A 71,581-nucleotide genomic window follows, 5' to 3' on the forward strand; every position below is an offset into this window, starting at 1 on the left:
CTGTAAGGTGGATAGAAAGCTGGCTAGATCGTCGGGCTCAACGGGAAGTGATCAATGACTCCATGTCTAGCTGGCAGCCGGTTTCAAGCGGAGTGCCCCAAGGGTCGGTCCTGGGGCCGGTTTTGTTTAATATCTTTATTAATGATCTGGAGGATGGTGTGGACTGCACTCTCAGCAAGTTTGCAGATGACACTAAACTAGGAGGCGTGGTAGATACATTAGAGGGTAGGGATCGGATACAGCGGGACCTAGACAAATTAGAGGATTGGGCCAAAAAAAACCTGATGAGGTTCAACAAGGACAAGAGCAGAGTCCTGCACTTAGGACGGAAGAATCCCACGCACTGCTACAGACTAGGGACCAAATGGCTAGGTAGCAGTTCTGCAGAAAAGGACCTAGGGGTCACAGTGGACAAGAAGCTGGATATGAGTCAACAGTGTGCTCTTGTTGCCAAGAAGGCTAATGGCATTTTGGGATGTATAAGTAGGGGCATTGCCAGCAGATCGAGGAACGTGATCGTTCCCCTTTATTCGACATTGGTGAGGCCTCATCTGGAATACTGTGTCCAGTTTTGGGCCCCACACTACAAGAAGGATGTGGAAAAATTGGAGAGTCCAACGGAGGGCAACAAAAATGATTAGGGATCTGGAGCACATGACTTATGAGGAAAGGCTGAGGGAACTGGGATTGTTTAGTCTGCAGAAGAGAAGAATGAGGGGGGATTTGATAGCAGCCTTCAACTACCTGAAGGGGGGTTCCAAAGAGGATGGAGTTCGGCTGTTCTCAGTGGTGGCAGATGACAGAACAAGGAGCAATGGTCTCAAGTTGCAGTGGGGGAGGTCCAGGTTGGATATTAGGAAACACTATTTCACTAGGAGGGTGGTGAAGCACTGGAATGCGTTACCTAGGGAGGTGGTGGAGTCTCCTTCCTTGGAGGTTTTTAAGGCCCGGCTTGACAAAGCCCTGGCTGGGATGATTTAGCTGGGAATTGGTCCTGCTTTGAGCAGGAGGTAGGACTAGATGACCTCTTGAGGTCCCTTCCAACCCTGATATTCTAGGATTCTATATTCATTTTAATATCATAATTAATATGAGAACTTCTAGTACTAATATTCATATTGTAATTTCTTATTCCAAAAATATTGTTCTAGACTTTCAATGGGACTTAGACACTGAAATCACTTAGATACTTTTGAAAATGTTACTCTTAGTGTCTAAAATTAGGCACCTAAATCTTTACTTAGGTATCAAAGTAAGTGGCTTGATTCTCAGAGGTGCTGAGAACCTACAGTCCCCATTGATTTCAGAAGTAATTATGGGAGCTTGGCATCTCCGAAAATCAGCCCACTCATTTAGCCATCACATCTTGAAAGACGTCCTGACCAGACAAGAGGAAGCAACCAGACAAGATCACTGTGACAAACGTGAGACCTTGCAAGCATGGAAACTTCAAAGACTGTTCTACTGAGATGTGATAGCCACTATGGGCACAGGGGATGTTCACAGACTGCTGTATCAATAATCGGTATATGCAGCTGTGTGTTTCTGGCTCGCTGAGTGAGTTTTCAGCAGAATCTGGACTCACTGCGGGGTGGGGAGGGTAATGAATGCAAGTCCCAATGCCAGTTACTCAGACACCCAGCACCTTTGAAGCTTTGGTCCTGGGGAGAAGTAGCACTGATTGGTTTTACCTGGTCCTGGAGGCCTGACGACAAAGGCCCCAAATAGTATAACGATTCAGCCTGATCTGACTTAGGTCAGACTCACTCTGGACCAGTGTATGGACCTACCAGGACTCCCTGTGGATGATGGGTGACACTGGCTAAGGTTAATATCTGTGCTGTCTATTGTTTTAGGATAGGTTTTCTTTGACATACACTTGTACTAAATCAAGATACTGTGTTCTGTGAAAGCTGGCTAGTCACTGGTAACCCTGTCATTATCCCTGGGGGAGAGCAGAACTGCAGGTGCTAACCTAAAGTCAGACCTGCTAGGGTAGTCACAGGGAATTGCCGGGGGACTGCAGCCCTAAAATTGTGGTCTGGAGGGAGAGGGACAGGGGTTATAGAATCATAGAATATCAGGATTGGAAGGACCTCAGGAGATCATCTAGTCCAACCCCCTGCTCAAAGCAGGACCAACCCCAACTAAATCATCCTGCTCATAGTGGGATGATGGCTGGAGGCCAGGAAGGGGGAACAGGTGCAGTTAACCCCAAAACTGGGACAATCTCCATTGGGTTCAGCTGAATCCTGGGCAATGCCTGGGATGATGAGAACCTGAAGTTCCTAATATCACCCATGCTCTAGCACATCATTTTTCCTTCCCACACAGGAGCACTCCACATTACGCTTCCTCTTTTTCTTGTTTTGCCTTCCGTCTCATGAGAGTCTAGCTTAGGCAGCCAGAAAAACTCCACCTTTGCAACTCTGCTGTACTGAAAGAGACAACCTGAGAGCCATGCTTTCACCCCAGCCAGTAACAGCTAAATCTCAGGTTAATAAGTAGAGCTGCGTGAAACCTTTTGTCTGAACCTCTTTTTCCAGTAAAAAATGCAGATTTAGGCTGACTAAAACATTTTGCGAATTCATGTTAATTTTGCAGAATTATTTTGGTGAAAAACAAACCAACAAACATGCAGAAAAAAGGAAATTGTTTTGTTTTGACATTGTTGAATGGAAACATTTGATTTCTCAATTCAAAATGACTTTTTTTTTAAATTTTCTTCAATTTTATTTAAAATATATAAAAACATTTTAAAAGCTCCAAAACAAAATGAAATGTTACATTTCATGTCAAACACTTCATGTCACTGAAAAAAAATTTTTATAGGCCAAAATTTTGAATTTTTTTTCATTCAGGGTTACCTAAAACATTCCCCCCCGCCAAATTTTTTGGAACTGCCAGCAAAATTAAAAGTCAGTTCTTTGCACTGCTCTACTAATAAAACTCTTGGAATTTGCAGCTGCTAAATGGCAAATAATAGGGACAGAAGCTGGGCCTTCTTATATTTCTTCTCCTGTGTGTGTCTGCTTTGTTTTGTCTTGTCTTTAAAAGAAACAGGACTGGAATTCAACACCCCCAAAGCAACCATCTTACTGTATCTACCTCATGTCCCCAACAAGGTCATTCAATCCTTCTTCAGCACCAGAGCCCAAGGATAGTCCAGCCAGGAACAAACATTTCTAGAGTGTCTAGATGACCATTTACACCCCTGCTATAGTTGGCAAACAAGTCACTTGTCTGATATGGCCAAAATCTCTAGTTTAGACAAAGGTGAGGAGATTTTCCACTAAAGAAAATGCTGTACAGAGAAAGGGAGTATGGGAAGCAGCCACAATGAAAGTCTTATTTAGTTCTTTCAGTTGTAAATGCTTTAAGAGTTTTCCTTTCCCTTCTCCTTCCCCTGTGTTTTTAATAGAAGGTTAAAAGGATTTATGTTCTCTCCCCGCCCTTTAATGGAAAAGGGGCAGTGATCAGTAATAATTCTGACACAAACCCGCTTACCATAAGTAAGTGTTTAGTGCTGCAACTATATACAAGAGCCTTCAATCTCCTCAACCATTGCTGGCCCCAACATACACCCTCTATCAATGCAACAGGGAAAATGAATCTCACAGCTTTGTTGACAAAGATTTTTTATATGAGCTACATTTTCCTCACCGGGAATCATAGGTAGTGTTTCAAATAATGGCAATTTCAGCATCCTTTTAATATTCTGATCATTAAAACCAGCCACCTGCTTGAGCCAGTGCTAAAACTGTCCAATTTCATGGCATAACGTGATTTTTTTTCTGGAGCAGAAGGAGGGAAATAACCATTAGATACTTTTCAGTTTCTTAGATGAGCCATTTTAAAGGCTTTTAATCTGTAAATTGATGATAATTACTCCCTGACCTCCTTTGTAGGACACTTTGAGTATGTCTACACTGCAATAAATAATTCCCGGCACCAAGTCTGAGAGCCATGGTCAATTGACTAGGGCTCGGACTGTGGAGCTAAATACTGCTGTGTAAACATTTGGGATCAGACTAGACCCCAGGCTCTGAGACCCTCCCTCCTTGTGGGCTTTCACAGCCTGGATTCCAGACCAAGCCAAAACGTCTGCCCTGCAATTTGTAATCCTGGAGATAGAGCCCTGTGAGCTGATTTGTGCCTCCTGCTGCCCTGCCGTGGGTCTTTTGTTGCAGTGTAAATGTTCCCTTTGAGATCTAGTGATGGGAATTGCTATATAAGAACTATTTCCTCTTTTGTGTAGGTGTGACACTCTGTATCTCGGGGGAACACCCTGCAACCCCATGTTCATCCTTGTAATATAATTGCGTGGTATCCAATGCAAAGTTTGTCATGTCGGGTGTCTTCAGAAGGTTTATGATGCACTGAGCATTGTTGTTACAATAATGTTATAGGTAGTAATTTCATCTATATAGTTGTGAGGCTGAAAATGTGTCCTCATGGCTTAAAACAAGCCCAGGCAAAACTCTCCAGGAACAGAGGGGCAGTTCACACCTCATCGAGGCATATATGGGATGAACCCAGCCCAGCCTCACAAGAACAAAGGACACTGGCCTAGGCAGCAACAAAGGATCTGTTGGACTCTCAAGTGAGTCACCCCCTTTCCCTTCCTTTGGTCAGTTTGGGACTACGATGAGGTAATGCTCACCTGACTCTGAGGGGGGGTGGGGGCAAAGCCAAGGGCTGGTCTACACTGGGGGGGGATCGATCCAAGATACGGAACTTCAGCTACGCGAATAGCATAGCTGAAGTCGAAGTATCTTGGATCGAATTACCTGGGGTCCAGACGGCGCGGGATCGACGGCCGCGGCTCCCCCGTCGACTGCGCTACCGCCGCTCGCTCTGGTGGACTTCCGGAGTCCACGGTGAGCGCGTTCGGGGATCGATATATCACGTCTTAACGAGATGTGATATGTCGATCCCAGATAAATCGATTGCTACCCACCAATACAGCGGGTAGTGAAGACGTACCCCCAGAGGGAAGAAAGAACATGATAATGAGGTGCTTTTGCATCAGTACCCTGCTACAATTCCTTACAGAAATAGAGCTGTTAAATAACAAGTCGAAGTTATTGATAAATATATTCAAGACCACCAAGATCATGAAATTCTTAACATTTGACAGATTTCCCCCCTTAACTATAATGATCTTGTCAGGATTTTTACCTTGAAATTAATTATATTTATTCTCACTTTTGCCTTCAACATAAAGTTTTTTTTTTTGCCTGTGTACTATGAAGACATAGCAAAATAGATTTAAAAAATAGAATTATGACTAGAAATAGATATAACAACAGTGAACATATTAAAGTCAGTAAACATCAACAGCCTTCGAGTTGAATTCAATACATTACCTTGACGCTGAATGATTGCAGATCAGTGTTTCTCCCTTTCTTTCAGTCCATGGATCACTTCACCAGAGAATCCCTCATGGACCAGCGTCTCTCTAAAGCTACTGGTCCCAAGTGCTTGGGTCATCAACTGTTTTATTCTTGGATTCTGGAGAATCACTAGTGTATTGGAATATAAAAATGAAACTAAGTTATGACTTACATAACTAAGGTCTGACTCTTTGCCTAATTGTACTGCCACTAGTTCTCACATTTTTATCATAGTGTTTACAGCAATGAAGCCCATTTCTGCTGGGTTCATTCAGTGTCTGAAGTAGCATGTTACCATCAATGTGCAGCAATTCCTGCTTACTAATTAATCATTGAATAATTGAATAACCAATACTTCAGTGATTAATAGGGGTCATGAGCTATACTGGTGAATGAATAGTATCTTTGCTATAAAACGTCAGTGTTCGGCATTCAGATTTTGTTTTATATCTTTCATGCAAACATTTGTAAATAAAAGTACAATTTTATATATTTTAAATAAATGGGATGGAGGACTCACCACATTCACAAATTAAAGAGGGAAGCAAATATTCTTTTTTTCATACAAAAAGCCATTTTTGGGGATAAACAGTATCAATTCCTGATTTTCTGTTCCTCCTTTGCACTTTGGTGCACCCAGTGAGCATTGTGCTATGGCTGATGTTTATGTTTAAGAATCGTTGGCAGACTGGTCATTTGAAATGAAAAGGTGCCTGGGCTCAAGCAATTTTTTTAATTTCATAACTGATGCGGCCAGCCTAGAGGTGCTGGGGCTCAATCCTGGCAAGCCCTGGCACAAATGAATCCCTGGGAGAGACCCCACTGCACCTGGGTTCCACAGCCCACTGGCAACATGAGCTGGAGGCTCCTTCATGGAGCCCTGAGGTGTTCACAGACAGCAGTGGCCTGCCTCTCACACATCCCTGCCCCTTCTGCAGCTGGGGTTCAGCACCTCGACCATCCCCTTCAGATCTGGCTTCTCTTCTCCCCTCCCCTGGTTATTTATGGTCACCCTGCCCAAAGCCTCAGGAAGCCCAGGGACCTCTTCATAAGCTTGGCCTGGCATTGGCCCAGCTCAGCCTATGCAGCTCTCTCCTTTTCCTCATTCCCTCACAAGTCCAGGCAGAGCTCCCCAGGCAGCATCCAGTCACTCCCCAGACATCTCCTCAGAGCAGCAGGCATAATTCATGGTTCTCTGCCTGATGACCCCACTGGCACTCTCTGGCTTAGCCCTGTCCTTCTTGTGTTCTCCCCAGTAATTAGTTGATCTCTGTTCCTTTTTTCTCACCCTTCCCTTCCTCGGGGGGGGGGGGGGGGGGAGTGGGCACTGCTGTCTGGCAGGCTCAGGCCAAGGGAGGGGAAGAATGAAGGCCCCAGGAAGAGACCTAGCCTGGGAGGGATTTTTCAATCTGTGCTGCATCATTTTTCCTTCAGAGTCCAGCTCCTGCCCCTCAGCAAGTGAGCCAGGGCAGCCATGGGCAAGGGGAGCCCTGGCAGTACGGCTCCAATGTACTGATGCTGCTATGGAGCTAGGATGGGCATCAAGGAGCAGAGTCAGTGTAGAACATACGAACGTAAGAACGGCCATACTGGGTCAGACCAAGGGTCCATCCAGCCCAGCATCCTGCCTGCTGATAGTGGCCAATGCCAGGTGCCCCAGAGGGAGTGAACCTAATAGGCAATGATCAAGTGATCAAGCCCAGGGGCTCTGCACAGATGGCTAGGATCAGTGCAGGTCCCTGAGGCTTTCACTGGTTTGTGGATAGGTCCTGCAGCCTTTTCACAAAGGGCCAACCCTGCCCACTCCCCCCATGCGATGATGTGGGGAAAGGTCTAGGAGGGGCCCAAACAGACCTGCTCTGCGCCACAAAGTGAACAACAGAGCGAGCTAACACAATGTCACCGGCTCCTGCGATTTTATTGTGAGTCTCGTGATACTTGGTGTTTGACAGAGAACCCCAGCTCCTGGAGTCAGGTGACTAGGTGAGAGACTCAGTTTTTATTTAAACAAAAAAAGTCAGTTTTTAAGCCCTCCTGGTTGCAGACAGAAGCTTGAAAGTGAGTGCGGCCAGAAGTCTTGGGAGAAAATGTGTTTTGTTTCGGTTTTTTTAAATAAATTTCATGGTGTTTTGGGGGCCAGGTTCATGACTTTCTAACATTTGGGGTCAGCAATCCTGGTAACATGATGCCAACCATAACTGATCCTGGTCCAAATAGCCAGTCCACCATATCATCTATTTACCAGCTGGCTTGCCTGGTTTCTCCTGCCAGGGGGCAAATGCAAGGGGTCTCCTCAGGGGATGGATGTGGCTGGGAACATCAGGGGCTGGATAGGGGACGGAGTGGAGGAGTAGGAGTTCAAAAATCCCCAAGCAGACCAGAAGGCATGATTTATTTTTTATCTTTTGGGGGCCAGGCTCATGATTTTCTGTGCTCCTATGCTTGTGGTTGGTTATACTGGTATTTCAAATCCCTCTTCTACAACCAGAATGCTGCTGAGTATCTTCCTATGGGGGTAGGCAGGGTGGTAGGAGGATTTGGGGCTGTCAGCCGGACAGAGGGGAGGGGAGTGGAGGGGAGGAGACTGTGCAAAGCAGAGGGAAATTGTCCTTTTGAGAAATTGCTGATTTCAGCCTGTCTGTCTTGTTAGTGATTGCAAGGGGCGCAGTATGGCAGTGAGGCCGTTTCATTACAATAGCTAGAATGACTAGACCAACTCACCACAGGCTGCTTGCCCCACACAGCATCCCGCATGGGCACGTACAATTTATGGCTTCAACTTTGTTTTTAATTGTATAAAATGGCAGCAAAATTTCAGACTGTCCTAGTGGAGCAGACCTAGGTGCCCTCATTTTAGTGTCTCCCCCACAGCCTCCCAGAGCCTCCCAGCAGGGTCAGCTGTAAGCTAGGTTTGAAGAGATTCCCAGGTCACCTCAGGGCCATTAACTGCCTGATCTGACTCCCAAAAGAAGCCAGTCCCAACGCCTCGGCATTTACTGTCCTAGGGACTCTGTGCCCATGGCAAGGAGTGAAACGGCTCAGGAGGCAGGTGTGAGAGCACCAGGCTCTGCTGCAAGGGCTGCTCTGTGCTGCAGACTCAGCCTTGTGAGAGGAGCTGGTCTCAGTGTGATGGAGGGGTAGGGTTACCATACGTCCGGATTTTCCCGGACACGTCCGGCTTTTTGGGCTCCAAATTCCCGTCCGGGGGGAAATCCCCAAAAGCCGGACATGTCTGGGAAAATCGGGACATGCGGGCCGGCGGCCGGCGGTCAGCGGTGCCGGGCCGGGGGCTCGGGAGCCAGCGGTGCCGGGCCGGGGACTCGGGGGCCGGCGGCTCGGGGGCTCGGGGGACGGAGGTCGGCCGGGCCGGGCCGGGGGCTCGGGGGCCGGCGGTGCCGGGCCGGGGGCTCGGGGGCCGGCGGTCGGCGAGGCTGGGCCGCGGGTGCTCGGCCGGGGGCCCGGGGGCCGGCAGTGCTGGGCGGGCCGGAGGTGCTCGGCCGGGGGCCGGGCCGGGGACTGGCAGTGCTGGGCGGGCCGACCCGGTCTAGGGTTACCATATTTTGAGCCTCCAAAAGGAGGACACTCCACGGGGCCCCGCCCATGCCCCCCCGCCCCAACTCCGCCCCTTCTCCAAAGTCCCCGCCCCAACTCCGCCCCCTCCCCTGCTTCCCACGAATATTTGATTCACGGGAAGCCTCAAGCAGGTAAGGAGGGTGTGGGGGGAGGAGGCGCGTCTCCAGCCTGGGTCGGCTAGGGTTACCATTCGTCTGGATTTACCCGGACATGTCCTCCTTTTTGTGCTAAAAATAGCGTCCGGGGGGAATTTGTAAATCACTCAAAATGTCCGGGATTTCCCCCCCCCCCCGGCAGAGCAGAGCGAGCGGCTGGGAGGGCTGCAGGAAAGTCACGGGCTGGACTCCGGAGCAGCTGTAGAGGAGCTCCTCCTCCCTCCCTTCATTCTGAGCCGGCAGCTCCTCCCCGGCAGCCCCGCGCCCGGCTCCAGCAGCACTGTGCAGGGCCAGGGACCGTGTTGTGTGTTGTGCTGGGGAGCGCAGCCACATGTCCGGCTCGCACAGAGCCCAACACCCTGTTCTGAGCAGCAGGGTAAGGGGGCCAGGGGGGCAGGAGAAGGGGCAGGGAGGTTCTGGAGGGGGCAGTCAAGAAACGGGGGGGTCGGGAGTTCGGGGGGGGCTTTTTGGGGGGAGTGGAGAAAGTTTTGGGCAGTCAGGGTACAGGTAGGGGGTAGGGTCCTGGGGGGCAGTTGGGGGGGGTCTTAGGAAGGAGCAGTTAGGGGATAAGGAACAGGGAGGCTTAGGTAGGAGGTGGGGTTCTGGAGGGCAGTTAGGAGCAGGGGTCCCAGGAGGGGGCAGTCAGGGGACAAGGAGCGGGAGGGGTGGGGGGTTGGGAGTTCTGGGGGGGAGCTGTCAGGGAGCAGGAGTGGGGAGAGGGATCGGAGCAGTCAGGGGACAGGGAGCAGAGGGGTTTAGATGGGTTGGGAGTTCTGGGGGGGGCTGTCAGGGGGTGGGGAGTGGTTGGATGGGGCGTGGGAGTCCCAGGGGTCTGTCTGGGGGTGGGGGTGTGGATAAGGGTTGGGGCAGTCAGGGGACAAGAGGCAGGGAGGCTTAGATAGGGGGTGGAGTCCTGGGGTGCAGTTAGGGGCAGAGGTCCCAGGAGGGGGCAGTCAGGGGACAAGGAACGGGGGGAGGGTTGAGGGTTCTGGGGGGGTGGGAAGTGGGAGGGGCAGGGGCGGGGCTCCTCCCGTCCTCTTTTTTGCTTGCTGAAATATGGTAACCCTATGGAGGGGGAATGGGGAGAGCTGGGGAAGGGGATCTGGTAGCTGGGCCAGGGGAAGGGGAGTGAGACCCCTGCCCCAGGACTGTGTGAGCAATAGGCCCTGGCTGGGTGAAGGAAACCCACTCACAGGAAGGAGCCATGCAGCTTTTTGCCCCTCTCCATGTTAGCTCCACCCCAGCCACTTGCCTACCCCTTCTATCTTTGCACCTTCCTCCATGCCTGGAACGCCCACCCTGACCTACTGCCCCAGGCCTGCAGACTTCTCCTCCTCCTCCTTGCTTACACCCATTAGTGAGCCCCTAAACCCAGCCCAGCCTGGAAGCTCCCAGGACAGGGACCATACGACATGCCCAGGGCACTGAGGGGGCTACAGAAATAACATGGGAGTAACCCCAGTAATTCTTCAGACAGAGCAAAGGGGTAAATAAACCAAGACCCAGAGAGTGTGGGGGTGGGGGAGAGACAGAAGGGCTGAAAGCGGAGCTGGGGGAAATAATGTACTGCATGTGTTGTATCCAGTGAGCTCAGCTTCTGTTCCAGTTTCTCAGCTGCCCACAAACTGACCACAATTTTTTCAGATTTATTTGTTATTCAAAAATATTTGCTAAATACGTTTGTCAAATACATTGATCTGCATGGGTTAGTTCTGATTGGACACACAGGTCACATGGGATTGTTTCTGAGTCCTGAATGGATGAATTTAATTCTTATAAACAGGATTTTGGTGCAAATATTTGTGATTCAGGCTTTGGTGGGTTTCCTTGCATTGTGAGAGTTATGCATATGCTTAAAGAAGAACAGGAGGACTTGTGGCACCTTAGAGACTAACAAATTTATTAGAGCATAAGCTTTCGTGGACTACAGCCCACTTCTTCGGATGCATATCATAATTTGTTAGTCTCTAAGGTGCCACAAGTCCTCCTGTTCTTCTTTTTGCGGATACAGACTAACACGGCTGCTACTCTGAAACCATGCATATGCTTGTTAGATTAGGGCCTTAATTTTCAAACATTGCTTCCCATGAATATTTTATAACATTCAGCAGAAATCCCTGGTTTGCATGGCCATTCCTACCAGGAAGCGCCTTCGACTGATTATACCTGGGGCGAATAGAGAAGGGGCAGGATCACAGCTGAAGGGAGTTCATGGGAGCCAGACACCTCACTCACACAGGCACTCTTGAAAATACCACTCGGCTTCTGTCTGAATCTTTAAGTGCCTAAATAGCTTTACAAACCTGGGACAGAGACTAAGGGCAGAGTTTGGAAGGTCTGTGGGCACCTAAAGATGCAGTTGGGTGTCTAGTGGGATTTTCAACAGCATCGAGGTGCCTAACTCCCATTGGAAGCTCAGTGCCCAGACACCTTTGAAAATCCCACTAGATACCTATCTGCATCTTTAGACATCAAAACACCTTTGAAACTTTGGGCCCAAGTGACTTGCCTAAGGCCACCCAGGGCGTCTGTAGCAGGGCAAGGAATTGTGCAGCCTGACACTGGAACTTCTTTCAGAGCTGCACCTGAAGCATCTCAGAGCCCCTGAGCTCTGTCAGCACAGGCAGTGGAGTGTTTAATTATCATTTCCTATCAGTGTTTTCTGGAGCACATGGGCTCAGCCTTGCTATTACCCCAACTCAGGGCCTCTCTGTCAGATAAGAGTTCAATGATGTGCAATAAAAAAGGAGACTCTGACCCCCAGAGGCTCCCACTGGACATCGCTCCCCTCTGCAGCTCAATCAACTGATGCTTATTGTTACCCTTTGTCCCTGATGCTCGTCACTTGCCCCTTTCTGCTGCTGTTACCCAAGGTCATCATCTCAGCTGGATTGTAAATGATGGGGGAGGGGAGAATGCCCTGAGTAATGATCGGGAACAGTTGGACAGTAACTAGGGTGTCTTGATAGCTTTTCCCCTTAATTTTTAAATAGGATTTTTCTCTCCCATTCTCACCTCTTTCCTTGGAAACAATAATATGGCCACATAAAAGAACAGCTGATAAAATCACATTGTTAGTTTCTCTTTGCTCCTTCCTCTTCAGGAACTTGGGGTTTGCCACATTCAAAGTGAAAGCTGCACCTGAGTCTTATCTGAGCCTGGATTGGGCTGGGCTGTGAACGTCAGACTCTGGACCACCGTGTCCCTGCAGAATCACTCGGGTCAGCGCAAGGGCTGTTGTTACTTTCTGACATTTTCATTTTCAGGGACAGGGTGGCGGAAACCCAGAGGAGATTTCACAGAGGAGACAGAACTTTGTGAGCTCAGCTCAGTGCCCCCCTGTAACAATAGCCCAGGGGTTGCTAGGACCCTAACAATGCACATAGCAATACACAGGTGATGAGCTGTGCGCTAGGGTCAGTTCCAAGGCCCAGAGAGTCTCAGATACGTCAGAGCCCACTGATAAGAAATGTCATAAGAACATAAAACTGGCCACTTTGGGTCAGACCGGTGGTCCATCTAGCCCAGTATCCTGTCTTCCAACAGTGGCCAATGCCAGGTGTCCCAGAGCGAATGAACAGAACAGGTAATCATCAAGTGATCCATCCCCTGTTGCCCATTCCCAGCCTCTGGCAAACAGAGGCTAGGGACACTTCAAGAGCATGGTTTTGTATCCCTGCCCACCCTGGCTAATAGCCATTGATGGATCTATCCTCCATTAACTTATCTAGTTCTTTTCTGAACCCTGTTATAGTCTTGGCCTTTACAATATCCTCTGGCAAGGAGTTCCACAGGTTGATTGTGCATTGTGTGAAGAAATACTTCCTTATATTAGTTTTAAAGCTGCTGCCTATTAATTTCATTTGGTGACCACTAGTTCCAAATGTGGGATTGGAAGGGCCCTGGCGATGTCAACAAGTCCCAGGGCCGCCCAGAGGATTCAGGGAGCCTTGGGCAAAGCGGGGGAGCTGCAGCACTTGTACTCACCCGGCGGCGGTCCGGGTCTTCAGTGGCATTTCGGCGGCGGGGGGCCCTTCAGTCGCTCCACGTCTTCGGCAGCACTGAAGGACCCCCCACCGCCGAAATGCCACCAAAGACCTGGACCACCACCGGGCCAGGGCTCGCGGGGCCCTTGCAGGGCCTGGGGCAAATTGCCCCACTTCTCCCCCACCCCGGGTGGCCCTGCCAAGTCCAGCCCCCTGCACTGAGGCAAGGTCCAATAAACTGACAGGGGTTCACCCTTGTCTCTGGGTGCAGTGGGGGAGGGGCATCCTCAGACAAGGCTTTGTGCAGACCTCATTTTGCTGCTCACAGGAGGCAATGCTGGGTAAGCCGAGGGCAGCAGAGAACAGCAGGAGGGAAGGGAGAGGGACTCAGCAGGGAGCCCAGCAGGGACATGGGGTGCTGGGCACACAGGTACTATTGCTGAGATGTAACGTGTTTGTCTATAATGCAGCTGCCACATTCAATAGGAGCAAGGCAGAGTATAGCACAGGGGAAGAGGGGTATGTGTGTGTGTGGTGGGGGGGGGGGGGCAGCCAGAGTTGGTGTGCCAGGCTGGGCTGTCACCATGTGCATTTTCGGTGAGACCTTGCTAGAAAGGGATTAGGCAGAGGCAGCAGGCCCAGTAGTTAGAGCAGGAGATCTCTGGGAAGGATCCACTGCTGCAGGGAATCTGTGGGGGCGTGGGGGTGGCTGAAGGCAGAAGCCAGCAGAGCCATGTGCCAGGAATCTGCCCAGGCAATAACTCCAGGCCTGCCTGGCTCTGGGGCATGTCTACACTGGCTGTACTGCCGAGTTTGGCCAGCCAGGCTGGGGGGAAGCAGCCAGGCCTACGGCCCTTCTCTGGGTGGGGAGGAGAGGGGGCAGTGGCTGCAGGCAGGAGAGGGGGTGGCTGAAGAATCCACATGTGACACAAAGGTATTATATCTCTCCCCTCCCCGAAATCCCATTGCCTCCTGCTTCTCATTCAGGTGTTGGCCCTCACTCATTTGCTGGCCCCAAATGCAGTGTGTGTGTGTGTGGTGTGTATGTCATGTGAGGAGGGCAAGGGTTGTACTGGTACCGCGGGGCTGTATGGGACCCCAATGTCTCTGGGCCCCCTAGAGCACACACTGGTCAGTAACCCTGGCCCAGATCAGCAGCCTCTTGTATCGCCTCTTGTGTCACCCTCTTGTAATGTCAGAGGCGGCAGCTCCCCTCCCGTGAGAACGGCTTCGGGATGCTGGGGGAGGGGAAGGGGAGCTCTTCCTGTGGCAGCCCTGATCAACTGTTCAGCCCCAGGATGTGGGAAGAGCAGCGTGGTGGAGGGATGGAGCTTCCTGTATTATCAAGGGACAGGTTCCAGACTGTCCAGAATCACATCACCGTGAGAACATCGTGTGCTAGTTGCTGACACGGCCTGGCTGTGGATTGGAGCTGCGCAGGGAGCCCCATGTACCTGTATGCAAGGGAGCGCCTGTGGGGGGCAGCTGCTGCAATGGGTAGGCTGGGAGGCTGTGGGCTGAGGAGATGGTTCAGCCTCGTCTATGCAGCAAGATGAGCAGCAGCCCCTCCTGCCAAGTGGAGATGCAGCGGATAGTAGCAGAGAATGCTTTCCCCAGGAGAGATGACACCAGCTCCCTGACGGGAACAAATTGTACCAACAAAAGGGCCACAGGGCGGCTTTTTCTGGCATACCTATGTGGGCTGGGGGTGAGGCGGGTTCAAACTCCTAAGCAAGCTAGCTTTGCCAACACAACATTTATCTGTAGACCAAGCCACAATCTCTCGGGGCCTCCATAACACTGACACTGTCCATTGTAAGGGACTCGGTACAGTGGTGAGGCCCTTTCAGAACAAGAACGACTAGGCCAGCTCAACGCAGGCTGCCCCCCCACACACACACTCACAGAGTCCCACATGGGCACTTGCAATTTTTGTCCTCAATTTTTTTTTAAATCGTATAAAATTCAGAGAATTGCAGCAGGATTTCAGAATGTCCTGGGGCCTAGGGCCCCTCATTTTAGCACCTCCCACACAATCTCCAAGAGCATCCCAGTGGCATCAGCTCCAAGTCAGGGGGATTCCCAGATTCCCTCAGGGCCACTCCCAAAGGAAGCCAGTCCCGGGGGCCCAGTGAGTGCGACGTGGCCAGTGAGTGTTAGGGAACGTCCTGCCATTTACTGCCCTAGGGACTCTTTGCTCATGAGGAGGAGTGAAACAGCCACAGGGAGCAGGACTGAGACCACCAAAGCGTTGCTGTACCCATCATGGAATCATAGAATATCAGGGTTGGAAGAGACCTCAGGAAGTCATCTAGTCCAACCCCCTGCTCAAAATAGGACCAACACCAAATAAATCATCCCAGCCAAGGCTTTGTCAAGCTGGGCCTTAAAAGGATGGTGTCATGCATATAAAGGGAACCACCTTTCTGTATACAGTGCTATGGGGTCCCTCCTGGCCAGAGGCACAAAATCCTCTTACCTGTAAAGGGTTAAGAAGCTCAAGCTGGCACCTGACCAAAAGGATCAATAAAGGGACAAGATACTTTCAAATCTGGGTGGGGGGGAAGGCTTTGTCTGTCTGTTCTGTGTGCTTGCTGGAGTCAGATCAAGGAAGCAAGCAATCCAACTCCTATAGAGTTAGTAAGTATTTAGCAAGGAAATGTGTTAGTTTACTTTTATTTTGGCTTGTGTTTTCCTTTGTGTAAGAGGAGGTTTATGCCTGGTTTTGCATCTGAAGAAGTGAGGTTCTTACCCACGAAAGCTTATGCTCCCAATACTTCTGTTAGTCTCAAAGGTGCCACAGGACCCTCTGTTGCTTTTTACAGATTCAGACTAACACGGCTACCCCTCTGATACTATGCCTGGTTTTGTAACTTTAAGGTTTTGCTTAGAGGGGAGATCCTCTGTGTTCTTGAGTCTTTTGTTATTCTGTAAAGTACTTACCATCCTGATTTTACAGAGGTAATTCTTTTACCTTTTCTTTAATTAAAATCCTTCTTTTAAGAACCTGATTGATTTTTCATTGTTTTAAGATCCTAGGGTTTGGGTCTGTGTTCACCTGTACCAATTGGTGAGGATATATTCTCAAGCCTGCCCAGGAAAAGGGGTGTAGGGGCTTGGGGAGATATTTGGGGAAGGTAGGTCTCCAAGTGGCCCTCCCTAAATCTTTGTTTAAATCACTTGGTGGTGGCAGCGTTACCTAATCCAAGGTACAAGGAAGGATTTGTGCCTTGGGGAGTTTTTAACCTAAGCTGGTAGAAATAAGCTTAGGGGGTCTTCATGCGGGTCCCCATGTCTGTCCCCTAGAGTTCAGCATGGGGAGGGAACCCTGACAGATGGAGATTCCACCATCTCCCTAGATAACCCAGTCCAGTGCTTCACCACCCTCCTAGTGAAATAGTGTTTCCTAATATCCAACCCAGACCTCCCCCACTGCAACTTGAGACCATTGCTTCTTGTTCTGTCATCTGCCACCATTGAGAACAGCCTAGCTCCATTCTCTATGGAACCCCCCTTCAGATAGTTGAAGGCTGCTATCAAATCCCCCCTCACTCTTCTCTTCTGCAGACTAAACAAGCCCAGTTCCCTCAGCCTCTCCTCATAAGTCATGTGCACTAGCACCCTAATCATTTTCATTGCCCTCCGCTGGACTGTCTCCAATTTGTCCACATCTCTTCTGTAGTGGAGGGACCAAAACTGGACACAATACTCCAGGTGCGGCGTCACCAGTGTCGAATAGATGGTCTGCTCTGTGCTGCAGACTCAGCCGTGTGAGGGGAGTTGGTCCCAGCACAATAGAGAGGGGATGGGGAATGGGGAGAGCTGGGGAAGGGAATCTGGTAGCTGGGCCAGGGGAAGGGGATAGAGGAAAGAACCCAGGAAGCTTTTTGCCCCTCACCCTATGTGTTAGTCCATGCCAGCCTCTTGCCTGCCCCTGCCCAATGTCCTTCTATCTTTGCATCTTCCTCCATGCCTGGAACACCCACCCTGACCTACTGCCCTGGGCCTGCAGACGTCTCCTCCTCCTCCCTGCTTACACCCATTAGTGAGCCCCTAAACCCAGCCCAGCCTGGAAGCTCCCAGGGCAGGAACCATAGAACATGCCCAGGGCACTGAGGGGGCTACAGAAATAACATGGGAGTAACCCTAGTAATTCCTCAGGCAGAGCTAAGGGGTAAATACAAGTCAGGAGACCAAGACCCAGAGAGTGTATGTGTGTGGGGGGGGGGGGGCAGGGGGGATTGTGGGGGAGGGACAGAAGGGCTGAAAAGCAGAGCTGGGGGAATAATGTGCAGCATGTGATGTGTCCAGTGAGCTCAACCTCCATTCTGGTTTGTCAGCTGCCCAAGAACTGATCATAAATAGTTGCTAAATACGTTTGTCAAATACATTGATCTATGTTGTTACTTTCTGACAATTTCATTTTCAGGGGCAGGATAGCAAAACCCAGAGGAGATGTCACAGAGGAGACAGAACTCTGTGAGCTCAGCTCAGTGGCCCCCATAACAATAACCCAGGGGTCTCTAGGACCCTAACAACACACACTGCAATACACAGGGTGATGAGATGTGCCCTAGGGACAAACCCAGCAGACAATGGGAATCTCACCATTGATTGCAATTGGTCAGGCTCCAAGTCCCAGAGCGTCTCAAACAGAGCAGAGCTCATGGATAGAAATGTCAGGCTGGATAGGCCCTGGAGAAGTCACCAAGTCCAGCCCCCTGCGCTAAAGCAGGGTCCAGTAAACCTGACTGGCAGGGCTTCACCCTGGTCTCTGGGTGGGGCAGAGGCATACTCAGACCATGCTTCATGCAGACCTCGTTTTGCTTCTAACCCGAGGCGATGCTGGGCAAGCCAAGGGCAGCAGAGAAGAGTGGAAGGGAAGGGAGAGGGGCTGAGTGGGGAGCCCAGCAGGGACACGTGGTGCTGGGCACACAGGCGATATTGCTAAGCTGTAACATGTGTGTCTATAACGCAACTGCCACATTCAATAGGAGCGAGGCCGAGCAGTGTGTGGGGGAAGGGGTGGCAGCCAGAGTGGGTGTGCCAGGCTGGGCTGTCACCATGTGTGTTGTCTGTGTAACTTTGCTAGAAAGGATTAGGCAGAGGCAGCAGGCCCAGTGGTAACAGCAGGAGATCTCTGGCCCTATTTACAGCTGAGCTAATGGCTCCCTGCCCTTTACTGGTCCCCCCGATATGCTGAGCTGGATGGGCCTGTCTCCAGTAATTCCCTCTAATACCTTCCCTCTGCCCAACCCCGCTCCCTTGTCCACATCTGTACTGGTGGCCCCTCTCTGGGAAGTTCAGGAGGGGTGGGTGGTGCTGTATTACTCTGAGGTGGGTTAGTGATGAAGGAGCGATGAAGGCCACAGTATAGTCAGCACATTTGTTTATTCCCCTGTTCGCTGTTAATGGTTATCAGTATCAGTGATGGTGTGTTAGTGCCTAGGAACCCCAGTCACAGATGTGTAACAAGAGACTCCCTGGCCCAGAGAGCTCACAATCTACACAACAGACACAACAGGAGTGAGGCCTGGTCTACACTACGAGTTTAGGTCGAATTTAGTAGCGTTAAATTGAATTAAGCCTGGACACGTTCACACGGCTAAGTCCCTTTTTTCGACTTAAAGGGCCCTTTAAACCGATTTCTTTACTCCACCTCCAACGAGGGGATTAGCAATAAAATCGGCCTTAGCAGGTCGGAATTGGGGTAGTGTGAACGGAATTCGACGTTATTGGCCTCCAGGAGCTATCCCACAGTGCTTCATTGTGACTGCTCTGGACAGCACTCTCAACTCAGATGCACTGACCAGGTAGATAGGAAAAGCCCCGCGAATGTTTGAATTTCATTTCCTGTTTGCCCAGTGTGGAGAGCACAGGTGACCACGCAGAGCTCATCAGCACAGGTAACCATGGATGGAGTCCTAGGATCGCAAAAGAGCTCCATCATGGACCGAACGGGAGGTACGGGATCTGCTCGCCATATGGGGAGATGAATCAGTGCTAGCTGAACTCCGTAGCAGTAAACGAAATGGCAAAATATTAGAAAAGGTCTCCAAGGCCATGAAGGACAGAGGCCATAACAGGGATGCACAGCAGTGCCGCGTGAAAATTAAGGAGCTAAGACAAGCCTACCACAAAGCCAGAGAGGCAAACAGAAGGTCCGGGGCAGAGCCGCAAACATGCCGCTTCTACGCAGAGCTGCATGCCATGCTAGGGGGTGCAGCCACCACTACCCCAACCATGTGCTTTGACTCCTTCAATGGAGAAACACACAGGTAAGCAGGTTCGGGCTATGAGGAAGATGAGGATGAAGATAATGTAGATAGCTCACAGCAGCAAGGAAGCGGAGAAACCGGTTTCCCCAACAGCCAGGATATGTTTATCACCCTGGACCTGGAACCAGTAACCCCCGAACTCACCCAAGGCGTGGTCCCAGACCCTGAGGGCACACAGGGGACCTCTGGTGAGTGTACCTTTGTAAATATTACACATGGTTTAAAAGCAAGCGTGTTTAATGATTAATGATTAATTTGCCCTGGCAATCGCGGCCAGTACAGCTACTGGAAAAGTCTGTTAACGTGTATGAGGATGGAGCGGAAATCCTCCAGGGACATCTCCAGAAAGCTCTCCTTCATGTACTCCCAAAGCCTTTGCAAAAGGTTTTTTGGGGAGGGCTGCCTTATCCCGTCCGCCATGGTAGGACACTTTACCACGCCAGGCCAGTAGCACATAGTCTGGAATCATTGCATAACAAAGCATGGCAGCATATGTTCTCGGTGTTTGCTGGCATGCAGACAACATCCATTCCTTATCGCTCTTTGTTATCCTCAGGAGAGTGATATCATTCACGGTCACCTGGTTGAAATGGGGCGATTTTATTAAGGGGACATTCAGAGGTGCCCGTTCCTGCTCTGCTGAACAGAAATGTTCCCCGCTGTTAGCCACGCCGTGGGGGGGAGGGGTGAAGTGATCATCCCAGAGATTTGGGGGGGGTGTTAGTTGGGTTTGTGCTGCATGTTAACCCGGAAACCGCAGCCCCTTTTAAATGGCCAACCCAACGGGTGCTTGGTATGGGAAAGGAGGGTGCTACTGTTTGAAACCATTCCCACATGTTAAGAAGGTTAAAAAAGCCAAAAGACTGTGGCTTACCATGGCTGCCTGCAAGCCGAAATCTGTTGCCTGGCACTGCGTGAGTGATCTCTCACACCAAACCGGCAGGCCCTCAATATAAGAGGAAAAATGTGACCTTGTAACGAAAGTACATGTGCTGTGTAATGTGAACAGCAAAATTTAACGTGAAAGAGTGTACCCATTGTTCTCTAAAATGTGTCTTTTTTAACCACCTCTCCCTTCTCCTCCACCAGCTGCAAATGTTTCTCCTTCACAGAGGCTAGTGAAGATTAGAAGGAGAAAACGGCAGACTCGGGATGATATGTTCTCGGAGCTCCAGATGTCCTCCCACGCTGACAGAGCACAGCAGAACGCATGGAGGCAGTCAATGTCAGACTACAGAAAAGCACAATATGAACGAGAGGAGAGGTGGCGGGCTGAATCGCGGGATGAACAGAGCAAGTGGCGGGCTGAAGATGATAGGTGGCGTCAGCTTGCAGACAGAAGGCAAGAGTCAATGCTCCGTCTACTGGAGCATCGAACTGATGTGCTCCAGCGTATGGTTGAGCTGCAGGAAAGGCAGCAGGAGCAGAGACCGCCGCTACAGCCCCTGTGTAACCAACAGCCCACCTCCCCAAGTTCCATAGCCTCCTCAACCAGACGCCCAAGAACACGGGGGGGGGGCCTCCGGCCACCCAGTCACTCCACCCCAGATGATTGCCCGAGCATCAGAAGGTTGGCCTTCAATAAGAGTTAAAGTTTTAAACTGTAGTGTGTCCTTTTCCTTCCCTACTCCCCCACCCATCCCGGGCTACCTTGGCAATTATCCCCCTAGTTGTGTGATGAATTCATAAAGAATGCATGAATGTGAAGTAACCATGACTTTATTGCCTCTGCATGTGCTGCTCGAGGGTGGGAGGGGAGGGTGGGGTGGTTGGTTTACAGGGAAGTAGAGTGAACCGGGTGGGGTGGGGGCGGACGGTTCATCAAGGAGAAACAAACAGAAGTTTCACTCCGTAGCCTGGCCAGTCACAAAACTCATTTTCAAAGCTTCTCTGATGCGCACCGCGCCCTGCTGTGCTCTTCTAACCATCCTGGTGTCTGGCTGCACGTAATCAGCAGCCAGGCGATTTGCCTCAATCTCTCACTCCGACATAAATGTCTCCCCCTTACTCTCACAGATATTGTGGAGTGCACAGCAAGCAGCAATAACAATGGGGATATTCTTTTCGCTGAGGTCTGAGCGAGTCAGTAAGCTGCGCCAGCGCGCTTTTAAACATCCAAATGCACATTCTGGAAAAGACCTTTCCAACACTCAGCTGGACAGCATAGCAGAGTTCATCAAACAACTGGGGTTAAAACCAGGAAAAAGGGGGAGGGAAGGAAATGTCTGTGGGGAACATGGCAAGGAGCTCACATGGTTCTGTAAGGAGATTGCCAAAGCTCTTTGTGAAGATTGCAAAGGATCCCCGACTCACCGCTCTCACGCTGTGATTCCCATGGCAAAGGCTGCTCATGGGTCCAAGGTAGGGGTGTTTTGCTAGCTAATTAAATCACTTCAAGGCCCTGTGTCACCCCCTCTCTGGACTGACGCCAGTCTGCTGTGGGTGGGCCTAACCCCAGGATCCCATGTGCTTCTGGGCCTCTCAGACACACTCCCAGCTGCAGACCCCATGTCTGCCACCCTGCTTTGTGGAGTGCTCCTGCACAGCCCAGCTGCCTTAACCCCACGAACCAGTGCTGCTGCCCTGCCAAGCTCCAAGTCACATACACACGCTCCACACACTGTGCAGATTTCCAGCTTGCTGTGCGCACGCTGAGTTCTCAACTGACCCTTTCAGGGACAATGTGTCAGCCGAGTCGAGAACACTGGCCTAGGAAAGGGATTTCTGAACCATGGGCCTTTGTACCAAAAAAAAAAAAAAAAAAAAAAGCCGCAATCGCGATCTGCGGCGGCAATTCGGCGGGAGGTCCTTCACTCCCAGGCGGAGTGACGGACCCTCCACCGAATTGCCGCCGAATACCTGGAACTGCCGCCCCTATCCGGAACGGCCGCCCCAAGCACCTGCTTGAGAAGCTGGTGCCTGGAGCCGGCCCTGATTCAGATGTACCAATAGTCAAAAAGGCTATTAGCTGTAATCTGTGCAATTTAAATGAACAAGTCTACAATCCATGATCCCATGGTCCTACACCACTCCAAGCCTAAGACGGGTTGACATATTTTAAGGACAATGAAGCCATCAAAGCCAGATGGAAGGAGCATTTTGAGTCACTCCTGAATCGTGAGTCAACCGTCTCTAATGCCACCATCGAATCTATACCTCAGTGACATGAAAGAGAATCTCTTGCTGATCCTCCTGCCCTCGAAGAAGTAACATGATCCATCATGCAAATGAAGAACAGCAAGGCAGCAGGGCCAGATGCTGATGACATCCTCGTGCACACTAAGACTGACCTTCAGTCCACACTGGATTTTTTTGCACAAGCTCATCGAAGCCTAGGACTCTGACTCAATATTCGGAAGACTAAAGTGCTCCATCAGCCTGCCTCAGGCCTTTTACATAACCCATAAGACAAATATGACTCCTACACTCCTTTAGGGATGCAAACCCAACTGTCTGGAGAGGTACCACCGACAATGCTTCTGGAAGATCCTTCGCATCAAATGGGAAGATTGCTACGCTAACGCCAGCATCCTCACTGAAGCCAATGTCACCAGCACTAAGCAATGATTCTCATGAACCAGCTTCATTGGGCTGAACATTGTGTGCGGATGCCATACTCTCGCCTCCCAAAACAAGCCATCTACTCTCAGATCACCCATGGTCAGAGATCCCGTGGTGGTCAGAGGAAACGCTACAAATAGACACTGAAAATGTATCTCAAGAAAACTGATGTGGACATCACAAGCTGGGAGGAGCAAGCCACCAACTGACCTCAGTGGTCAGCCTCCATCAGGTAGTGGCCCGCTTCGAGGAGAAGCGCCTTTCCCTCAAAGCTGAAGGAAGGAAAATGAACTTTCTCACAATGCGGAGCTGACCCGCTAGGAAATGTCTGTACCTACTGCGGGCAGATCTGTGGTTCCAGGATTGGACTCCTGAGATATCTCAGGACCCATAAGTAAATCTGTGGTAGAGATCATCCGCGAACCAAGGAACTGCCGATGATGATGATTTCAGCTGAAAAATGTTGCCCAACTCTAGTGATAAAAAACGTCACAAGAGAGCATGCCCAAAACAGGAAACAAACAAACAAAAACTGCCTGTGTTTGACTTTGCAAACATAACAAAATGGATGAAGGTAGCAGGGGTGGGGAGAGAACCACTGTACTAAAATTTTTAACAGCTATTACACATTATTAATTCCTCTTTTTTGTCTTTTAGAAGAAATTCTTGCTGAACTTGGTAAGTTCAATTTTTCCTATTCCTTGTTTCTGGAGTCCCCTGAAACCTCTCCCACTAAGGGATGAGGCTTTCCTGACCTGTGCATCCCCCCAAAAAAACAACAGTCCTACATCTCCTTCCTTTCCTCATCTTTCCCCTCCCAATTCTGCCAGATCATCACACCTCTCTGCCCCCAAGTTCTATCCTCATCCCACATAGCCGACTCCTCCCTGCCTTCACTTGACCCCACTTGATCACACGGTGCATTTGAGACAGGTGTGTTTTAAACCACTAACTGTAAATCTGTCCCTCTCTTTCACAAGCACAACACATTGTGTTCAACCGTTGGAATATCACCATAACCATGGCAGAACGAAAGCTCATAATTTGCCTTTTTCTCCTTCTAGCAACCTTGCGATCTGAAATGAAGAAAGACAAAGGTAATTTCTGGGACCAGTGGGGTGTATTCAAAAGACTAGCAAAGGGGAAATAAACACAGCTTCTGCTCTTCCTTTAAGATGAAAGAAGAAGGGCTGAAACACTGTTTTTTAGAATGTGATTGTTCAATATATTAGCAATTCAGGTCCTGCCTAGGACCATGGAGGGCAGAGGGAGGCAGGGAACGGAGCAGAGCAAAGAGGAAACCAGCAAACTGAAAAGGCCAGAGGCTGTCTGGGCAGCAGGCTATTGCTGCTTTGCCGGCTACTGCTGGAGGAATCCTTCTGGCTGCAGGGGCTTGGAACACCTCTAAGTTTTCCTGCTGTCATTTCCCCCATCGCCATGTGGCTGGGCAAGGAGGTTACATGGGGCTGGTTCCCCTGTGGTCAGGGGGACTCTGGTTGGGTCTCAGCCCTGGCACCAGGTGCTTTTGTTGCTTCTCAAGCTCTTCTCTCCCACCAGAGAAATGAAGAGCCTGATCGAACATTGTGCCAGCAAAATCAGCTGCCTCAATTGTTCTCCAACCATGTCGTCCGCTCCCTACTCAAATCCCTCCCCTGGCTCCTCTTCTACTTCTGCAGCAAATTGTAGCTTCTCCTCAATGCCAAGGATCAGCACCCAGGAGCTGGATATTTTGTAAGAGGGGCTGCTCTCCTATCCTGGCATCTGTGGGGTGTCCCACAATCTCAGCCAGAGGTGGATGAATTTCAGGTTCAGAGATGGGCTCCCAGGATGATCAGGGTCATGGAGGGCCTGCCGTAAGAGAGGAGACTAAAAAAACTGAGCTTGTTTTGGGTAGCAAAGGGAAGGCTGAGAGGGGATGTGATTGCTCTTTGCGAATGCATCAGGGGAGTAAACAACATGGAGAGAGATGAACTGTTGAAGCTAACAATCAAATCGACCAAGAAGAAATGGGGATTATCTGGCCTTGAATTCAATTCAGGCTGGGAACTAAAGGTTTCTACCCATCAGAGGAGTGAGGTTCTGGAGCAGACTGCCAGGAAGTGTTGTGAGAGAAAACAACAGGTATTTAAAGGTATTTTCAGGTATTTAAAAGGGTGTCATAAGGAGGAGGGAGAAAACTTGTTCACCTTAGACTCTAAGGATAGAACAAGAAGCAATGGGTTTAAAGTGCAGCAAGGGAGGTCTAGGTTGGACACGAGGAAAAAGTTCCTAACGGTCAGGGTGGTTAAACACTGGAATAAATTGCCGAGGGAGGTTGTGGAATCTCCATCTCTGGAGATATTTAAGAGTAGGTTAGATAAATGTCTATCAGGGATGGTCTAGACAGTATTTGGTCCTGCCATGCGGGCAGGGGACTGGACTCGATGACCTCTCGAGGTCCCTTCCAGTCCTAGAATCTATGAATCTATGAAACAGAACTAATGTTAAAATGGAACTTGCTAAGTTTTTTAATAGGATTTTATGAAGGGGCTGTGATGGGGATCCCAGGATGTCACCTGGACTGGGGGACTGCTGAGCCCTCTGTCCCACCACTGGGTGGTTGTTGGCAAGCTACCTCTGGCAGGTTCTGCATTTACACGGATATCCACAGGAAGGGACACACCTAGCTGAGTTACATGAATGCTTCTCCCAGCCACTCATGAATCGTCAGCAGAGAGGCTCCAGCCAATCCTCACAGCTCCCTAGCCTAGGACCCCAGAGCTGAAGTGTCTTGCGCTGGTCAGAAGCCTGAGCAATGTAAGTTCATTACCCAGTCTGCCCCTCCCTCAATGTGGAGAGGACACACACTAACCTTTGTATCCTGAGCTGAGATTTTCCAAGCACTTCAACTATTTTATGTAAAATATAAAACAGATTTAATAACTACAGAAAGATAGATTTTAAGTTATTATAAGTAGCAGACATAGAGATCAAAGTTGGTTACCTAAGAAAGAAAAGTAAATTTGCAATCTGAGTTCTATAAACTAAACAGGATTTGAATCAAGCAGTGTCTCACCCTGACAGATGGTACAAACAGGTCACAGATCTTCAATACAGTGGCTGGGTCTCTCCTCCAGCACCGGACCACCCTCCACAGTTCAAAGTCTTTGTCCGCTAGATGTTTCTTCCAGGTGTTGAGTTGTGGCAGGAGTGAAGCCAATCACGATGTCACATCCCTTCTTTTATAGTTTCTTCCAGTTTGCTGCAAAGATCTATGCTTGCGAGGTGGGGGTCTGCCTCCATTGGTCAAGTAATCTCCATTGTCTACGTGACCTCTCTGAGAAATCTTCTGGGATGGCTGCTGGGAAAGTGAATTCCCTTTAATGGCCCATCAGCACATCTGGCTACTCCATTGTTGCACCTGAAAGGCTGGTTGTGGATGTTTCCAACCTCACAACATATTTCAGTAACACACACCTAGCAAAACTTCATAACTTCACCTACAATCATAGCACATACAATCCAACAGGATATTAATGTTAAACAGATCAAGAATTTTAAAATGATACTTTACAATGGATACTTTGTAGGAAACATATCATAATTATATGATGGGGTGAATATAGGGATTTCAGGGGGCTGCTTTGAGGTACAAAGTGCCACAGGAGCTGTCTGTGAGAGCAGGGGACTGGAGTAAGTGCAGGCTTCACTAGGGAAAAGGTCCAGGTGTATATCAAGGTAGGCTGCATGGATGTAGCTAACAGTGAAGTCTGATAATGGAGCAGCAACTCTGCTGTAGTTAGGATTGAGACTCGCAGTTTAAAAGATAACTTTTCTCACTGAGCTAAAACTGATTGAAAACTGCTCTGCCTGATGGGAATGGTATGTTGTGGACATGGTGGGACACAGCTTAAAAGGGGCAGAACTAAGGATGCTTTGAACAGGTGGCATGTAACTTAACTTTGTATTTCCTGGATTTCAGAGGTGTTAGCGCAGTGTACAGTCCAGCCCAAGGTGTGCACCATCATCTCTGACACAGCTGTCATTTCAAATAGCAGCAAAGCAGGGTACAATGGATTTACTGAGTACATGTTGTCGTTTTCAGTCAGACAGTGGAAGAGAGAAAATTTTCCATCGAATGGAGGAAATCTGTTTCCCTGCTGTATATTCAAAGCAACGTGCTGTAATTTCAGACAAGAAAGTTTACTTCACACCTTTTGAAATTCAGGAGAATAGCAATGGTTGAGCATCAGAGAGCACAGTTATTTTATAACAGTGCCATTGCTTAGTCAAAGAGCTGAGGTATTCAGATGTAACAAAGGTCAAAAAGTCTATCAGCTACAACCTCTCCAACTTAACGCCTCTGCTCCCTGGTCTGTGCAGGCAGACTGGTTGGTGAATGACAGAGTCAGAGAAAGAGCTGTTGAAATAATTGATTTTTTTGTTTGTCTGGTAGTTATAAAAACTTCAAAACTATTTCATTGTGATTTGGGGCTTTTGAAAACATTGTTTAAATTAAAAGCTAAGTCAGTTTGGAAATGAAGGGCTAGATTTAAAGAGGTGGTCAGTGATAGCAGGGGACTGGCTCAATGATTCAGGTGGTTCCTTCCAGTCCTATGTTGTTAGGTTTCACAAGGTGCCTTAGGCCAGATCTACACCACAAACATCTCGGTATAACTACGTCACTCAGGGATGTGAAAAATTATACCGACCTAACCCTGGTGTAGACAGCGCTTTGTTGACGAGAGAGCTTCTTCATCTCTGCAGTGCTGTACATGTAGACAAGCCATGACGCGTCATTCTAAAAACTAAGGAGCACCTCCTTAGTTTTTCGAATGATGCGTCATGGCTTGTCTACATGTACAGCACTGCAGAGATGATGTCCCTCTGATCACCGATAGCCCAGTTATTAAGTCACTCAGACGAACTGCGGCGGCCCAGCTTTGAATCCCTGCTCTCCCCTTTCCTAGGCGAGTGCCCTAACTGCAGGGCTGCTGGCTATTCTAAGTGGGTCTCTCTCAATCTCTCTGTCGAAGCTGTTCTAGGTGGTATAAATCATTAAATAGTCTTAGGCACAGAGACTGAAACCCAGGAGCTCACCCCTCCCCAGTGACCATCCTAATCCCTACCCTACAGAGCCTACACTTGCTTTCTGGGCCAATGAGTATTAAATATTAAGGTACATAAGTATTTTCATAAATATTCTCTAAGGTATATGAAGTATTAAACATATAAAGGTGACAGCCCTGCCAGAGTTAAGGTTTAGATCAGGCCTGTGTTTGAAGCTGGTCTTTCCTAACTGCTCTAAAATCAGCGTGGTTCCTTGGATTGCCCTGACATATGATGTGGCTCCTGGGAACACAGGTTTCTATTACTGATCCATATTTGACCATTTGACTTTGCAAAAATACAAAAAAGGACAGGGGAGAAAAAATACCTCTATTATGAAACATCTTAACAACTATCATCATTTTCATACATTATTTATTTTTCTTTATTTGTCTTTTAGAGGAAATTCTTGCTAAATCTGGTAAGTTCCATTTTCCCTCTTCCTTCTACCTGGAGTACAGAGAAACACCTCCCACTAAGGGATGGGAGTTGTATGATCTTTTGAAAATTGTTTTTAATGTGGAACCTTAACATTTTATTTCTACACATTTAAGAATCTGATTAAAAAACTAGAAATAAATAAGTTAAAAGGTCTTGTTAGAAATGTTTGCTGACACCTCTTCTTGCTGACACCTCCACAAGCTGTTTTGTTTTCAAATATAGCAATATTTGAAATGTATTCATTGTTATGTTTTTTAAATGTGTGAGAGATTGAAGAGATGAATGAAAAGCATAGTTCCACTTTTTCTACAATGAACTGGAAAAAGTATAGCTATATATATAGCACCACTTAAGAGCTTAAAATAAGAGTCTAGCTAAGGCTTGGTCTACACATGAAAATTCTATCAGTGTAGCTACATTGGTCAGGGGTATGAAAGTCTTCCAGGCCAGTGGAAGAGTGCTTCCATCACCTTAGCTAACATCATTCCCCCTTGTGCTCCGGGGGGAAAGGGGGCTGCACACTCCGGCAGATCAAAGCAAGTTCGATATAACGCGGTTTCACCTATAACGCGGTAAGATTTTTTTCGCTCCCGAGGACAGCATTATATCGAGGTAGAGGTGTATCTGACTGATTTGCAGAATATTGGCTAAATCAGCTAGGGAGAGAAACCTTTCTCTAGACATTGCCCTTCCAGAGATCTGCTTTGTTGGTGGAAGAAACTGTTGTTCTGAGATTATTTATTATTATACCCAGGGATTTCAAAGGAGTTTGAATCCTCCTTTTATCTCTGGCACTAAGTTCACTTTGAAGCTCAGAAGCAAACTCTGAGTGCACCTCAGACTGCTGTAGGAAACAAACAGGATGGTGGGAAAAAGGTCTGGGATAAGTTTAAAGAATTATCATTAGTGCAGCCCTGTGGGTTTGGGTGAAATATAACACACCCAGAGCCTTCTGCACTCAGGCCCAGATCCACAAAGGAACTTGGGCACTATGCCTAACTTTCAGCTAGCCCCTCCCCTCCCCCCCCCCCGTGGCATCTACAAAGCCTCAGTCAGGCACCTAGGCCCCTGATACCATGTGTGGGGAGACGTGAGGCCTATGAATGTGATTCACACAAACTAGGCAATGAGAGATGCTCAGAAGTGGAGTGTGACCCTTGCTGGAGAAACACAGCCCAGCCCTGGACAGTGCTGCAGCGGCGTGGCTCCAGCAGGGCCTGAGCTCCCGCCGCTCGGCCGCAACTCGCAATCCCGCCCCTTACCTAGGGTTACCATTCGTCCGGATTTACCCGGACATGTCCTCCTTTTGTGTGCTAAAAATAGCGTCCGGGGGGAATTTGTGAAGCACTCACAATGTCCGGGATTTCCCCCCGGCAGAGCAGAGCGAGCGGCTGGGAGGGCTGCAGGGAAGTCCCGGGCTGGACTCAGGAGCAGCTGTAGAGGAGCCGGATCCGCCCTGCATTCTGAGCCGGCAGCTCCCTTGCAGCCCAGTCCGGCAGCACTGTGCAGGGCCAGGGACCGGGTTTTGTTGTGCTGGGGAGCTCAGCCACGTGTCCGGCTCGGCTGCACAGAGCCCAACACTCTGTTCTGAGCAGCAGGGTAAGGAGGTCAGGGGGCAGGAAGGTTCTGGAGGGGGCAGTCAAGAAACGGGGGGGGCTTTTTGGGGGGAGTGGAGAAAGTTTTGGGCAGTCAGGGTACAGGTAGGGGGTAGGGTCCTGGGGGGCAGTTGGGGGGGTCTTAGGAGGGGGCAGTTAGGGGACAAGGAACAGGGAGTCTTAGGTAGGAGGTGGGGTTCTGGAGGGCAGTTAGGAGCAGGGGTCCCAGGAGGGGGCAGTCAGGGGACAAGGAGCGGGAGGGGTGGGGGGTTGGGAGTTCTGGGGGGGGCTGTCAGGTGGCAGGGGTGGGGAGATGGATCGGAGCAGTCAGGGGACAGGGAGCAGAGGGGTTTAGATGGGTTGGGAGTTCTGGGGGGGGCTGTCAGGGGGTGGGGAGTGGTTGGATGGGGCGTGGGAGTCCCAGGGGTCTGTCTGGGGGTGGGGGTGTGGATAAGGGTTGGGGCAGTCAGGGGACAAGAGGCAGGGAGGCTTAGATAGGGGGTGGAGTCCTGGGGGGCAGTTAGGGGCAGGGGTCCCAGGAGGGGGCAGTCAGGGGACAAGGAACGGGGGGAGGGTTGGGGGTTCTGGGGGGGTGGGAAGTGGGAGGGGCAGAGGCGGGGCTAGGGCGGGGCTCCTCCCGTCCTCTTTTTTTCTTGCTGAAATATGGTAACCCTACCTTACCTCGCGGCTCTGAGCGGGAGGAGCTCAGGCCCCGCCCGAGCCATGCCGCTGCAGCGCTGTCCAGGGCTGCTCCTGGATGCGGCGCACCGTGGCGCTGGGGGATGGGGAAAGGCAGAGGCGGGGGGGAGCCTATGACGTTCTCGTGGGGGCCCCTGCGGGGCCTGGGGCAAATTGCCCCACTTGCCCCCCCAGGCAGCCCTGGCTATAGGAAAGAGAAGACGTGAGGGAGGAAGAGGACACAGGAAGTGAGGGGCAAAGTCTCACATCCCAGGTGGTGGTGGGTTTTAGCCAGACCCAATGGAGGTAGTGATGTCATCTGGGTCCCACATTCTGGCCTGGTCTGGTCAGGTGCCTTTCAGGCTCAGGATGACAAAGATCCAACGGTGTCATGGGGGATCCCGGGGTTCCAGGGGACAGTGGGGGTGGCAGCCATGATGATGCAGCTCACTCCATTCAGTCACCCCTCCCCCCATCAGCAGTGAGTCTCAGACTCTCCTGCCACAGGCTTTTCTTTCAAGAACCCCACAGGGAAGGGAGAGGTGGAATAGCTCTGTTCACTCATTATATTGTCCACCAATTACACCCAGTTTCTGACACACCAATTTTGGTCTCCTTAGTACCAGTCCCACACGTCGCTTGTTCACCAGGCATGAGCTTAACTCAATCCTTGAGTTATAGCAGGAGGTCTCTGTCTGAGCTATTTCAGTCTGTTTCACTCCCCTTTCAACCCCTTTCCTCTCAACTAGGGTGACCAGATGTCCCGATTTTATAGGGACAGTCCTGATTTTTGGGACATTTTCTTATATAGGCTCCTATTACCCCCCACCCCTGGTCCCGTTTTTCACATTTGCTCTCTGGTCACCCTACTTTCAACATTTATTACCATGGGTTACTGTGACTTTTGATGAGCTCTCACTCACGTCTGCCAGCGGCGCTCACAGTCAGGGTCAGCCTGTAGGGACAGTTATCACAACGGGGGTTGAAGGGAGGGGGGGTTTCTGCCTTCACCCCTTGGTGAGGAGACGAATATGGGGAATGAAGGGACGGCAAGGGGGACCCACCTGTCACTGAAAGGGGGGTTCATGACAAGTACAGTTATAATAGTTTTCAGTCTTATAACACATTTACGATCTTTTCAACTTAAAATTACCTATCCCCTCCCCATTCTCTGCCCCCTATTTCAGCTCCTACTGTCCTCTACTGCAGTCCTTCCCCTTCCCCCCACTCCCTACCCCCCCCTTCAGCTGCTGTCCCCCTTCCTGTCCCGAGGTTTTTTAACCCATTCCCTTGAATTCCCCACAGTGCATGTGACTCTGGATCCAGACACAGCTCATCCTGAACTCATCCTGTCTGAGGATCGGCGGGGTGTGAGATGGGGAGACACACGGCAGGACCTGCCCAACAATCCTGAGCGATTTGATCATTGGCACTGTGTGCTGGGCTCTCCAGGGTTCACCACGGGGAGTTGGTACTGGGAGGTGGAGGTGGGGGAGGAGAAATTCTGGGCCATCGGGGTGGCCAGGGAGTCTGTGTGGAGGAAAGGCTGGATCGGCATTTCCCCTGAGGAGGGGATCTGGGCCATGAATTGGTGGGGATGGGTGTCTAAGGTTCAACCTGCCCCTCAGAGCACCCTGCCCCAGAGCAGCTGGCACCGGCAGGTTCGGGTCTGTCTGGACTATGAACAGGGGCAGGTGGCATTTTTCAGTGCTGATAATGAGGCCCCGATCTTCACTTTCACTGAGGCCTCCTTCGCTGGGGAGAGAATCCGTCCTTTCTTTCAGATGAACTCTCAGCTCAGACTGTGTCCCTGAGATGGAGGGACGGGGGTGACATTCACCCAGGGCCGTCCTTAGGCATACTCAGCATACACAGCTGTGTAGGGCACCGGAAAATTCGGGGCACCTCCTGGGTCTTAGTGTCCACCCCCCACCTTCCTATCCCTGTTCTGACCCTTCCTGCAGGCTCCCACAGCTGGCTGCTGCAGCCTGGTGTCTCTTACTCCGGAAGGGAGCTAGTAACTTAAAAGTGAAAAAAGAAGAACAGGAGTACTTGTGGCACATTAGAGACTAACAAATTTATTAGAGCATAAGCTTTCGTGGACTACAGCCCACTTCTTCTGTGGCTGTAGTCCACGAAAGCTTATGCTCTAATAAATTTGTTAGTCTCTAAGGTGCCACAAGTACTCCTGTTCTTCTTTTTGCGGATACAGACTAACACGGCTGTTACTCTGAAACTTAAAAGTGAAAAAGCCTCCAGCCTGCCAATCCTATTAGCACAACATTGAAACTGTTAAAGAGCCATTCGAGTGGTAATGAAGCCATTTAACAGGCATTTGCCAACCCCTAGGTATATACTGTCAGGGTACGTCTATACTTACTTCCTGGTCCGGATGTAAGCGATCGATCTTCTGGGATCGATCCCGGAAGTGCTTGCTGTCGACGCCGGTACTCCAGCTCGGCGAGAGGAGTACGTGGCATCGACAGGGGAGCCTGCCTGCCGCGTCTGGACCCGCGGTAAGTTCGGACTAAGGTACTTCGAATTCAGCTACGTTATTAGCGTACCTTAGTCCGAAGTGGGGGGGTTAGTGTGGACCAGGTCTCAGTTTCTGAATTTACTGACAAAAACAGTTGTGCATTACTGTAATATTTACTCAGAATATGTTAGTCTACGGGACCTTATTTTTAAAGCAAATTTTAAACTATTTCATTAGAAGATTGCTGAAGATTATGAAATCACATCTCTAAAAAATCCTTGCATAGAGTTTTAGATCCACGATCTGAGTATTCACCTTTAGCCTCACATGCTTGGCTCTTCAGACATATAGTTTTTAAAATAAATCCTTCAAAAGACCACTCTTATCTAAAATACATATTTTAATTTTAGTTACTATAGTACAAAAAACTTGCTTCCAAAGTCTCCCTGTCCTTTCTGTCCATCCCTTTCTCCCTTCACCCCCCTGTTGAAGAGAGGCTAGCCCTTAAAGGGACAACGCTTTCCTTCCAGATAGCTGGACAAACAAGTTTCCCTTTCTTTACCTCTGAACTATTTGATGAACTAGTTTTAAGAGAACCCTCCAGCACAATCAGTACCTTAGTAAGATTTAAAATCCTTTGTTATGCCTAAAATCTTTGGAAACATAAAGTTGGTGAAATTTCATAAACATGTCTGGTTATGGAGATAACACAAAATAAATTAGTGTTCCCTTTTTCTAAAAGCAATGAACATTGTTATGAACATACTAAACCTCTGTGACTGATTAATTTAAAATAATGTCTTTGTTTCAGTCAATTAAAAATGTAGTAATCTAGAACGATTACTTTATGATCTGTTGAACCGTAATATCCTGTTGGATTGTCTCTGCTATCATTGTGTGTGAAGTTATGAGGTATTGCCTTTTGTGTTACTGAAATATGTCATGGGGTTGGGAGATGCCCAAAGCCAGCCTTTCAGTAGGGACAAAGGAGCAGCCATCAGTGGCCAGACAGGAGTTAAGGGCTCATCAACACTCAATCCACTATCCCAGAGACTTTTTGGAGAAGGCACGTATGCCATGGGGATACGCTAACCCACGTCACAGCAAGAATCTTTCGAGCAGCCGGAAAAAAGTATAAAAGAGGAAGAGTGACATCATTACTTGGCCTCTCTCCCCGCTCAGCTCAACACCTGGAAGATTGTCTGAAAGACAAAGGCTTTGTCAACACCACTTCTGTTGGTAAAATTTCTGTCGGTCAGGGGTGCGAAAAAAGAAAGCCCTGACAGACAACTGTCACAGACAGAAGTGCTGATATGGACAGCGCTATGTTGGCAGTAGAGGCTCTCCTGCAGAAATAGCTAACGCCGCTCATTGGGGGTGGTTTAATCATGCCAGCAGGAGAACTCTCTCCTATCGGCAAAGCGTGGCTACATGGGAGACCTTACAGCGGCACATCTGTAGCGGTACAGCTGTGCCGCTGTAAGGTCCGTAGTGTAGCCGAAGACTTTGAAGGAGGGAGTTTGGTCCCAAGCTGGAAAGGGGTTCAGTCTGTGTATTGGAGAACTGGAAGCTGCTTGTACCAGCTCTTAGGGTGAGACACTGCTTGATTCAAATCTTGCTTAGCCTCTTTAAGTTAGAATTAAGACCTCTGCATCTGCTACTTATAATCACTTAAATCAACTGTTCTGTAGTTAATAAACCTGTTTGATATGTTACCTCAAACAGTGTGTTTTGTTTGAAGTGCTTGGGGAATTGCAGCTCAGACTACAAAAGCTGATGTGTGTCCATTCCACACTGAGGGTGTGGTGAACTAGGTAATGAGCTTACACTGGCTAGGCTGCTGACAAGTGCACAATGGTACAATCCTGGGGTGCAAGGCTGGGGAGCTGGGGGGAATTGACTGGAGCCTCCCTACTATGGCTCATGAGTGGCTGGGAGAGTATTCATGTAATGCAGTTGGGTGTTGTTGTAGGAGCAGCAGTGATCTGTATGCTATGTATAACCTGTATGCTCAAAAGGTCTGTTACACTTTCCCCCACCCCTCCCTCCTGGAATGCTTGTGGGATGAATGGATTGGTTGAACAGCTGGAAGATCAGGAGAGCTCCCAGGTAGACTCATAGACTTTAAGGTCAGAAGGGACCAGTATGATCATCTAGTCTGACCTCCCGCATGATGCAGGCCACAAAAGCTGACCCACACCCTTTCCCTTGACTCAGCTGTTGAAGTCCCCGAATCCTGTGATTTAAGGACTTCAAGTCGCAGAGAATCCTCCAGCTAGCGACCCCCGCCCCATGCTGCGGAGGAAGGCGAAAAACCTCCAGGGCCTCTGCCAATCTACCCTGGAGGAAAATTCCTTCCCGACCCCAAATATGGCAATCAGTAGAACCCCAAGCATGCAGGCAAGATTCTCTAGCCAGACCCTCATTGACCATTGATACTATTTACCAGTGATGGCACGCTGTTGATTAATTGACTAAAATCATGTTATCCCATCAAACCATCCCCTCCATAAACTTATCAAGCTTAATCTTAAAGCCAAAGAGGTCTTTCTCCCCCACTGTTTCCCTCGGAAGGCTGTTCCAAAATTTCACCCCTCTGATGGTTAGAAACCTTTGTCTAATTTCAAGCCTAAACTTCCCCACCACCAGTTTATATCCATTCCTTCTCGTGTCTACATTAGTACTGAGCTGAAATAATTCCTCTCCCTCCCTGGAATTTATCCCTCTGATATATTTAAAGAGAGCAATCATATCCCCCCTCAGCCTTCTTTTGGTTAGGGTAAACAAACCGAGCTCCTCGAGTCTCCTTTCATACGACAGGTTTCCATTCCTCTGATCATCCTAGTGGCCCTTCTCTGTACCCATTCCAGTTTGAGTTCCCTTTTAAACATGGGAGACAAGAACTTGCACACAGTACTCCAAATGAGGTCTCACCAGTGCCTTGTATAACGGAAGCAGCACCTCCTTATCCCTACCAGATATACCTCGCCTAATGCATCTCAAGACTGCATTAGCTTTTTTCACGGCCACGTCACATTGCCGACTCATAGTCATCCTGCGGTCAACCAGGACTCCGAGGTCTTTCTCCTCCTCCGTTACTTCCAACCGATGCGTCCCCAGCTTATAACTAAAATTCTTGTTAGTCATCCCTAAATGCATCACCTTACACTTTTCACTATTAAATTTCATCCTATTTCTATTACTCCAATTTACAAGGTCATCCAAGTCTCCCTGCAGAATATCCCAATCCTTCTCCGAATTGGCAATACCTCCCAACTTTGTGTCATCCGCAAACTTTATCAGCCCACTCCTACATTTGGTTCCGAGGTCAGTAATAAATAGATTAAATAAAATGGGACCCAAAACCGAACCTTGAGGAACTCCACTGGTGACCTCCCTCCAACCTGACAGTTCACCTTTCAGTATGACTCACTGCAGTCTCCCCTTTAACCAGTTCCTTATCCACCTCTGGATTTTCATATTGATCTCCATCTTTTCCAATTTAACCAATAATTCCTCGTGCGGTACCGTATCAAACGCTTTACTGAAATCGAGGTATATTAGGTCCACTGCATTTTCCTTATCTAAAAAGTCTGTTACTTTCTCAAAGAAGGAGATCAGGCTGGTTTGGCACGATCTGCCTTTCGTAAAACCATGTTGTAATTTGTCGCAATTGCCATTGACCTCAAGGTCCTTAACTACTTTCTCCTTCAAAATTTTTTCCAGGACCTTACATACTACAGATGTTAAACTAACAGGCCTGTAGTTACCCAGGTCACTTTTTTTCCCTTTCTTGAAAATAGGAACCACATTAGCTATTCTCCAGTCCAACGGTACCACCCCCGAGTTTGATCTAAATCTCTTTCCTACTAACCGTTTTCCCTTTCTCGGGATACAGGCCTCCGACAGCTCCTGCAACTTCAACTTAAAATAATCCCAGGCGCCATCCGCCTTTAGATCCATAAATATGTTAGTCCAATCCACTTCCCTTACCAGTCCCCTTAATTTATTAAAATTAGCCTTTTTGAAATTGTAAACCCTAGTCTCTGATATAATTCTGTTAATCTTTCCATTTAGTTTAAATCTAATTAGCTCATGATCACTCAAGCCAAGGTTGTCCCCTACAACCATTTCCTCAACGAGGTCCTCACTACTCACCAAAACCAAATCTAAAATGGCCTCCCCCCTCGTCGGTTCAGCTACTACTTGATGAAGGAATTCATCAGCTAGCACGTCTAGCAACATCTGAGCCCTATTATTGTTGCTAGCATTTGTCCCCCAATCTATATCCGGGAAGTTAAAGTCTCCCATGATTACACAGTTCCTATTAGTATTTACTTCCCTAAAAACATTAAATAGTTCTCTGTCCATATCCAGGGTAGTCCCGGCGGTCTATAGCACACCCCAAGCACTATCCCGGGGAGGCTCTAGTAGTTCTTTTACCCAGTGTGAGTATTGCCCAGATAGACTCCGTCTTATCCATTCCATCAGTTATTATTTCTTTACAGTTTACCTCATACAATGCTACCCCCCCACACCTTTACCTTTGTTCCTATCGTTCCTAAACAGCACATACCCTTCCATATCTGTACTCCAGTCATGACTACTGTTCCACCAGGTTTCGGTTATTCCTACGATATCCGGTTTCATTTCTCGGACCAGGAGCTCCAATTCCTCCATTTTGTTACCTAGGCTTCTCACATTGGTGTATAAACATCTTAATGTATGCCGTTTAGCCTGTCTCCCATCAGTTATGCAATTTGGTACGGACCCCTTGCTGTTCATCCCCCCTCTCCTTCTTATAGCCGGGGGGAAGGGTTTGGACATATCTGTTCTTATCTCATCACCCTCCTTTTCAATGTTGGAATCTGGCGTGGAGATTAACTGGACATCTCCCAACCGTCTCCCCCAGATTCCTAGTTTAAAGCTCTTTTGATGAGATGAGCCAGCGTCCCTCCCAGAAGTCTATTTCCTTCCCTACTCAGGTGAAGTCCATCCCGTGAGAACAGTTGTCTGTCCCCGAAAGCCTCCCAGTGACCATACATCCCAAAGCCCTCCTTATAGCACTACTCCCTTAGCCAGCTATTTATCCTCACAATCCTGTCAGCCCTTTGCTGCCCTTCTCTAGGAACAGACAGAATCCCACTGAAGATGATCTGAGCCTCGATTTCCTTGAGCGTCTTCCCCAGTCTGGCATAATCTCCCTTGATTCTCTCTAACGAGAACCTAGCTGTGTCATTTGTTCCTACGTGAAGGATTATCAAGGGGTTCTTACCTGCTCCTTTTAGGATCCTTTTCAACCGCAGGTCCACATCCCGTATCTTAGCACCCGGTAGACAGCACACCCTTCTGTTCTCTGGGTCCGCCCTGGTCACAGGCCTGTCTAACCTCCTCAGTAAGGAGTCCCCAATCACGTAAACCTGCCTTTGCCTGGCGACAGTGCGATCTACTAATCTATCCTCTGTTCCCTCTAGTCGTAACCCGTGTCTGTTCCTATTTTCCTTTATACTCCCCCTTGTGCCATCCTGTATCCTCCCGGGGCCCAGATTTGGTGCTGTCTCCATCAACTCCTCCCCTCTCTCTATTGGGCTAGCTGCTCTTCTCTTCTTCCTCACCCTCCCACCTTCAGTTACCACCTGCTGCCCCCCCCCCTCGCTATCCAAACACCCAAACCTGTTCCTGAGTTCTATTTCCCCTTCACTAGCCCTCCTTTTCCTTGGCCTGCTTCTCATGGTCACATGCTTCCACTGCCCTTGTTCTCCCTCAGATATTCCCCCCTCACAGACCTTAGCCCCTGCTTCCACCTGAACCCCTGAGCATTCCCCTTCAGCCCCTCCTTGCCTTTCCTCCATCAGCTGCTCGAACCCCCTTCTAAACTCTACCCGGGTATCTACCTGCATCTCCAACCCTCGGATCTTTTCTTCCAGCAGCTCTATTAGACGGCACTTCATACAGACATACCTCTGTTTAGGCTTCCCCCTTCTAGTACCATGTACATACCGCAGCTTCCACATGCAATCATCTGCATTGTGTCCCCTGCTGCTTGGCTCATGGCCGCTGTAGTCTCTGCCCAGTGCACCTGGGGAAACAGAGCACACGGGACACCGCGCCCTCCTGCCTCCCCTTCCACCTCCCCCTGCAAACTCCCACTCAAACTCCCCAGTTAGCAGCCCTGTTCACTGCCTCCTGTGCCGCTGCCTGGCTGGGCGGCTGCTTTTATAGGCCCCCTAATCAGCCAAGCTCCGCCCCCTACTCAGGGCTTGGCTGCCCTCCCAGCACAGTGCCCCTACAGGCCTCTACATACACAAGCACTACAAAGACAGACACAAGTACAGATACCTTCTCCTCCAATGAGACTCCCACTCAAACTCCCCTGTTAGCAGCCTCCTGTGCTGCTGCTCACAGCTGTGCCGCTGCCTGGCTGGGCGGCCGCTTTTATAGGCCCCCTAATCAGTCGAGCCTCCGCCCCCAAGCTCCACAAGGTGTCTGGGACTCTAATTAGGCAGCGTTCACACACCCAATGCATGGACACTGCATGGACACTGGCTGAGGTGGAGTGTGACCAACCAGATGCAGCCAAGTCATCTCTAGTCACAGGCCATGAGGAGCAGGTCCTTAAAAGGGGAAGGGGCCATGTGCTCAGCAGTGCACTCACAAGCTTGTACCTCCCGTGAAGGCCCTTCGCCCGGACCGCCTGGCCAGTGGTTCACCGCATTGCATTCCATCATGCCTCGGGAAGACTTACCTTCATCGCACAATCCATCGCTATGCTGTGGGACACTTACGTTGAAGGATCCTGACATCTCCAGTGCCATGCCTGTCCTGGGAGCATGAGTATGCAAGTGTGAATGTGACACCACCCTCTATTTTGAGCTTAGCTATCAATATAATAAACGTACTGCTTTCTGCCAAACTCTGGTGGGTCATTAGTCCTCCCTAAGCTCACTAGCTGACCCAATTTCGGGTAACAGGTGTGTCCCTGCCTGTGGATGGCTGTGTGAGTGCAGGGCCTGTCCGAGGCTTGTAGCTTGACATTAGCACCGCAGTGTGAGGGACGGCCCAGGCAGGTGGGGTTGGAGGGCTCAGCAGTCCCACAGTCCACGTTACACCTCAGGGACCCCGTTACAACCTCCCACCATGGGTGTGGGGGGAGGCATTGAGCAATGCTTCAGCTGCTGCCTCTGCAATTGGCTCACAGTTGCTAGCATTCACTCGCTGCTGTCACCCACCACTGCTGTTGTTCACTCTGCTGCTCCACCCATTTTTGTCATGGCCCGCTGCTGCCACCACTTTCTCCGCTGCCACATTCGGAGGTTCTGTCACTTACCCAGCTCTCAGGGATTTCAGCCAGTAGTGGGGAACCTCCCTGCTGGTGCAGGCTGGACAGTCCCTTTCACTGTAACATGGCCCCACACCAGGTCTAAGGCTCAGCACCTACAGCTGGTTAGCAGTGATTGCAGGGGTAGTGACCACGGAACAAAACAAGGGCTCACCACTGAGACTAACCAGCTCTGTCTTTAAACAAGGGAGAGACCACTCTTAGCCAGAGCCCACACCACCAGAAAAGAATTCCCGCCTCCACCCTTGTCTCTCTTTCACTGGGATTTGGCAACTCTACCCCCTGCTTAGCAAGTGAGAATCCCTGCGTGACCCACTCAGTCAGGGGCCTGCAAATCACAGTTCTGATGCCCTTTGCTCACACACTCAGGATAACAACATTTCATTGCCCTTCCACTCAAATACTAGAGTGATTTGTAACCCAAAACCAGCCAAAACTGATCATTTTGGCAGAGCAGCTCCCTCTGCTGCATGCCTAGGCAGTGTAGGTGTGTCTGTGCAAATACAATCTGCTCCTGAAGTCTTTTCCCCCCAGGAGCAGTCAATGGGCAGATGATGGCGGGCCAAATCCGGACCACCAGATGTTTTTGAACAGACCCAAAATCTTATAATTATCATTGTTGTTATAATGTCTTTATTATTTTCTCCGGAGTCTGGACCTTGACTATACCTTGACCAAGAAATTTGGCCCTTGACAAAAAATAATTGACTACTCCTGTTCCAGCTCATCACTAGAAATCAGAGAAGAGCTCATTCATTCAGACTCTGCTTACATCACCATTCTCACTTTTGCTATCACACTTGCTGGTGTGCAGTCTGGGTCTAACTGAAGCTGTGTTGATCAGTCAGTGTCTCTTATAACTAGCTAGGGTGACCAGATCACCAAAGACAAATATCGGGACGCGGGGCGGGGGGGGGGGGGGTGACGTGGGGGGGCGTGGCGGGGGGCGGGGCCAAAAAAAAAAAAAAAACCCCTTCCTCCGCAAGCGCTGGAGGGAGGCCCGGGAGACTCAGGGGAAGCGCGGGGCCAGGGTAAGAGTCCGGCCTGGCCCCGAGCAGGCAGGACTCAGTCGGGTGGTAGGGAGAGGAGGGGGGCGGCCCGCGGGGCCAGGCGGCGGCTGTTGTTCTCCCTCCCCCGGGCAGCGGGACTCGGGAGCAGCCGCTGCTGCAGCTCCTACTGCCGCGGGGGGAGGAAGCGGCCATGGCGCTCGGCGGCTGCGGCTCTGGCGCCCCCGAACCCCCCGAGCCGGGGCCTGCTGCGGGGACCCAGCAGCGCGTACGCTGCGCCCAGCCCCTGGCCAGTCGCGTCTGGGCTGCTGCCCAGCTGGTGCTATCCCGCGGCGGCCCCGGGGCGGCGGCATCGGCAGCCCAGCCCCGTTCGTTCCCCTGCGGGACCCGAGCGGGACGGGGGGGCTGGGGCCTGCTGCCCCCGCTCCGGGGCCGCCGCGGGATAGCACCAGCTGGGCAGCAGCCCAGACGCGACTGGCCAGGGGCTGGGCGCAGCGTACGCGCTGCTGGGTCCCCGCAGCAGGCCCGGGCTCGGGGGGTTCGGGGGCGCCAGAGCCGCAGCCGCCGAGTGCCATGGCTGCTTCCTCCCCCGCGGCAGTGGGAGCTGCAGCAGCGGCTGCTCCCGAGTCCCGCTGCCCGGGGGGGGGAGAACAACAGCCGCCGCCTGACCCCGCGGGCCGCCCCCCTCCTCTCCCTACCACCCGACTGAGTCCTGCCTGTTCGGGGCCAGGCCGGACTCTTACTCACCCTGGTCCCGCGCTTCCCCTGAGTCTCCCGGGCCTCCCTCCAGAGCTTGCGTAGGGGGGAGGAATGGTGAGCCTGGGGAAGAGGCGGGGATTCGGGGAGGGAGCCAATCGGGGGAGGAGGGGGCGGAGTCAGGGCGGGGGGGGGGCGCGAGCACTTCCGGGCTCCAGGCTCCGGGGCATTTCCTTGTTTGTCCGGTTGTCCCGACCGCATGTCGGTCGGGACGCGGGACAAACAAGGAAATATCGGGACGGTCCCGATAAAATCGGGATGTCTGGTCACCCTATAACTAGCCCATCTCCTATTAGTTCATCTTTAAATGTTCCATATTTCCAACGTTCAGCCAGACTATGAACTGCAGTAATGAAAATCTCAGCTGTTTCCTCTGGTTCCTGGCACCTGCTATTCAAACTGGCCTTTTCCTAGATAACATTCTATGTGCCCAGGAAATGGGCCTTAAACACCTCTTTCCCTTTGGCGTAGTCTTTCCTCTCCTCAGAGTGAGGAGTCTGGCACACAGGATGTCATCAGCAGCATCACCCATGGCAAATGGCCAGGCATTTACCTGGTATTCTTGGGCTTCCTCTATTAAACCAGCAGTCGTCTGGAATTGCTCAAATCTCTGCTTCCAGCAAGACCAGCTGCCTGATTTGCCACAATCACATTTCTGTCGCAGAGCCGTTTGCACTAGGGACTGCAGTGCTGCGCTGAGACACGACTCTGCCTCCTCCTGCTGCAGCTCCCACAGCTCTCCACCCTGAGTCGCCACTGTCCCCACTCACTCACCACTCTGGCCATTTTCTTCCTTTACTCCTGCTTTGGAGAGCAGATTTCACTCACTTCTGACACACTGGGGCAGGACTGTCAGCCTCAGAGATCAAAAATCATGAGTCAGATCCTAAAAAACCATCAGATTGGCCCCACAAACCATGAGAGTTAAAAAACATCAACAAACAATGTTTCCAATCTGTCTGTTGACTTTTTCACTCCCCTCTGCTCCTCTGGCGATGTGTGTGTGATAATCCAGGCTGAAAAGCCAACCTTTACTACACACATGCCTCTCCTTGGAGGCTCAAAAGGAGACTCGCTGGATGTTGGAAGGACACAAACATATGGAAGGAGAATCAGAATGGAGAAGCTTCAAAGTCTTTCTTTTATCTGACCAAGTCCTAAGTGGCAAGAGACTGCGCCAAGGACCCCAAAACTGGGGGTGTGATTGGACTCTGCTCATGCTCCATGAGCTTGAAACACCCCTGGGAATACAGAGCCAGGGCCGGCTCTAGGCACCAGCATTCCAAGCATGTGCTTGGGGCGGCACTTTTCAAGGGGCGGCATTCCGGGGGTTTTTGTGTAGATTTTTTTTTTTTTGCTTCGGCGGTGGCTCTCCGGTTGTTTTGTTTTTTTTTTTTGCTTGGGGCAGCAAAAAACCTGGAGCCGGCCCTGACAGCAGCCTTAGCGGGTAGCCAGGAAGGAGCACTCACTAGGATCTGTGATACCAGTTCCAGTTATGATGGTAATATAGGTGAGTGATTTGTATCATGACACTATTCATAGTCTGCAAACAGCCGAGTGTAATCCCAGAAATCTCAGTGTGGAGCCTGGTCTGGTCACATGAAGACACTGCCCCTGGCACCAGTAAAATGACATTGACTAGAAAGGGGTGGAGGATGACTGGAAAAAATAGAAAAACAATCATAGAATCAGAGACGATTAGGGTTAGAAGAGACCTCAGGAGGTCATCTAGTCCAACCCCCTGCTCAAAGCAGGACCAACACCAACTAAATCAACTAAATAGTCCTTAACCTGTTCTTTCACCACTGAGGGCTGCTCACCTCCTCCTCATACTGTTTTGCCCAGGATAGCTGTCTGGGAGCTGCCCTTGTCTGCTAAGACCAAGTCAAAAAAAACATTGAGTTCTTCAGCTTTTTCCACATCATCTGTCACTAGGTTGCCTCCACCATTCATTAAGGGTCCCACACTTTCCCTGACCTTTTTCATGTTGCTAATATACCTGTAGAAATCCTTCTTGTTACCCTTCACATCTCATGATAGCTGCAACTCCAGTTGTGTTTTGGCCTTTCTGATTACATCCCTGCATGCTCGAGCAATATTTTTTATACTCCTGCCTGTCTAGGTTGGATATTAGGAAACACTATTTCACTAGGAAGTTGGTGAAGCACTGGAATGGGTTACCTAGGGACGTGGTGGAATCTCCATCCTTAGAAGTTTTTAAGGCCCGGCTTGACAAAGCCCTGGCTCCGATGATTTAGTTGGTGTTGGTCCTGCTTTGAGCAGGGGGTTGGACTAGATGACCTACTGAGGTCTCTTCCAACCCCAATCTTCTATGATTCTATGAACAGGAGACACAGTCTGTTTTTAATTGTGATGGGAATTCAGATGTCTAGATGACTAGACTGAGAAATGAGGAATTGTGTCCCACACAGAAAGATCCCAGGTCACAAAGCTGGGGTCAGCAGTCTGGATCTTTCTGGAAGGACCTGACACAACTCATATCCTTCTGATGAAAACACCCCCTGTTGTCCCAGGTTCACAGTCCCCACCCAACCTGCCTCCAGAAACCCTCTCTGGCTCCTCATCTCTCTCCCTTCCCTGCTACTGGAAACTGTACCAGGGCAATGTACACCACACACAGCTTCCCCTCTGCTGTCTGTCCAAGACCCCAGACACGGGCAACTCCAGACACCTGTTGTCCCTTCCAATCCCATCCTGAACACAGCCTACAATGACAGTTCTCTCTGTTCTCAGCTCCACACCCCAGTCTCTGCAATGTGGGCCTGTGCCATGCACTGAGCAGGCCTGTTCCCAGCGCCTGGCACACACTCAAGCCGTCATACCTAGTGCTGCCTGGCAGCAGCTTCATAGGTCCAGAGAGTTGAAGGCCAGAGGGGAACATTAGAACATTGACTTTGACCCCCTGTATAGCACAGGTCAGAGAATTTCTCCCAGTTACCCCTATATTGACCCAATGACTTATGTTTGGCGAAAGGACCTTCCAGCAGGGCTTCCAGGTTGAATCTGGAGGAATCAGAATCTGGGTAATCAAATGCTTCCATTGGCCGGTTGTTCTAGTGGTTAATCACCCCCCACTGTCATAATGTTGGGCCTTATTTCCATAGGTGCCAACTGCATGGGTGCTCCAGAGCTGGAGAACTCAGTGAAAAAAATTAGCGGGTGCTTAACACCCACCAGCAATAGAGCTGCAGCCCCAGCCAGGGATAAGTAGCCCCACCCCCACCGATCAGCTGGTAGATGGCTGCATTAATCACCTATTAGCTGTTCAACTTTTGTAACCCCCCTGGGCTTGCTGCAGCAAAGGCTGACCCAGGCCTGAGTCAGACTTCGGTGGAGGGTGGGGCTCCTCCTCCAGCAGCCTCAGGGAGCTGCTCCACTGCTCCAGCTAGGGTTAGAGGTGGGTAAGGGGGGAGCAGCAGGCTCCCTCTGCTCTGCAAAAACCCAGTCTGATCAGCAGTGGTGAGACCCTGCTCCCCTGGGTCGCCCCGCCTGCTACCTAGATCTCCTGGGCAAGCTCCAGCTCCCAGCCAGTGCCAACTGCAGGCACCACTAGGTGAGTCCTGTTTCAGGCAGAGGGAGCCTGGCGGGGGTGGTGATGCTGCAGTGTTGGGGGGGGATGGGGAGTTCCACCATGGGTGCAGTTTGGGGGTGGGGGGCATGCAGACTCACTGCCACTGCCTTTCCCCAATTCTGTGCATGCCAAGCTGCTCTGCTCAGAGCTGGTAGCTAAAGTGGCAGATCATTCCCCTCCCACAGGTGCCCTCCAATCATGCCCCCTCACTAACACCACTTCCTCAGGAAACAAGGGAAATTAACTGCCTGAAAACGTGGTTAATGCAGGTCTTGTTTACACTATAGCGTCTTTGCCAGTATAGCTATGCCAGTCAGCCTTACCCCTGCTGAGTACCCTCTTCAACTCAAGAAGTGTGTTTCAGATTCCTGCTGGCACTGCCAGTCTGACGTGCCTTCTCTGGCTTGTCAGATTGGGTTTATATCTGTTATTGAACCACAGCCACTCATTAGGCTCTTCCCAGGCTGGTGAACCGCTGGGGTTCATTAACTGATTTCCTTAGGGTTGCTCCTGATTTACACGGCTACAAGTGAGAAGAGAATCAGGCATAGGCACTGACTCCATTGGTGCTCCAGGGCTCAAGCACCCATGGAAAAAAATAGCAGGGGTGGTCAACACCCACCAGTCACAGCTGGGCTGCCATTCAGCTGTTTGGCAGCTGGCATGGGGCCTCGGAGGAGAGGGCAGAGCAGAGGCAGGAAGAGGCAGAGTGAGGGCGGGGCCTCGAGGGAGGAGGTGGAGTGGGGGGGCCTTGGGGTGCAGTGAGGATGGAGCACCCACCAGGAAAAATAAAAGTCAGCGTATATGCTTATTTCTCATTTGAATTAGTCTGGCTCTAACTTCCAGCCATTGGTTTTTGTTCTGGTGGTCTCTGCTGGGCTAAAGAGCCTTTTAGTACCCGGGAGTCTCTCCCTGGGATGGTATTTATGCTCTGTAATCAAGTCACTTCTGATCTTCTTTTTGTGATATTCAATAGATTCAGCTCTGTAAATCTCTCCCCATCAGACATTTTCTCCAGCCCCTTGGATCGTATTTGTGGCTCTTTCCTGCACCTTTCCAATTTCCAATGGCCTGTGTCAAACACCGACGCTGCAGCAGTCCCGGGAGGAGGAGCCATGGGCCGATCACCTGTGCCCCCTGCCGCAGCATCCGGGCTCCTGGCCCATCTCAGGCCCCGGGCAGCGCACCAGGAAGGAGGAGGAAGCCCCGCCTGCTAATGCAGCAGCCCCAGGCCCAGCCCCAGCCCCAGCCCGGCGGGCTCCAGTCCTGCGGGGACTGAACACCATGGCCAGGAAGGTGACCGGCATCATGGGCATCCTGCTGCTGTGCCTGCCGGTGGGACCTGCGGGAGCCGCCAGGCTTCAAGGTGAGCGGGGGCCACCCAACGTGTGGAGAACACAGGGGCAGCCAGAGCCCCAGGGCCAGGCAGAGCCGGGAGCCAGGGGCAGCCAGAGCCCCAAGGCCACGCCAGGCGCCTGCAGCTCCAGAGATGCCCAGTGCAGAGGAGCTGTCCCGTCCCCCTGGCAGCAGCCAAGTGAACTCAAAGACTCAGTTCCCTGGCAGACAGCGAGCCCCCGCGTAACGCTGAGCTCAGGGCTCGTGGGGCGGTCCCTGCAAGCTCCCTTCCTTGCAAATTTTTTTTATTTTCTCATTAAAAAAATACATGGCTAGAAAACCGTAGCGGGTTTAGATACAGTTCCCCGCTCTAGGAGCAGCTCTAAGGGCTTGATTTTTCCAGAGTTGAGTGCCCACTGTCGTATTGAAGTCAGTGGGAACTGTGGACTTTGCCAGCACTTGGGCAGAGCCAGCCCTGTCTGAAAGAAAAATGGGCTGGTTTTCTTCTTGCAGAAAATTTTGATATTTTTTCCTGCAAAAATTCAAAACCTGATAATTTTCAGCTGAAACCCCTCCCAAAATTTGATCCACGCCCAAAATCATCTGTTTTTGGGCCAAAATCTTTTGAGTTTGCAGTATTTGAGTTTTTCCACAGAAAGCAGATCCTTTTTGTGAAAAATGTTTATTAGTTGAAAACCTGTTTCCATCAAAAAACAGTTTTTTTGGATAACTTTTGACCCTCCCCCCGACTGATTTCACTGATATGTTGCCTTTTTTTAAGATTTGTTAGTTCCATACAGCTGTTAAGAGAGGCAAGGGAGCACATTGCCAGCCATGTATTTTAGAACTAGTAATTTCCTAGTAATTATTACCCCCTTGACAACATTGTGCTTTTGTTTACCAATCCAACCTCCCATCAAACATGTGCAAACACATAATGGGCCAGATTCTCAGCGGGTGTAAATCATGCTAATGCCATGGAAATGAAGAGATGTTGATTTACGCCTGGATCATATTCACTGTACTTTATGTAGTTTTGAATGGCTTATGTCTCCTGCAGTTGATTCCTCACTGGGCCTTTGTTCTTTAACAAACTGCATTAATAATGATCAATATTTTATTTTGTAGCTAGGGCTTTGGGGAACTTTTCCCGAGGTTTCCCCACTGTTAGTGGCTTTCGAATTTCTGAGTACTGCTGTGGTTTTGGTGTTGCTGGGGGAATATGAATTTGCTTTTCAGACCTGCACCTACTTTCCTTGTGCACCTCCCAAAGCCAAAGGGAATTAGAGTGCCCAAGGAATGCAGGATCTGGTCTAGAGATAGCTCCAGCCCAGCCTCACAGGAACAATGGAAACTGGCTTAGGCAGGCAGCAACAAAATAATCTGTTATTAGACCCTCAAGGGAGTCACCCTGTTCCTTTAGGCAGGTTGGGACTGCGATGAGGTAATGCTCACCTGACTCTGAAGGGGACGGGGAGCAAAGTCAGAAGGAAAGAAAGGCCATGCTCTCTCTCTTCCACCTACATCTACAGACACCACTACCATCAAGCAACTGAAATGCTGATCAAAGGGGAGAGCCTGACTGAAAAGTAATCAGCCAGCCTGTGGTGAGAAGCATTTTTAAGGACATTGAAAGTGTTAAGATCAGCGTTTTGCTTTTATTTCATTTGACCAAATCTGACTTGTTATGCTTTGACTTATAATCACTTATAGGTAATAAATCTGTTTGTTTATTCTACGTGAAGCAGTGTGTTTGGTTTGAAGTGTGTCGGAGGCTCCCCTTGTGATAGCAAGCCTGGTGCATATCAATTTCTTTGTTAAATTGACGAACTTATATAACCTTGCAGCATCCAGTGGGCATAACTGGACACTGCAAGATGGAGGTTTCTAGGGTTGCGCCTGGGACTGGAGATATTGGCTGGTGTCATTCGCTTGCGAGTAGCTGGGAGCAGCTTACATGCGAGAGGCTGTGGGTGAAAAGCCCAGGAGTGGGGTTTTCACAGCAGAGCAGGGTAAGGCTGGCTCCCAGAGTCAAGGATTGGAGTGGCCTAGTATATCACTGGTCCAGATAACACCAGAAGGGAACGTCACAGCGACACGAACATTCCAGTCATACACATCATCCCACTGGGTTTCCCCATTTCCCCTCCCCAGGGAGAATTTCCAACTTCTCTTCCTTATTGCCCAGATTCCAGTGCCAAGAGCAGTGTTGCTTCCCTTCATGAGTGATATCTTGCAGGGCACATGCTCCGCAGCACAGCATTCCCCTGAGTCCACACTTGTGTTACTGCAGAATGGGTTATCTGTAAGCCAGGGAGAGACTCCATCTCATGTCTCCCTTTCTTCCCTCCATTGGAAAGTACCGGGAAAGAAAGAGAACCATGCTGCCCAGGAACCCTCACACCTTCCCTATCGGCTCTGCAGCATCAGAACAGCAGAGCCTGGATTGGAGCAAGGGAAAGGCCTGTCTTCCACAGAATCTTTCCCTCAGGCCCAGAGCATTTAGAGCAGAAATCCCTGTGGGAGTTAATGTTGCTCTAAAAAGAGCTGCCAAGGAGTGTGCAGCTTCTTGACAACACCACACAAAGTGATCTGTTTGTAGAGATGCATAAAGCCCTGCACTGATTTCTCTGAGCGGATTCCCCCAAGCAGTTGCGGGGGGCAGGACCTTATTCCTTACCTCTGGTGACAGGGCTGTGTGAGAGCTTGTAGAGCCAGAGGCAGCTTTCTAGAGGGTTAATTCAGAAATTCCCTATGGAACCTAGGGGCTGTGGCCTACGGCAGGAAGGAGCCAGGGGGTTGTTGGAGTGACTCTAGGAGGAATGCTATGGGATGGTTCTCTGATCACCTCTTCACTCTGCTTCTTCCCACACCCACTTTTGGGGTAAGTCCCTCACCCTCCTCCTTAGTGCGTGTGGGCTGGAAACCAGATATGGCAGTAGAGAGGTTACCCACTCAGCCAATGCACAGGGGGATCCATTGCAGCTCACGTCCTCCTGCTTGTCACAGCCCAGAGGAATGCATGACACTGAGCCTGGACTCTGTGACTGCATTAGTCAGCAACAGGTGAGTGTGGCAGAGGACACACAACATGTCTACAAATAGCTTTTTCTGGACTGCTGAGCTGGGGGGCGGGGGGGAGAGGGGAGAGGCCAGATTCCATCTGGCTCCTTAGGACTCTGAGGAAACTCTGGGATCTGGAGAGAGGTCTCTGGAGTCTCGGGATGTGCAGGTTTGGAGACATGTGGCTCCTACCTAGTCTAATATAACCTGCGGTGCTCCCCCACAAGAGCCATGTTAACAGGCAACACTGCAAGTGACCCCCATGCCTCTCTATTTCCTTGGCCACATGTATCGTGTTCTTTTTCTGGTGGCTAGTCCAGAAAAAGAGGACAAGAGCTCACTACTGCTACCACCTCAGGGATTTGTTGGGTTGAGATCGGCTGGTAGAAGCACGCAATAGCGACAGGATCTGGGAATTCAAGCCCCTAGAGTTACCTCTTCCCTTTATAGTCCTGCCCTTTCATCACACACGGCTATTTCAAAGTTTAGTGTGATAGTAGAGACCCGTTTTCAACCCTTCACCACACAAGACAAAGCCCGCATCATTAACTCTTTATTTCTACTCTCCTGGCTTTTCCTCCCTACTGCTGCCAGCTACCTTCGAGTTCTCCCTCTTCTCTCCCCGGCTCTGCTCACTTGATTGCAGCAGCTCAGCGGATGGTCCAGCTTTGCTCTTTCATTTCCATTCTTCTTCACTTCTTTGGGTGGCTGCATTTGCCATTGAGCAACCTGTGGAAATACCTGAGTCTTCTGTCTAGGCACGCAGGCCCAGCAGCTAAAGCCAAAGCCCCACTGAGAGCAGTGGGAAATTAGCTTGGAGTGTCAGGAGTGGAGGCTTGGCCCATGGACACCCCAGGCACTGCAGCTGCTGCCATCTACACAGTGAATCCTTCAACCCATCGCCAAACAGCTCTTCCACATTCTGCAAACTGGCCTCACTGGCTGACTAGTTAGGAGAACAGAAACCCTTTGTTAGAGCAGGAGAGTCTCTTCAATGCAGCGCTCTTTCCATGGCTCCCAGAGGGTCACAGTGAAACACCTGCAAGTCTCTAGGAGTCTCTCAAGGAGTTCCCTGCTCAGTCACTTGGCATCCACTAGCAATGGTCTCTGACAGCAGCATTGCAAAGGGGAGCTCAGCAGATGGTCCCTTCTATGGCTTCCTGAGTGGGAGGGGGGTTGGTCTTGTCATTTAAGGCCTAGCTGTCCGAGTCAGGGCTCCTGGGTTCTCTGGCTTTGGAAGTGGGTGGTATCTAGTGGTTGGAGCTGGACTGGTATCAGTACCATGCTTCGTTCCTGCCTCTGGCATGACCTTGTGTGTGACCTTGCAGCCAATTGCTTTCCATCCCAGTGCGCCAGCTTAGAGAGACAATACGGACCCCCCTCAGAGGGGCTGGCAGGGGTCACTACCGTAATGACTCAAACTGGGGTGAGTTGTGCTCTTAGCAGTGAAGCACCCAGATTCAGTCCCCATGGATGCCCAAGGTGTCTATATGTGGCCATGGTTGACTCACCTAGCATTACAGGCTGTTTAGCCCGGTCCTGGCCATGCGTGGTGCATCTGCTCCTGGCCCTCTCTGGCACACAGCACCATCACACACAAGAACTTGGCCCACCAAGGACAATCTATCAGCTCCAGGGCCGGCTCTGGCTTTTTTGCAACCCCAAGCAAAAAACAAAAAAACCTGCGGGGGGGTGTGGGCGGAGTAGCGAAGCAAAAAAAAAAAAACCACACCTGCGGACCGGCCAAGCGCGCACGCCCCCACACACACCCCTGCAGGGTGGCCAGAGCGGCAAAGCACACACACACACACAAAAACCACCTGTGGGGTGGCTGGAGCAGCAAAGCAGAAAAAAAAAACCCCAAAACGGCAGGGCAGCCGGAGCCAGGGTGCAGGAGGATTCCCTGTGCTGCAGACGTGCAGCAGAGTGCACGCTTGGTCTAGCGGGGAGGGGAAGGAGAGGGAGTGGGGGGGAGAGACAGAAGTGGGGCGGCCAGGGCTTCAGCGGGGCACTCACCACGCGGCCCTTCCTGCCGCGCCACCTGCCGGGAGGGCTCTGCGCCACTCCAGTCGGCTGGGAGGGAAGGACGCGGGCTGCCCTGCCGAGTTTGCTGCAGGGCACTCCCCTCCTCCACGCCGCCGCCCCCTACAGGGCGGCTGGAGCGGCAAACCAAAACGAAAAAGAAAAAAAAAAAAGGCGGACGGAATGCCGCCCCTTAGAATCTGCTGCCCCAAGCACGAGCTTGCTCGGCTGGTGCCTGGAGCTGGCCCTGATCAGCTCCCATCTGGTGTTCAGCTCCAAGATGGATGGGGAGCCCTAGTCAGACCACAGAAAGACTGGATGGTGTGCTTTGGTGAAAACTGCTGGAGCTTCAGGCTCTGCTCCCACCTCTAACAGTAAGGGCTTCAAAATTGGTCCCTGATCCCAGGTAAACACAGTAGCTGAGCTGAGGCCAGGGTGGGTGGAATTACTGCTGGGACTGATCCTAAGAGAAGAGCACATTTCTCCTCTGCTCTAGGGAGATTCCCATAGGAAAAGCCGCTGGGCTGGGGGTGGGGGAAATACAAGCACTACCCCTCTCACCCTTGAATAGCCGGCAACTAGGACTTTGGGAGGCAAGGTACTGGTGTATCTTGCTGGAGTGCAGAAAAGGGCATTGGAGAAATTGTACAAAAGTCAATGTCACAGCTGGGTCAAGGGCAGCCAGACCTACTGGTCAGAGCCAGAGTCCACACTCACATGACAGGAGTCGAGAGTCAGCTCGGTCAGGATACTGGAAGATCAGAAGCAAAAGAAACTTGTGATCACAATGTGGTGTTTAGATGCTGCTTGTAATTATTAGAACTGGGAGCACTGGCTGTTGGGGGGTCTGAAAGGACAGGAAACAGGAAGGAGGGGGCGGAGTTGAGGAGGCTGGGAGAGTTACAGAGGGTGCAGCTTCAGCTTGGAGAAGAGACTTGCACTGTAAATAAAGTTCTGTTGAAGTTGTTAATACTTTGCCTGGTGGATACAACATTTTGGCGATGAGGATGGATCTTCTGCCTCTGAACCCACCTGCACCCTTTCTGCAAAGCCCAGGTGAGCCTCCAATTGCTTTTACTGCCTGGATCCGTATGTTTGAGACTTATCTGCTTACAATCAGTGCTACAGAGATTTCTGAAGTAAGAAAGCGTGCTCTGCTAATCCACTGCCTTGGAGCAGAAGGGCAGTGTATATTTTACACTTTTCCCCTTGCAGATGATAAATATGAGACTGCACTCACTGCATTAAAGAACTTTTTTGTGCCAAAAGTGAATGTAGTAGCTAATCGCTATAGATTTCGCCAGCGTGAGCAGAAACCAGGGGAGACTATAATGCAGTATATGGCTTCCCTGAGGAGTCTGATTGTAACTTGTGACTTTGGGAATATGGCAGATGAGATGATTAGAGACCAGCTCATTGAGAAAACAACAGTGCTTCATGTAAGAGAACGCTTACTTCTAGAACCACAACTTACACTAGAAAAAGCAATAACCATTGCTACTCAGATTGAGTCAGCTACAGCTGAAGCCAAAATAATGAGTCAGGGTACAAGAGGCCCAGTCCAGGCTGTGACTCCTTTGCAGAAAAGTTCACTATCACTGCAGACAAACAATTGCAAAAGGAAAACTAATGAAAAGCCACTGAATCAGCGAATGCAAAATACAGTAAAAGCATGCTTTCGCTGTGGATCCCCATAACATCTTGCAAGCTACACAGGATGTCCAGCAAAAGTAGCTCGGTGCAATCATTGCAAAAAGATTGGGCATTTTGCTAAAGTATGTTGCAGTAGCCAGTTCAATCAACAGGTGCATGCAGTTACACTACCAGATGTTACTGTGCTGAGTGTAGACAAAATCACTACTGCACATATTCCAGAACAGATCAAGTGCACTGTAAATGTTTCTGCCATACCTTCAGGCAAATCACACTCTATTCAGCTAATGTTGGACACTGGCTCAGCAGTATCTATACTACCTGATTCCATCTATTTGCATTACGTTAAAGATGTGCCTCTTACTGAACCCAAACTTCACTTGGTATGCTATTTGAAAAACCATATTCCAGTACATGGCTGCCTGCCAGCAATAGTTACTTTTGGTGATCGCTGTGTAACTGTGGAGTTCTACATTGTCCACAAAGGCACTGCTATCCTTGGCAGAGATTTATTAGCTGCTTTAAATCTCAGGGTAGTTAATGGACGAATTGATCTTCCTCAGCAAAGCACTCTTGCGGTACACACACCAGTTTCAGCTGGGACCCAACTCCAGGTTGAGGAGAAACTCAGCTGTGCTTATGGGTTTCTGCATAAAGTTAAAATGCGGAATAATGTGTTGCCTGTACGACAGAAATTACGGCGCTTACCATTTTCAGTCAGGGAAGCTGTTTCAGAGGAACGTAGAAAACTTGTTCAAAAGGACATTATTGAAGAGATTAACTCCTCGGAATGGGTTTCACCTATAGTAATGATGCAGAAGAAGGGTGGAGACATTCGCCTTTGTGTGGAATTAAGGGAGCCAAATAAAGCTATTGTGATTGACAGTCATCCTCTTCCTCACATAGAGGAAGTATTTGCAGAACTCCGCGGAGCAAAGATGTTTTCTACTCTTGATTTGCAGAGTAGAACATACCACCAGGTTATGTTGCATGAAGGTAGCAGAGACCTCACAGCAATTATTACACATGAGGGACTATTTCGTTTTAAACGTGTTCCATACGGTCTCGCATGAGCCCCAAGTGCCTTTCAAAAAATGATGTCATTGATTCTGAAGAATCAACATGGAGTTCAGTGCTATTTGGATGATATTATTGTGTTTGGAAATACTACTGAGGAGCATGACAATAAACTGCAGTCTGTACTAAACTGCATCAGCAAAGCAGGCCTCAAGCTCAATAGGTCCAAATGCAAATTTAGACAAACTGAACTCTCCTTTCTGGGGCATACAATTTCACAGGCTGGACCTGATGCCCCAAACAGGGGTGATGTGAGAAAGACAATTGAACAAAACCAAGCAAAGTCTAAGGCTTTCACAGACAAACGGCGGGGTGCTAAGGAACCAAAGTTTGAGTGTGGTTCCTTCGTTAGAATACGAAAACCTGGAATCTTACGCAAAGGGAACCATAAATTCACAGCTCCTCTTAAAATCATAAAGAAGAAGGGACCTTACACCTATCGACTTTCTGATGGGCAGGTATGGAATGCTTCTTATCTTGCACCTGCCCATGCACCAAGAGGAGATTATGCCAATACCCAGTCTGCATTGGATGACTTCACTGTAGAACCAACACAACAAGACATTGCACTGGAACCGGGGCTTGAGAGACGGCCTGTCAGACCCAGACGACCACCTGCCTGGACTAAAGACTATGTTATGTAGTATCTACAGTGTTTTCAGTGTAATATTCCTGCCAACAGTATAGTGTCTTGTTTCATATTTGTTCCTCTGGTTAGAACAACAATGTTTATTTTAATTTGGAAAGTTTCTTAAGAGAGGAGGGAATGTGGTGTTTAGATGCTGCTTGTAATTATTAGAACTGGGAGCACTGGCTGTTGGGAGTCTGAAAGGACAGGAATCAGGAAGGAGGGGGGAGGAGTTGAGGAGGCTGGGAGAGTTACAGAGTGTGCAGCTACAGCTTGGAGAAGAGACTTGCACTGTAAATAAAGTTCTGTTGAAGTTGTTAATACTTTGCCTGGTGGATAATACACACAACCACAAATCAGATGCCAGGAAATCAAGCCAGGGGAGCGGCAGCAGAAAGGGGCAGCGCACGGTCCAGAACAGGGAGCAGTCCTGGTGTTCAGTCAGCTTCCTGTTCCTGCTGCTGCCTTAAGCAGGGCCAGGGGCCAATTAGCTTCTCTGGGACTCCTCCAATAGGACCTCAGGAGTGGAGCCTTAAACTGGGGCTGAACTTCATGGGTCCTCGCTAAGCAATTTTCAGCAGGCTGCCAGGTGGAGTGCTGGAGTGTGGCTGCTCCTGTGAGCTGTTATCACTCAAGAAAGAGATCTTGGAGTCATTGTGGATAGTTCTCTGAAAACATCCACTCAGTGTGCAGTGGCAGTCAACAAATTTGAACAAAATGTTGGGAATCATTAAGAAAGGGATAGATAAGACAGAAAATATCATATTGCCTCTCTATAAATTCATGGTACTCCCACTGTGTGCAGATGTGGTCTCCCCGTCTTTGAAAGATATAATGGAATTGGGTTCAGAAAAGGGCAACAAAAATTATTAGGGGTATGGAACAGCGGCCAAATGAGGAAAGATTAAGAAGACAGGGACTTTTCAGCTTAGAAAAGAGACGACTAAGGGGGGATATGATAGAGGTCTATAAAATGATGACTGGTGTGGAGAAAGTAAATAAGGAAGTGTTATTTACTCCTTCTCATCATTCAAGAACTGGGGGTCACCAAATGAAATTAATAAGCAGCAGGTTTAAAACTAAAAAAAGGAAGTATTTGTTTGTTTACACAACGCACAGTCAACCTGTGGAACTCCTTGCCAGAGGATGTTGTGAAGACCAAGACTATAACAGGGTTCAACAAAGAATTAGGTAAGTTCATAGAGGATAGGTCCATCAATGGCTAGAGCGAGGACAGGTCTCTGTTGGACAAAGGACAACGCCCTGCTCCTTACAATCCTCTGTGTCCATGGGAGAGAAGAGATGAATCCCTCCTTGAGAATCTCAGCAGCTTCCTAGGAAGGAGCCAGTGCTCTTCTCTGAGGACCTTCTCCTGGACCTCACAGGGGTCTGATGCTCTCACTCTGCAAGCCTGCCTGGAGCCTTGGAGTTAGTGCTCAACAGAACCAGGCAGAGACCTGTTGTCAAGCACCAGCGCCTTCCCTCTGTCCCTGAAGGAGGAAGGGCCCCAACACTGCTCTGCACTGACTGCCCTGACCACGGTGGCCCAATGGCTCTCAGGCAGCAGGACACAATAGAAACATGGATCATCCAGTCGCTCATTTCCGGGCCTCCCCATGGCTAAGGTAAAAGTCCTGCTGCCCCTGCCCATTCTGCTCATCTCCAAGATGTGCTGGAGTTTGTCTGTGCTGGGGGTTGCTGTCAGCAAGCTCTTCAGCATGTCATCCATGTCTCTGGGCAGGCCTTCTTCAGAGCCTGTCAGCGGAGGGAGACCATGGGTCAGGGTTATGGAACCTGGAGCTACACCGGCCAGGATGATAGCTGGCTCTGCAGTCCTTGCCCAGAGCAGCTCTCTGCAGAGGGCCTGGTGCACAGCATGATAGGGAACAGCCAAGCTGCTAGGGATGGGAGCTGGGCTTCCTGGCAGAGTCCAGGAACCAAAGCACACCATCTGCAAGGAAGGGATTCCCCACAGAGGGGCAACATAATCTCCCACACAGAGATTATAAAGAAACCCTTCGGTGCAGGGCAGCGGGGCCTAGTGGCCAGAGTCTATAAAGCCGCCCTTCGGTGCGGGGCAGTGGGGCCTAACGGCCAGAGTCTATAATGGTGGGGCACCCACCAAGGGTTGTGGTGGCCCCGGAAGCGGGGCCTGGGCCCCCAACTCCACCAGACACCAACCCAGGGCCCTAACAGTAGCATAGCGACTTGCCACTGACTCAGCCTACCGAAACATGCTGAGGTTTCCTGGGTGGGAGGTACCACTCCGTCACCCTCCCTGAGTCACTTCCTACCAGAGTCTGTATTGGGATCTCCCATGAGATGCTGGGTTCTCTGTGGTCAGTGGGTCTGGTCACCTCCGGTGGCTCCTCCAGTCGCCGAGGTGCAGGTGGGCCCAGGGAGGCTCTGAATCCTGGCGCAGTCAGGGGCTGTGGCTGGCCCTTCGCAGGAGCTTCCCAGACAGGTCATTCCCCTGCAGCCTCCAGCCCAGAATAAGCTGGGCTTCCTCCCTTTCTACTGCTAGAGCACTTGGAGCACACCCAGTCTCGCCGGGGAGGCGGGACTTCCGCTGTCAATAATATGGGCTTAACCCTGTCTGGGCTAGTGCGGGGTAAGCAGACCCTGTCACAGGGTCTGAAAACCCACCATGGACTGCTCCATCCTTGTGTTTGTCCCTACTTCAGTCTGCTTCATCTCTGGGCCAACCATTTCGTCCTTCACCCCTTGCAGCACTCGACAGGGTGTGTTGGTGGAGGGTCTGCAAGGTTCACGGCCATCCCTGCCACCTCCACCTTGCCTGCCGCATGTGGGTTTGTGTCAGAGGACACCTCCTTTCTTTCTACCTTCTTGGGGCTTTGGCCCCTCATTTTGCCACTCAGCAATTTCCTAAGCGGGCCCTATCTTTTGATATGGCCTGTTTCTCTGCACCCAAAACAAAGAACTCTTGTCCCCATCTTGGTATTAGGCCATGCTTGTACACTTTCTCATGCCCTTCTCCCTGGGCTAACCTTCTCGGCACAGCCCAGGCGCGCTCTCCTTCTCTGCTCTTTTTGTCCATTGGCATAGCAGACCCTGGGTTGATTTCCCTTTGCAGGATCTCTCACAGGTATTGCTGCTGCTGTGCATGCACTTCCTTCTGCTTTTTCTAGGAGCTGCTGGAGAAACCCCTAGAACTGCTTTGGCTGCTTAACCAGTCCCTGGAACTGAAGTGGGAAATCCAGTGACCAGCTTGGCCCTTCGATACACCCACTTCGGTGGACAGACCCTTCCTTCAACAACCAAGACTTCCATCAGCCCTCAGGGATCACAGGGGGAATTCAATCCTCCTGACTATGCCAATCATAAACAAATCTACTCATTGTTACATGCTCCCGGGCCGGGGCGGCTCTAGGCACCAGCAAAGCAAGCAGGTGCTTGGGGCAGCCCATTTGCAGGGGCGGCAGGGAGCCAGCCTGGGAGCTGAGAACCAGCAGGGGGCCCTGGGAGCTGTAGTTCCTTGGTTAGCTCCCTGCCTATAGAGCCAGCCCAGGAGCAGGGAAAGAACTACATTTCCCAGCATTCCCTTGGCCACTACCAACAGGAAAGAGGGGGAGGGAGTGAGGAAGCTGAGACCTCATACTGCAGCCTGCTATGAATGGAGAGCTGCACTGGGAGTAGGGATACCATATTTTAACATTCAAAAAATAGGACACTCCACGGGGAGGGAAGGTAGCCCCACCTTGCCACCATCCACTCCCTCCAACTGCCCCCCCAGAAACCCCAACCCATCCGACCCTTGCCCCAACTGCCCCCCAGGACCTCACCCCCTATCTAAACCCCACTGGTCCTTGTCCCCTGATTGCCCCCTCCCGGGACCCTACCCCCTATCTAAGCCTCCCTTCTCCTTGTCCCCAACTGCCCCCTCCTGAGACCCCCCCAACTTCCCCTCTAGGACCCCACCCCCTACCTGTCCCCTGACAAACCCCTGGGACTCCCATGCCTATCCAACTGCTGCCTGTCCCCCTGACTGCCCCTCCAAACCCCTGACCCATCTAACCCCCCCTTCTCCCTGCCCCTGACTGCCCCCCCAAACCTCCAACCCATCCAACCCCCCCACTCCCTGTCCCTTGACTGCCCCCCCCAGAGCCCCCTACCCCTTCTCCAACCCCCCAGCCCCCTTACCGTGCCACTCAGACCAGTATGTCTGGCTTAGCGCAGCGCCAGACACGCTGCTGCATACATGCTGCCGTGCTCCCCTGTGGAGCTACAGCCCTCCTGTCCCCAGCACCTGCCTTCCAGATTTGAATACCTCAAAATTCAGGAGTGCTCAAGCTCAGTTTGGGCAGCTGTTACTTCATTTCTCCCAAATCAAATATACTGATCCACTGGAACTTGCTGTAGAGAAAGTAGGATAAAATTGAGCAAGAAATGCTTCCCAGTGGTTATTAGGACTGGAATTGCTATTTTCAACAGCCATTGCCTTTTGTTTGTTTGTTTGTTTGTTTGTTTGTTTAAAAGGAAGACAGTGATATGGCATTGGCAAATTCCCCATAGAAAGAAAGAGTGGAACAGAAGAATAATAAAGGCACCTCAACTTTTCCTCATTTATGTAGGACAGTCTTATAATATGCATCCAGATATCCTCCAATCACACAAGCTGAAAATTGTTCCACTTTACTGCAGTTCTGTAACCATATGGGAACCAATCCTGTCTGTGTTCTGTGCACATCCAAAATTCCTGCTGAATGACCTGCCCTGGGAGCGAGTTACCAATGACCCAGGGCTGTGGCGGAAGGAAGATGCAGGTGTGGGGGGAGAGCCCAGGGCTGGGGTGGCAGGAGGTGTGTGTGGGGCAATGGTGGAGGGGTAGGGGGGAGCCCAGAGCTGGGGTGGCAGGGTGTGTGGGGGGGGAGAGCCCAGGGCTGGGGCGGCACGGGGGTGCGGCGAGGAGCACAGGGCTGGGGGGGGGCAGCTCCTGTGCTCCATCTCTTCCTGTATCTGCTTAGCCCCTTCTCCCAGCCCCCATCGCTGCTAGGCTGAGTTCCCCCTCTCCTGCACTACACTGCCGCTCTGTGGAGTCCCTTCCGCTCACCCTGTGCCTCCTCTCCTCCACTCCCTCCCCTGCTTTCCCATGGGTCAGTCCTGGGGCTGGTTTTAGTCAACATCTTCATTAATGATCTGGATGATGGCATGGATTGCACCCTCAGCAAGTTCGCAGATGACACTAAGCTTGGGGGAGAGGTAGATACCCTGGAGGGTAGGGATAGGGTCCAGAGTGACCTACACAAACTGGATTGGGCCAAAAAAAATCTGATGAGGTTGTGCAGAGTCCTGCATTTTGGACGGAAGAATCCCATGCCCCACTACAGGCTGGGGACTGACTGGCTAAGCAGCAGTTCTGCAGAAAGGGACCTGAGGATTACAATGCACAAGCAGCTGGATTTGAGTCAGCAGTGTGCCCTTGTTGCCAAGAAGGCTAACGGCATATTGGGCTGCATTAGTAGGAGCATTGCCAGCAGATCGAGGGAGGTGATCATTCCCCTCTATTCGGCACTGGTGAGGCCACGCCTGGAGTATTGTGTCCAGTTTGGGGCCCCTCACTACAGAAAGGATGTGGACAAATTGGAGAGAGTCCAGCGGAGGGGAAGGAAAATGATTAGGGGGCTGGGGCATATGACATATGAGGATTGGCTGAGGGAACTGGGCTTATTTAGTCTACAGAAGAGAAGAGTGAGGGGGGATTTGATAGCTGCTTTCAACTACCTGAAAGGGGGGTTCCAAAGAGGATGGAGCTCGGCTGTTCTCAGTGGTGGCAGATGACAGAACAAGGAGCAATGGTCTCAAGTTGCAGTGGGGGAGGTCTAGGTTGGATATTAGGAAACACAATTTCCTAATAGGAGGGTGGTGAAGCACTGGACTGGGTTCTCTAGGGAGGTGGTGGAATCTCCATGCTTAGAGATTTTTAAGGTCAGGCTTCACAAAGCCCTGGCTGGGATGATTTAGTTGGGGATTGGTCCTGCCATGAGCAGGGGGTTAGACTAGATACCTCCTGAGGTCCCTTCCAACCCGGATATTCTATGATTCTATCAGTCCTTTGTCCATCCCCTCAGTAGGCACCGACTTCCCCTCTGGCCAGTGGGTGCTCAACTCCCGCTCTGCCCCAGGCCCCGCCCCCCACTCCACCCCTTCCCCAAAGCTCCGCCCCACCTTTTCCCGCCCCTGCTCTGCCCCGGCCACACCCCCAAATCAACCTCTTCCTCTAACCCCCGGCCCCCTCTCTTCTTGCCCCTGCTCCACCCCCGTCCCGCTTCTATCCCACCCCTTTCCCCAACCCCCACCCCGCCTCTTCCCCATCTCCTCCCCCAAGTATGCCATGTCCCCGCTCCTCCCCTACCCTCCCGGAGCATCCTGAATTCCATGAAAGAGCTGTTTTGCAGTGGGCAGGAAGTGCTGGGAGGGAGCGGGAGGACTTGCTCAGTGGGGCCGCTGGCGGGCGAGATGCACTGCGGGCAGGGCAGAGCTTCGCTGCCAGTGGGTGCTAAACACCCACTAATTTTTCCTTCTGGGTGCTCTAGGCTCCCAGATTCTTTTCCTGCTCATTAGATCGCACATGACAGGTTGGTGTCTCCTTTTCCTAGGGCAGGGTTGACCAACCTGTGCCTCCGGAGCCACATGCGGTTCTTCAGAGGTTACTTTGTGGCTCCGTGCATAGGCGCTGACTCCGAGGCTGGAGCTACAGCTGCTAACTTTCCAATATGCTGCGGGGTGCTCACTGCTCAACCCCCTGCTCTGCCCCAGGTCCTGCCACCACCCCACCCCTTCCCCCAAGGCCCCAGCCCCTTCCCCCGAGCCTGCCATGCCCTCGCTCCTCCCCCCTCCTCACCAGAGCCTCCTGTGCACTGCAAAACAGCTGATTGTTGCGGGTGATTGGCGGGGCTGGCGGTGGGCGGGAGGTGCTGGGGGCTGGAGGGGGTTAGTGGATGGGGGGCTGCTGACATATTCCTGTGGCTCTTTGGCAATGTTCATTGGTAAATTCTGGCTCCTTCTCAGGCTCAGGTTGGCCACCCCTGTCCTAGGGACTGGTGGGGGCCAGCGTTGCAACAGTCAGTTCTCAACATCCCGTTTTGATTTGAATGTGGGCATCTTTCAGTTCCCCTTCTGCGTTAGCCTTCCACGTTCTCTGGAGGCAGATTTCCATTATTTGATCTTTCAGCAGACGAGTATGGGTGAATTTCCATGGATAGAACCTAAAGGGAAGATAACAAAACTCGTGTAGAATTTAGATTGATATCTCCATAAATAGTATTTTCCTTGGAGTTGCCTCAATACACTCCTTGCCTTCAAGTTGTGAATCTAAACCTTTTGTCTCATGTAATGATTGGCTAATGTATGTGTATTGAGACAATATCTATCTCAGAATTTACATGACTGAAACACACATAAATGAGATCAAATAATGCAGAAGAAAGAAATCTTAAGCTATTGAAAGTGATACGGCTCCACTCCCATCCCCTGGCTGTCATCTTGGCAGTTCTCTCAGAAATAATCTCATGGAGATAGACTTCAAAACTCTCTACAAATTCTACTATGCCCCCATTGGGCTATATACAATAGATGTGTAAATTCCCCCCTGCAATTCCTTTCCAGGAACGGGGTTTAAATAAACTGTAGCCTACATTTGTCATGGGTCTCGGTGTGATTTCTTTGTTATTGTGTTGGTGGCCCAACTTCTGACTGGATGTTATAAATAGTATGGGAAGTTCTACATTTAAAGTTTACTGGTTATTTTCCCCACGCTACTAAAATCAGTCAACATATTTGCAGCTGCTAATCCATCCTTCCAGACCCTCAAACCTTCTGGATGACAATCTTTTGTTCCTTTTCCTGGGTTCTCTGGGAACAGAGGTTTATTGGTTTTCAGCTTGGCCCTATCTGTTCCCAGAGTCCCAACATTCTGTGCACAAAGGAGTGGGGTTAATAATGAAGCAGTTTTGCAACTAGACTCAGGCAATGACCAAAGAAAATAGAAACTGACCTTTGTTGTTTCAATGTCTGCCCAATGGCAGAGGAGGTGTGAGATCCATGGGGTGAGAGTCAGGCTAGGAAATGTAGCCAGCGACTGTGCTAGGATGGGAGGAATTACAGATCTGGTGGATGGAGGTTTCCTGTTAGAGAACAAAAGGGGAGAACCTGTGATGTGCTCTGTCCAAGGAAGGTTATGAGAAAGAGGGAAGAGGGATCCTGGTGCCTCTCCCCAAGGAAACCTCAGACAAAGCATCTCCTCTTGGAGAGGAGCAGCAACCTTCACATTAGCAGTTACAGCCAACTTTAGCTTCATAAATTCATAGTTTCAACGGCTCTAAGGCCAGCCCTGATCATCTAGTCTGACCCCCTGCATAACTCAGGCCCTAGAACGTCCCCAGAAGAATTCCTGTTTCACCATGGTCCCATGTGTCTTCACCTTCAGCTGGGGTAGAGTTCAGGGGTAGAGTGTTTGACTGCAGATCGAGTGGTCCTTGGTTCACATCCTAGTGCCCCCTTTGAAGTCTTTGTTAATAAGCAGCAGGTTTCACACAAACAAAAGGAAGTATTTTTTCAAACGACGCACAGTTAACCAGTGGAACTCTTTGCTGGAGGACGTTGTGAAGGCCAAGACTATAACAGCTTTCAAAAATGACCTCGATAAATTTATGCAGGAGAGGTCTATTAATGGCTATTAGCCTGGATGGATAGGGATGGTGTCCCTAACCTCTGTTTGCGAGGAGCCGGAAATGAGCAACAGGAATGGATCACTTGACGATTCCCTGTTCATTCATAGAATCATAGAATATCAGGGTTGGAAGGGACCTCAGGAGGTCATCTAGTCCAACCCCCTGCTCAAAGCAGGACCAATTCCCAACTAAATCATTCATTCCCTCTGGGGCACTGGCTACTGTCGGAAGACAGGATACTGGACTAGATGGACCTTTGGTTTGACCCAGTCTGGGCGGTCTTGTGTTGCTTATGTTCTTGGTTGTATGAACCAGTGCTGGCTATTAGAGGCGCAGATGGATTCAAAAGACCAGTCTCTTGGATCTGTGAATCCTGGGCAAACTAATTCCCTTCCTTTAGAGAATGACAGAAAAACCCATTTCCTCCTTCTTTCTACTCCAGGCTTCGTTCCTTTTTCCAAAGACTCGCCTCTAGGTTGCAGAGAGAGATCTACGTGCACAAAGTGTTCGTCCAACCTGCAGCAATTGAGGCATGCTCTGTCCTCAGCCAGCAAGAACAGGCCTTGCCAGAGAAGCCCCAGAGAAGCAAATTCTCATGGACCATCCTATCAGGCATGAAAAGACTCTGTGTCTGTAGCCAATCTGACACCTCGATGGCAGATAGCGATGAGGAGAAAACAGTTTCCTCACCAAGAAGGTGGACGCACTTGTCCCTGAAGAAGAAAGCAGCTGAGACCCAGGTGGAGTCAGAGGAGGTGAAGCTGCAGGAGAGTACAGAAAAAGTCAAACTGGGAATTTGGCTTTGCACTTTTCTCTCTGTCTCTCCCAAGCTCTGATCCTGTTGCCCATCCCCACAGACCTGAGTGCCTCCCCCGTGAATTAGATTGGCCTAGGGAGATCTCTGGCAGAATTCATTTCTACGTCCCCTGGGTAGGAGGCTCTTGGCATCATTTACTCCCCCTGATTAATGAAGCTCCACCGCCCTCCTGGGAGGTAGGAATTCTACCCATTGGACACCTGGGGAAACTGAAGCCCAGAGAGCTCCGTGACTTGCCCCAGCCTGCACGGTGGGGCAGGGTTACCATCGAACCCAGGAGAACACCCTGGCCAGGGCTCCTAGAACCAACGCTGCCTATTGGGGAGTCTGACTGTGTTGCCCTTCAGTTGTTGCTGCTGGGAATTCTCAGCCAGGCTGTGACGAGGCGATTCTGGCGGGACCCAACGGAGAGTGCCAGTTCAGGACAAATCGCTTCAAGCAGGGCACTTACAGCCCAGGGCTGGGGTCTTCCCACCTCTAAGGCAAACCAAACCAGCCAGACAGAGAGGACTTTGGTTTTTCTCCACTGGCTAACCACAAGTCACACCAGCAATTCCCTTAGACACTCCAGTTTCCCAGTATCACTACCAGTGCCACTCGTTATGGGGATGAATGGTTATGAAAACCAATACCCCTGTCATAACTATAAAGGGAAGGGTAACAGCTGTCCTGTGTACAGTACTATAAAATCCCTCCTGGCCAGAGACTCCAAAATCCTTTTCCCTGTAAAGGGTTAAGAAGCTCAGGTAACCTGGCTGGCATCTGACCTAAAGGACCAATAAGGGGACAAGATACTTTCAAATCTTGGGGGGGGAAGGTTGTTGTTTGTGTTCTTTGTTTGGGAGTGTGTTCGTTCTCGGGACTGAGAGGGACCAGACATCAATCCAGGTTCTCCACATCTTTCTAAACAAGTCTCTCCTATTTCAAACTTGTAAGTAAATAGCCAGGCAAGGCGTGTTAGTTTTCCTTTGTTTTCTCAACTTGTAAATGTACCTTTTACTAGAGTGGTTATCTTTGTTTGCTGTACTTTGAACCTAAAACTAGAGGGGAGTCCTCTGAGCTCTTTAAGTTTGATTACCCTGTAAGGTTAATTTCCATACTGATTTTACAGAGATGATTTTTACCTTTTTCTTTCATTAAAAACCTTCTTTTTAAGAACCTGATTGATTTTTCCTTGTTTTAAGATCCAAGGGGTTTGGATCTTGATTCACCAGGAGTTGGTGGGAGGAAGGAGGGGAATGGTTAATTTCTCCTTGTTTTAGATCCAAGGGGATTGGATCTGTGTTCACCAGGAGTTGGTGGGAGGAAGGAGGGGGGATGGTTAATTTCTCCTTGTTTTAAAATCCAAGGGGTTTGGATCTGTATTCACCAGGGAATTGGTGAAGGTTTTTCAAGGCTTCTCAGAAAGGGAAAAATTGAAATGGTGGCAGCGGAACTAGAGCTAAGCTGGTAGTTAAGCTTAGAAGTTTTCATGCAGGCCCCTACATTTGTACCCTAAAGTTCAAAGTGGGGATCCAGCCTTGACATGGTGGTAGAGTGGTGGGATCATTTTAAACCCAAAAGCCAGTGAGATTTTTTTTTCCTTCTAGCTGCTTGGAAAGCCGAGCTGGAGGTAGATAGATGCATATCTTATCTCTCCTTGCCTGAAGGCAGAGGTGTTAAGTTTTTTTAACAGGTCCTTTGTTAAGAGAAGTGTTCAAATGGGCAAACAAAGGGAAAGGGAATTTAGAAGCTGAATTGTTTTTTTTTCTTTTTACATCCTCGGGAGTAGCTAGTTAGAAAGTCTCTGTTAACTCAGCAGCAGCCAGAGCTGAGAGCTTCCCAGTTTCAGTCAACTGCAGAGGGGGTGACCCAGCACAAAAAAACAGGAAAATGACTACAAAAGAAGAAAAAGCCAAAGAGGAGGCCCACAAGAGAGCTATGGAGCTGAAAGAAAAAGAGATAGAGCTGAGAGACAGAGAAGAGAAAGCCAAAGAGGAGGCCCACAAGAGAGAGATGGAGATGAAAGAAAAAGAGATGGAGGAGAGAGAAAAAGAAAGGAAACATGAACTGGAACTAGCCAAGGCTAAGCAAGCTTTCACCCCCATCCCTGTTCCTAAGCCGTCCACCAGGGCCCCGTCTGGGTTACCAGAGACCCAGACAAAGGTGGTGGAACAGGATCCCCTGCCAACGACTGCAACAGCCGTAGTGGATCCAATCCCAGAGACCCAGCCAAAGCCAGTCCCAGAACCGGAACTGGCAACGCAACCAGCACCAGGACCATTGCCAGCACTGAGTCCAGCGCTTGCAAACCCGTCTACAACTCCAACGCCAGAGGGCACCAGCGAGCCTGACCTGGCGGAAGCAGCAGATAACCCTACCCAAGAGGCTCAGCCAGAGCCTGAGATACCACATAGTGCACCAGCGGACCACAGTCAATGGAAACAGCCCCAGCACCTGCATCACTTCCAGAGGGACCAAGCCCCAGTCCACAGTCCAAGGAGGAACTGATGTCTCCAGCATCAAGGGAACAGTTCCAGGCCGAGCAGGAAGCAGATGACAGCCTTCAGAAAGCTTGGGTGGCGGCACGGAGCACCCCAACGCCTCTCAGCTCTTCGAACCAATCCCGGTTTGTTGTAGAACAAGGACTTTTATACAAGGAGACTCTTTCTGGTGGGCACCAGGAAGATTGGCATCCTCAAAGACAGTTGGTAGTTCCCACTAAGTATCGGGTAAAGCTCTTGAGCTTAGCCCATGATCATCCCAGTGGTCATTCTGGGGTGAACAGAACCAAAGACCGGTTGGGGAAGTCCTTCCACTGGGAGGGAATGGGCAAGGACGTTGCTAAATATGTCCGGTCTTGTGAGGTGTGCCAACGAGTGGGAAAGCCCCAAGACCAGGTTAAAGCCCCTCTCCAGCCACTACGCATAATTGAGGTCCCATTTCAGCGCGTAGCTGTGGATATTCTGGGTCCTTTCCCAAAGAAGACACCCAGAGGAAAGCAGTACGTACTGACTTTCATGGATTTTGCTACCCGATGGCCGGAAGCAGTACCCTTAAGCAACACCAGGGCTAAAAGTGTGTGCCAGGCATTAACAGACATTTTTGCCAGGGTAGGTTGGCCCTCCGACATCCTTACAGATTCGGGAACTAATTTCCTGGCAGGGACCATGGAAAACCTGTGGGAAGCTCATGGGGTGAATCACTTGGTTGCCACCCCTTACCACCATGAAACCAATGGCCTGGTGGAGAGGTTTAATGGAACTTTGGGGGCCATGATACGTAAATTCGTAAATGAACACTCCAATGATTGGGACCTAGTGTTGCAGCAGTTGCTTTTTGCCTACAGGGCTGTACCACATCCCAGTTTAGGGTTTTCACCATTTGAACTTGTGTATGGCCGCGAGGTTAAGGGGCCATTACAGTTGGTAAAGCAGCAATGGGAGGGGTTTACGCCTTCTCCAGGAACTAACATTCTAGACTTTGTAAGCAACCTACAAAGCACCCTCCGACACTCTTTAGCCCTTGCTAAAGAAAACCTAAAGAATGCTCAGGAAGAGCAAAAGGCCTGGTATGATAAACATTCCAGAGAACGGTCCTTCAAAGTAGGAGACCAAGTCATGGTCTTAAAGGCGCTCCAGGCCCATAAAATGGAAGCATCGTGGGAAGGACCATTCACGGTCCAGGAGCGCCTAGAAGCTGTTAACAATCTCATAGCCTCCCCCACCTCCAACATAAAGCCTAAGGTATACCATGTTAATTCCCTTAAGCCCTTTTATTCCAGAGAATTAAACGTTTGCCAGTTTACAGCCCAGGAAACAGATGACGTGGAGTGGCCTGAAGGTGTCTACTACGAAGAAAAAAAGGATGGTGGCGTAGAAGAGGTGAACCTCTCCACGACCCTTGGACGTCTGCAGCGACAGCAGATCAAGGAGCTGTGCACAAGCTTTGCACCAATTTTCTCAGCCACTCCAGGCTGGACAGAACGGGCATACCACTCCATTGACACAGGTAATGCTCACCCTATTAGAACCCCACCCTACCGGGAGTCACCTCATGCCAAAACTGCTATACAAAGGAGATCCAGGACATGCTACAGATGGGTATAAGTCGCCCCACTAAGACTTCTAGTTCCCAAACCAGATGGGGAAATACGCTTTTGCGTGGACTACCGTAAGCTAAATGCTGTAACTCGTCCTGACAACTATCCAATGCCACGCACAGATGAGCTATTGAAGAAATTGGGACATGCCCAATTCATCTCTACTTTAAACTTAACCAAGGGGTACTGGCAAGTACCACTAGATGAACCCGCTAAGGAAAGGTCAGCCTTCGTCACCCAGGCAGGGGTGTATGAATTCAATGTACTCCCTTTCGGGTTGCGAAATGCACCCGCCACCTTCCAAAAACTTGTAGATGGTCTCCTAGCGGGATTGGGAGAATCTGCAGTTGCCTACCTCAGTAATGTGGCCATTTTTTCTGATTCATGGGCAGAGCACATGGAGCACCTGAAAAAAGTTTTCGAGCGCATCCAGCAGGCAGAACTAACTGTTAAGGCTAAAAAGTGTCAAATAGGCCAAAACAGAGTAACTTACCTGGGGCACCAGGTGGGTCAAGAAACTATAAATCCCCTACAGGCCAAAGTGGATGCTATCCAAAAGTGGCCGGTTCCAAAGTCTAAAAAACAGGTCCAATCCTTCTTAGGCTTGGCTGGATATTATAGGCAATTTGTACCCCACTACAGCCAAATCGCCGCCCCGCTGACAGACCTAACCAAAAAGAAACAGCCAAATGCAGTTCAGTGGACTGATGAGTGTCAAAAGGCCTTTAACCAGCTTAAGGCAACACTCATGTCTGACCCTGTACTAAGGGCCCCAAACTTTAACAAACAGTTCCTAGTAACCACAAATGCGTCCGAGCGAGGCGTGGGAGCAGTTTTAATGCAGGAAGGACCGGATCAAAAATTCCATCCTGTCGTGTTTCTCAGTAAGAAACTGTCTGAGAGGGAAAGCCATTGGTCAATCAGCAAAAAGAAATGCTATGCCATTGTGTACGCGCTGGAAAAGCTACGCCCATATGTTTGGGAACGGCGTTTCCAACTACAAACAGACCATGCTGCGCTACAGTGGCTTCATACCGCCAAGGGAAATAACAAAAAACTTCTTCGGTGAAGTTTAGCTCTCCAAAATTTTAATTTTAAAATACAACACATTTCAGGAGCTTCTAACAAAGTGGCTAATGCACTCTCCCGGAAAAGTTTCCCAGAGTTAACTGATTAACAATTGTTCTTAAAATAAAACATATTGTTAGTTTTTATATAATCAGTAGTATGTCTAAAGGTACATGTGTCTTATTAACTCTGTTTTCTCCTAAAACTCCAGAAAAAAATCACAGCCAGTGTGAAACCAAACGTCCAACACTATCTGTGATTTGGGGGGCGTGTCATAACTATAAAGGGAAGGGTAACAGCTGTCCTGTGTACAGTACTATAAAATCCCTCCTGGCCAAAGACTCCAAAATCCTTTTCCCTGTAAAGGGTTAAGAAGCTCAGGTAACCTGGCTGGCATCTGACCTAAAGGACCAATAAGGGGACAAGATACTTTCAAATCTTGGGGGGGGGGGGGGGGGGGGAAGGTTGTTGTTTGTGTTCTTTGTTTGGGAGTGTGTTCGTTCTCGGGACTGAGAGGTACCAGACATCAATCCAGGTTCTCCACATCTTTCTAAACAAGTCTCTCCTATTTCAAACTTGTAAGTAAATAGCCAGGCAAGGCGTGTTAGTTTTCCTTTGTTTTCTCAACTTGTAAATGTACCTTTTACTAAAGTGTTTATCTTTGTTTGCTGTACTTTGAACCTAAGACTAGAGGGGAGTCCTCTAAGCTCTTTAAGTTTAATTACCCTGTAAGGTTAATTTCCATACTAATTTTACAAAGATAATTTTTACCTTTTTCTTTAATTAAAAACCTTCTTTTTAAGAACCTGATTGATTTTTCCTTGTTTTAAGATCCAAGGGGTTTGGATCTTAATTCACCAGGAGTTGGTGGGAGGAAGGAGGGGAATGGTTAATTTCTCCTTGTTTTAGATCCAAGGGGTTTGGATCTTAATTCACCAGGAGTTGGTGGGAGGAAGGAGGGGAATGGTTAATTTCTCCTTGTTTTAGATCCAAGGGGATTGGATCTGTGTTCACCAGGAGTTGGTGGGAGGAAGGAGGGGAATGGTTAATTTCTCCTTGTTTTAAATCCAAGGGGATTGGATCTGTGTTCACCAGGAGTTGGTGGGAGGAAGGAGGGGGGATGGTTAATTTCTCCTTGTTTTAAAATCCAAGGGGTTTGGATCTGTATTCACCAGGGAATTGGTGAAGGTTTTTCAAGGCTTCTCAGAAAGGGAAAAATTAAAATG

At 50.0% G+C, this 71,581-nt stretch overlaps 1 long non-coding RNA gene across 1 annotated transcript; it reads left to right on the plus strand.

The window, feature by feature from the left end:
- The first annotated feature begins 18,216 nt into the window (after positions 1–18,216).
- On the plus strand, positions 18,217–48,871 carry LOC135977894 (uncharacterized). Its single transcript, XR_010595331.1, has 4 exons — positions 18,217–20,958; positions 23,607–23,627; positions 24,014–24,046; positions 46,898–48,871. It is a non-coding gene; the product is annotated as an uncharacterized LOC135977894 (long non-coding RNA).
- Positions 48,872–71,581: the final 22,710 nt, after the last annotated feature.

This window comes from Chrysemys picta, unplaced genomic scaffold, assembly GCF_011386835.1.
Source record: "Chrysemys picta bellii isolate R12L10 unplaced genomic scaffold, ASM1138683v2 scaf67, whole genome shotgun sequence".
Classification (NCBI taxonomy): domain Eukaryota; kingdom Metazoa; phylum Chordata; order Testudines; family Emydidae; genus Chrysemys; species Chrysemys picta.